This window comes from Jaculus jaculus, chromosome 9, assembly GCF_020740685.1.
Source record: "Jaculus jaculus isolate mJacJac1 chromosome 9, mJacJac1.mat.Y.cur, whole genome shotgun sequence".
Lineage (NCBI taxonomy): Eukaryota > Metazoa > Chordata > Mammalia > Rodentia > Dipodidae > Jaculus > Jaculus jaculus.
The window spans coordinates 54,593,684-54,665,772 of NC_059110.1; the positions used below are offsets into that span (position 1 = coordinate 54,593,684).

At 38.4% G+C, this 72,089-nt stretch overlaps 1 pseudogene; it reads left to right on the forward strand.

Annotated features, from left to right (window-relative positions):
• Positions 1–15,275: 15,275 nt before the first annotated feature.
• On the forward strand, positions 15,276–18,934 carry LOC123463510 (annotated as a pseudogene).
• The last annotated feature ends 53,155 nt before the right edge of the window (positions 18,935–72,089 follow it).

Consider the following 72,089-nt stretch of genomic DNA (forward strand, 5'->3'; position numbering starts at 1 on the left):
GCATGCTAACCTTTGGAAGCACACACTGCTCAGTAATCTTCCTGTAAGTCTTTTCCTTTCAAAAGAATTCACATTCTTCCTATTTTTCACCTTCCAGTGAGCTTAATCTTGCCCTGAAAGTATCTTTTTATTATCCCCATGTAGAGCAATAGATTTCTCCTTGTGGGTGTTAATCTCTTTTACAACTATAGTTGAAGAAGCTTCAGTCTTTTTGCTTGAGATTTTAAATTTTATCACATTACTTTCCTTTCTAAACTCCACATTTTTATAGTATTCTGCTTTGCATTTTGCTATTCCATTTTAGGCCTGAATCAGAACAGCCTTGAAATTTCCCCTGCTAAACACATTAGTCTATCACTTATAAATTCCACTTTGTTCAGGTTCTCAGAAGAAAGGAGAATGATGCCATTGTCTTTGTTGTAAAATCTCATGAATACTTCTACCCCTATTCCAAATAGGCCTTTTTGCCCTATGAAACTACATGAGCCAAGCCTGCATTATCCACATTTTCCTCTGCCTCTGGCTTTAAATCCCATTAAAGTGGTTCATCCACAGTTACACAAGTTTCTTTTGTTGTTGTTGTTGTTGTTTCAAGTTAGGGTCTCACTCTAGTTCAGGCTGACCTGGAATTCACTATGTAGTCTGAGGGTGGCCTCCAACAAAAGGCAATCCTCCTACCTCTGCCTCCCAAGTGCTGGGATTAAAGGCATGAGCCACCACTCCCAGCAGGTACACAAGTTTTTAACTCCTAAATATTCCACACCCTTCCAGGACAGTGCTATCAATGGTTGGTCATTTTACATTAGACCTATATCACTACATATTCACTATAAAAAGTCAGGAGACTCTGATGTGCAGAGCCTGGAATAGAACTTTTCTGTGGATCCAAGGACAGTATGGTTTCTAGTGTAAATATTCCACACAAAGTCTTAGTATGGCATCTTCTTTTAAATGAAAGGAACATATTTAAGCCACTGAAAATGTACTTTGATATAGAAATATTTATATAAATGACATAGAAAATATTTCTTCATGATTTTTCCTAGTGATTAGAATGGATGACTTTATCTGACCATTTTAGTATAAACTTCTAATATATATGTAAAGTAATTAAGAGAAAACATAGTTAACTGATCAATTCCTATGTCTTTCCCTATCAGTATTTTGTGCTCTTATTTTTAATGTATATATGTTTATATGGTAAGAGGATAGTTTGAAGTTACAGCCCCTAGTTTTTCTTGTTTCTGTTTCAACCATTCTGCCCACATCTTTTCCTCCTAATATATGTAGAATTAATTCATAATAAAATTATTTATGGTAAAGAAAATTGAATATGTTTTATACTTCCTGTATTAAAAGCTTATTTTTCTTATAAAGTTACTTAAGCATTAACAACATAAGGAAAGCAACATTTTAAAATATTCAGAAAAGATATTTCTTCTCAATAGTGTCTTTGCTTTGCATATAGGCACTGGAAAGAGATTACAGCTAATGATAACCAGAGGTCATAGACAAAGTAAGAAGTCAGGATTTGTAATAATTAGGGATCTACATAGTGAGTTTATAAGATTTATTTCAAGTTCTTAAAGATGAATAAGAATGAAAGAAATAGAGGAGGAAATCAATAGTGAACTTTAATTTCAACTTTATGAAGAATTTCTCATCAATTTAATCAACAATATTGAGTGAATCCTAACCACAATAAGGTCTATGTTGACATTGGGGAAAACAATAGATCAGGTATATTATAATCTAAAATGCAAAAGAAATAAATTCTAATGAATTAAAGATGTAGTGATGATAAGGGTAATGTTGACTAGGTTAACATCTTTGTGGAGAAGCATCTGACATCATTCCTACTTTGTTATTTTGTTATGGAATGGTTTTAAAACGTTGCGTGTGCACACTTAGGAGCTGAAAGTTTATTGAAAGTAGGGGTCTATTTATGTAAGATGGGAAGTGAAATATTAAATTATTATAAATAGAAAGGTCTACGATATGATTTTAGAATGGAGGAGTCATTGGATATGGAACTGAAAATCCATATTCTTCATGTTCGTGGATGGTTGAAAGAAGTGAAATACAGGGTGATATTTTTAACTGTAGTGAAGAAAGTATGTCATTTTCCAAGACTGAAGCAAGGAAAGTACATTATACAAACTTTAGCTTGCAGCACCTCCATTACTTCCATGTCCTGGTACTCACAAATTTGTGGATCCCTGTCGGGCACTGCCAGGCAAAGGCTGGAGCTTTCTTCAGTAGACAGGCCTGACATGCCAGGCAAAGCTAAGGACCCCATTCTAAGGAGGCCAATCCCTCTCCAAGTCCAGCACACCTTAACTTAGACTTTGCCCTGTGACCTAAGGCCAGTTGTCTAGGAAATTCCTTATATAGTACCAGCCAGAAACCTTTGCACAGCCTATCCCCCTGTACCATATACCTTCCCTTTACCACTGCCTACTTGCTGGAATGTATGTTCCTATATGGTAATTTGGCATCAGCAAGCAACCTTGTACATCCAGTCCCCTTAGTACCCTCAACTACTTAGAAACCCATCTCCTGAGAGTGATTCTTTCTCTAGTTGCATGCTCACCACTGTTGCCTCGACACCTTTGGAGGAACTGTGGCCAGCCTTAGAGAACCCAGGGACCCAAAGCTGGTGCCGGAACAAGGACACTCTGAGACAGGACAGGATGGGTGAGTGCTCTCCCAGAGGAACTAGGAGATATCATCCCATGTGGTCTTGCCTCCAGGTTTTTTAAGGCTGGTAGGTTTCAGGTTTTCCTTCCTCCATAAAAAGAAGGTAGGCTCCTCTCTCCATTAGAGAGAGGCAGGTTTCCCCCTTCTCCATTAGACAGAGACAGCTTTCTCTTTCCCCCATCAGAAGGAAGCTATTTTTCTCTTTTTCCTCCTTTACTTTAGCTTCACATTATGGTCTTGGCATTTCCACTCTCTCTGTCTCTCTCTCTCTCTCTCCCTCTCTCTTTTTTTTTTTTTTTTTTTCCCAAGGTAGGGTCTCACTCTGGCTCAGGCTGACCTGGAACTAACTATGTAGTCTCAGGGTCACTTCGAACTCACAGTGATCCTCCTACCTCTGCCTCCCGAGAGCTACGATTAAAGGCGTGCGCCACCATGCCCAGCTTATTTCCACTCTTTGTATTATGGATAATATTGTCTCCCAACAAAAGGAATCACAGATTCCTAGATTAAGTGCCCTCCTGAAATTTAGAGGCATTAAGCTCTCCCAGAGAGAGATCAGCTCCTTTTGGAAGAAGTCCTCCAAGTTGCCCCCTGGATGATTTCTGGGGAATTCATCTGAGGCAGACACATGGACCCCATAGCTTACCTGGATAGGAAATGAAAATTTTATGATGGAAATTTCCCCTTGCTCCCTTTTTGTCTCCTTTCAAGTTTCTCTGCTAGGGCAGCGGTAAGACTACAAGCTGGCTTTGCAAGTGCTCCCAAGTGGCTCTGGTAAGGCGGCAGGCTCATGTGAACCAAGACAATGGCACCTCAGCCCATGCAGATGAAATGTCTCTCCCTCCCTTCCCAGCAGCCCCCCAGCAATCCCAGGGTCCCCCTACTTTCCCAGAGGACCCCAATGGTCCCAGCCCTCTTCTTCCCTCTTTGGGTAGCTGGATTCGGGCCAGTGGGCAGGTAGTCATCTGGCTGGTTACCTCCATGTGTACCAGACAGGACCCCAGGTGAGTGCCCTAGAACAGGGCGGGGCTGAAGTAGGGTGGGGCTGATATGAAGGTGCTGAATCATGAGAGCTCCTGCCTCACCCAATGCAACATGCAGTGCCAGCACCAAGAGTGGCAAGAAAGTAAAAGATGCCAGGCGTGGTGGTGCAGGCCTTTAATCCCAGCACTCAGGAGGAAGAGGTAGGAGGATCACCATGAGTTTGAGGACAGCCTGAGACTACATAGTGAATTCCAGGCCAGTCTGAGCCAGAGTGAGACCCTACCTCGAAAAACAAAACAAAAAATTAAAAAAAAAAAGAAAGTAAAAGAAAAGGTCACATTTAACTGAAACTTATGGTGAACTGAAGTTTTACATAAAAAATGCTATACTTCCCAAACAAGGGAAACTACTTGGCCAGCATGGCCCTGACTCATCCTAACAGGAAAAAATAACACCAGTAAGCTATAGGGCTACTTCTGGGTCCCTATAGAATCTTTGGGGAGCCATTAGTGGCCTCAAATCTGCCTCTTTCATTTTGTTCCCCAGTCTTGCTTGTTTCACAGGTGTATCTCTACAAGAAAAAAAAAAAAAGTATCCTAAAAAAGTAGCCTCAATCTCTCCACAGACAATTGAACTCTCTCATGGGTGTATACTTCAAACTACATAGCCTTAGAGCTCATTACTGCTGAACATGGGGTAATATGTGTGATCTTGGGAGAATAAAAATGTTTTTGTTGTTAATGAATCAAATGTTGTTAAACAAAATGTTAAAACTCAAGCAAGAAGCTTCTTGACCCCTACAAGTCTGAGGATCCCCAACACCTGGTTCTCTAACCCTTTAGTTACTTGGCTTCTTCCACTCCTTAGCCATCTCTTTGCTATTGGAACCCTATTGCTTGTAGCTCCCTATCTCATCAAATTTCTCAGATAACAAAGAACTAATATTGCTAAGATTGCTACTAATCAGGACCTTGTACACAGTCTAGCTCTATCTGTACCTATGGTAAATTCTAAAGAACTCACTCAGGATGACATTGCACCTTCATAAAAACAAAGGGGGAGTTATTGGGCACTGCCTGGCCCATGCTGGAGCCTTTAGTAGACAGGCCTGACCTATCAGGCAAAGCTAAGGACCCCCATGCTACAGGAGGACATTCCCTCTCCAAGTCTGGCACACCTGAATTTAAGCTTTACCCTGTGACCTCTGACCAGTTGCCCAGGAAACTCTTTTTTTTTAAAAAAAATTGTTTTGGGTTATTTTTATTTATTTATTTGAAAGAGAAAGAGGCAGATAGAGAGGGGGAGAGAGAATGGGTACACCAGGGCCTCCAGCCACTGCAAACGAACTCCAGACACGTGCACCCCCTTGTGCATCTGGCTAACGTGGGTCCTGGGGAATTGAGCCTTGAACTGAGGTCCTTAGGCTTCACAGGCAAGCACTTAACCACTAAGACATCTCTCCAGCCCCTAAGAAACTCTTTATATGGTACCAGCCAGCAACCATTGCACAGCCTATTCCCCTGTACCATATACCTTCCCTTTACCATTGCCTACGTGCTGGAATATATGTCCCCACATGCTAATTAGGCATCAGCAAGCAACCTTGTACATCCAATCCCCTTAGTACCCTCAACTGCTTATAAATCCATTTCTGTATTGACTAAAGCTGTTCACAGAGACTGTCTCCTGGGAATGATTCTTTCTCTAGTTGTGTGTTCACCATGGTTGCCTGGGCACCTTTGGGAGAGCCACAGTTGGCCTGTGAAGACCCAGGGACCCACATATCCCTAACCCTTAATGCTGGAAGAACCTGTTACTTACAAGAGAGTAAAACAGAGGCAATGAGAAGTCTATGTTCATACTTAAGATACATTCTTTTATAGCACCATACTAACATCTAACTTGATAGCTTTATTGAGATAAACTACTATTCTGTGATTTCTTTGTAGAGATCTTCATTTGACAGGAAATTGAGATCTATTGACAACAATTATAATGTATGGCCTTCAGTTCTATAATCCACAGGGGAGATGCTTCCTCAGTTGAGGCTGTAGATGAGCAGCCTCAGCAGCAATCTGATTGCAAATGCTGGGAAGGTAATGAGGCAGAAGGCTGAACTAACCTGTTCCTGGATCCCAGCCCATGGACACAGAGAGACACACTGTGTGTTGCTTTAGCCAGTAATTATTACTGTTCTACATATTAGTCAGCTTATATGAATGGTAAAAATTAACTGATAGGATAAGTAGTACACATAGTGTGAATCCAGTGATAGCCAAGACACTAAATGTCTTTTGAAGTAGAAAAAAAATGACATTTTGTTTTTCTTTTTAAAGAACTTGATTATTTACTACCAAGTAACACATGTAACTGATTTCTAGAAAAAACATACTTCTGTTTGGTTAAGATGAGACTATCAGATGCAACTGACTTCACATAAACCTTGAGAGACCTGCACTACGATTAAACAATGAGTGCATACATTGTTCACTATCATAATTTTGAGGTAGTGTATTTCTGGAAACCATACAGTTTTGTTTTGTTTGTTTCTTTGTTTTTGATATAGTGTTTCACTCTAGCTGAGGCTGACCTGGAATTTACTACATAGTCTCAGGGTGACCTCAATTTCAAGGAGATCCTCTTACCACTGCCTCCTGAGTTCTAGGATTAAAGGCATGTGCCACCATGCCCAGCATGGAAACCATATAGTTTTGATATAATAATATTGTTAATAGATATAAAAAAGCTTTAGACATTGTCTGGATCTTGTAATGAACTGTATTATTATCAGTTCTAAGGGAAGAGGTCCATCAAAATCTGCAGACTATTAGACAAACCACCAATTAAAAACAGTCTGAATCCTCATAAAGCTCCCCAGTATGAGGCAAATACTACATCTCTATCTAAAAGGTAATGCTTACCAAAAAATTACTTCTCATAAAACTCATGTCTCTTTCAAACATGTTACTGCTGAAAATTATTAATGCAATCACAATTTTACAAGTTGTTTATCATGTCTAGAAAAACTATTCTGTAATTATAACCCTTCACAGCCTAAGGTTGAGCAGAATAACTGATTGTGATATTGGGATGATTTAATAGTGTGTCAAATCTCCAGATTTGTAAAATACCTTTAGGCAGTCAGCATCCTTCATGATCAAAACATATTATTACAAGCAGAAGGAAGGAAGATAGAAATAAACAGATGCATGTATTATTCCAGATTTTCTCTTCTGTTCACTTTCTCAAAACCTTTTAGCTTGGGCTGGAGAGATGGCTTAGCGGTTAAGCACTTGCCTGTGAAGCCTAAGGACCCCGGTTCGAGGCTCGGTTCCCCAGGTCCCACGTTAGCCAGATGCACAAGGGGCGCACGCGTCTGGAGTTCGTTTGCAGAGGCTGGAAGCCCTGGTGCGCCCATTCTCTCTCTCTCCTTCTATCTGTCTTTCTCTCTGTGGCTGTCGCTCTCAAATAAAAAAATAAATAATTGAAAAAAAGAAAAGGTTTGTTTAAAAAAAAAAAACCTTTTAGCTTAAAGATGTAGAGAATAATGCAAATAGGTGAGTTTATTAACAATATTACTGATCCACAGTGCAAATTGTAGGATATTTTGTTGATCAGCTAGTTAAAATAAGTATCCTATTTATGGGAAGATATTTAATATAGTCACAACATATTAACAATTACCTCAGTCATAATGTGGCATGCTAATAGTCTGGCAAACAAAAAATATGTACATTATAAATCAAAATGCCTATCCACAAATTTGAAGTTTGCATGCCCATATTGGAAAAATGAACCATTTTACTGACATTTCAAAGTGGTTTTCCATCTAATTATTATTCTGTTTCTAATTGAAAATTGACAAGTAATCACAGAAAGTACTGTCATTCTCAGATAGGGAATGAGAAAAGAGTCCAACAGATTCACTCAACACTGAGAAGGATTTTTAATCCTGACTCTGAAAAATAACTATGATCTTTATTTTTAATGCCACTCTTAGAATCCTCCTACATTTTGAAACATACCTTGTTCTCAGGAAAAAAAAATTCTGTTAACATCAATTTTCTTTTAAAAATTGTATTATGAACCTAGTATTTCTTAAGAATCATTAGATTTAAGAAATTTAAGAACATATTCACATTCTAAGAATTAGTGTTATAAATAACAGTCTCTAGCTATTCTAATACATAAATATCAATCTCCATTATAATTAACCCATTGTGGAACATACAGAATATCCATCAAAGCCAGAGCCCTAAGTATATATTAAGGCATTTATGTTATAAATCAGCCTTCATCATATTTTTTTGAATTCACAGTCTCTGGTTCTGAGAAATATCTGTGTATGAATAGAATTAGAGAATTTTGCCGTGATGACCTGTAATTGCATTTTCCACAGCACATATGTTATGCAGAAAGTAAAATTACATAGCATATATAAATGATAAAATTTGAATAATAATATGAATATGAAGTGCAAAGCCTCTTCTTCTCTTCCTAAGGAAAACAATTTCACTTCTTTCAATAAGAAATCCTTTATTGAAAATTATTCACAATATGTTGTTTGTTTTATGCCATGGTTAGTTATTAAAGTTACACATTAAATGAACTGGGGAGATGGCTGTGGTTAAAGTGCTTGCCTGCAAATCTTAAACACAAGAGTACACAGTAGCCACATAAAGCCAGATACACAAGGTGGCATATGCATCTGGAGTTTTTTGCAGTGGCTGGAGCCCTGGCATGCCCATTCTTTCCCTATCTAACTCTTTCTCATAAATAAATAATACATAAATGAAATACTTGGAAATATTACACATTATTTGCCAAATCTTTTATAATTATTGAATGTATATTTAGATATTTCCTTAAATACTTATCTTTATAAATGTATGCAAAATCTTAACCATTATAATCATGACTAAATTCTTATTTTTTAAATTGCATACAGTAGTTTTTTTTTCCATAAAAAGTAGTTTTTATTTTTGCAGTTTCCATAGCAATTACAAACTTCAAAGAGCTAAAGAAAGACTGAAAATCTTCCCAGGAGCTTGGATACCTGGAATGATTGAAAGATGAAAGTGGAGAAGGGACACTTGTTGTTTTCCTTGTCAAGCTTCTCCTACTTTAGTTAATTTTGCTCAAAATCAATGATATCATCTGTTCCTTAGCCAATACAGTAATATAACTCATTCTCAAAGTTATTCTAACTCTCCAACATATTATCTTAGTTGTATATTTGTGAGTAAATGTTTCTTTTCTTTTCATTTTTTGGGGGTAAAGAAAATATAGTTGTCAAATTATCTGATATGCTAAGCTTCCTTTAGAATAATCAGCAAGATATTAGAAAGAGACAGAAGTAATGACTTCAAGAAATAAACCTCTGTCTAAGACAATAATTTAGTATATGATAAGACATCATGATGAAACTTCAGGACTTTTTCTTTAAATTGAATATATAATCTCCAATGCAACTACATTAGTAGAAATCATATTATATGAAATAAAACAAGAATTGTTTTGTACAGGAAGATTAAAAGTTAAAATCTTCATGTTATTCAGTGCAAGTATTCCTTCACACAATAATACTTACAGAAAATGTTTTTTGTTATACAGGAATAGGTACAACCCTTCCTCCCCAGTTTCAGGAATGTCAAATGGTAGGAAAGACTTTATGATGTGATTAAATTGTGGATTTTTGATAGTAAAGGTGTACTGGATTCTCTAGGTAAAGCCAATATAATCATAAAAACTGTTGAAAAGATTACGTGTAGGATCAGAATCAGAGATAAAATTCAATAAAGCACAGAAGTGTCTGGACGACCTAGTGCTGCAGGTTTTGAAGATGTAAGAAGCTCCAGGAAAAGCTATTCACATGCGCCTTTCCCCATTTCTGTAACAAGAATGCTGCCTTGCTGGCAGAGTAAAATTAAACTTAATATAGAACTTTTATGATGAATCTTCTGGTTTATGTCACCAAATTTGTAGCAGTTTGTTATAGAAATAATGGGAAACATATATCAATGCTATTATGAAGAACATTGGTGATGTGATGGTCTATACTTATGCCAGCTTGGCAGGACTTGGGATCATTTAGAAAGGAGTTTTATGGCATATGTACAAAGGGCTATTTGAATAGATTTATTGACAGGGAAAGACTTGCCTTAACTGTGAGGTTAACAAGGGTTCTGAACAAGCCAGATAAATAGAAGAAAGCAACCTGAGCACTAGCATTCATCACTCTCTGCTTCCTCACTGTGGACTGATTCTGATTCTGAGCTGCCTCATGCTCCTGCCACCATGCCTTTCCCCCTATGATGGACTGAAACCTCAAACTGAAAACAGAAACAAACCTTTTCCTCTGCTGTGCTTTAAATATGAATCAAAGATATTCAGGGAATTTTGATTAAGGTTAAACTTCCTGCTTATGTCTCCAGCTGAAGCTGTCATTGGGGGTGGATCCTGGAGTCCAGCTCTAAGGTGTATTTTTGAGGCAAATCTTCATTCCAGCCCAAAGGTGTGGAGAAAACAACTTGAGCTCTAGTGGTTTGTGCTTGCTGGTGTTGGTATATGCTTGCTACAGTTCTTTCTCTGTGCTTGGATCTATGGAGGTAAGTAACTTCTGATAATGATGGAGTTTCTCCTGGATTTTTAAGTTAAAATAAAATTCTTCCTCCTGTAAACTGTATCTAGTTAGATGTTTTTCCAAGCAACAGGAGCTCATTACAACAGCATAATTAGTACAGGAGAGTTGGGAGGTGGGGGATGTTGTGATGAATCTGGACATGTGGATTTGGATTTTTTGGGAACTTGTGTGCTGGAGTAATGTGGCAGGAGTTGGTACTTGGGAATACAGAAGACTTCCAGAGCAGTAAGCCAAATCTTATGGGCTATTCTAGTGAGAGATTAAAAATGCTAAATGCAGAGACAATTGTGTCAATTTGTGAACTTTCAGAGGGGAAGGAAAGATAGCAGAAATTTTTATTGGAACTGTGCTACTGGCTATGTTCTGTTGCCTATGGCCAGAGAGTTAAATCAAGGTAAAACTTTAAAAGTAATGCATGATGTACTTGCAGAAGGTGTAAATCTGAAAGATGTACTACTTAAAGTTGGAAAAATTCCAACAAGTTTAAAGTTATAAACACAGAGACTTACTTTAGCATGCTAAACCTTCTATTTTTAAAGAGATTACCACCATTAACCATGGGCCCATTGATTAACACTGAAACAATGGAAATGATGTCTGAGGATAAAATATACCCAGGAAAGTCTGAATGTATAGAAATACAAACTCTAGGGATGGAGAGATGGCTTAGTGGTTAAGTGCTTGCCTGTGAAGCCTGAGGACCCTGGTTCAAGGCTCGATTCCCCAAGACACACGTTAGCCAGATGCACAAGGGGGTACACGTGTCTGGAGTTTATTTGCAGTCACTGGAGGCCCTGGCACACCCATTCTCTCTCTCTATCTGCCTCTTTATCTGTCTGTTGCTCTCAAATAAATAAATAAAAAATAAACAAAAATATTTTAAAAAATACAAACTCTATTAAAAGGAGCTGACTAAAAGGAAGAAGTGTGAAGGCTCAAGGTCAAAATATATTTCCTCCCTGGGTTAAATAACTGGATGTGCCACTGGACACCTGGTATTTATTTTGCAAGTATAATAATACATGGAAGTAGTTCATAAAAATACACATGGTTCCAGAAGCTGCTGCTGAGATGAAGTATATGTCACAGGGTAATGCCCCTGTATAGAAAGGCCAGTGCAGGCATTGTAAGATGGATCATGGTTTACAGTGGAGATCCCAAGATATATAGATATTTAGGCTATACCAGCACTATACAAAGGCTACCATGAGACAACGGAAACTTGGAGAAAAGTTTTACTCCTGGCTGCTCAGCCCAGGTGGGGGAGGCAGTATTAGAAATCCAGAGACTGTCTTTACTGGTTATAGATATCCAACTTGAACTATAGATATTAGTGTTTACCTCATGATTATTGATTTGTATTGGTCCAGTTTCTCCTTATTATGTCTGATTGCAATGAAAATATTTATTCTGTGTCATTATGTGTTAGAAGTATATAACTTGCTTTGATTTCACAGGACTTACAATTAAGAGATAGTCAAGGGCTGGAGAGATGGCCTAGCGGGTAAGTGGTTGCCTGTGAAGCCTAAGGACTGAGGTTCGAGGCTCAATTCCCCAGGACCCACGTTAGCCAGATGCACAAGGGGGTGCACACAACTGGAGTTCGTTTGCAGTGGCTGGAGGCCCTGGCATGCCCATTCTCTCTCTGTGTGTCTGCCTCTTTCTCTGTCTGTCACTCTCAAATAAATAAATAAAAATAAAAATAAATGTTTTAAAAAAGATAGTCAAATCTCATATGAGATTTGGGGGTATAGGACAGTCTTGAAGACTGTTGGTAAAGACTATGGAGAACTTTAAAGTTGGACTGAAAACAACTTACATTGTGATATGGTCAGGAGTCTATAGGGCCACAGGTATAATGTGGTGGTTTAAATGAGAATGTTTGCTCCCATAGCTTCAGGTATTTTTGATTAAGTTTAGGACTCCTGCTTACATCTCAAGCAACTGGCTGGAGGAGTTGGCAGTAAGGTCACATTCTGGAGTGTAGCTCTAAGGTGTGTTTAGGGGACAAATCTTCATTCCAGCCCAAATAAGTGGAGAAAGCAGTTTGAGCTCTGGTGGTATATATCTGCTGGTGTTGGTGTCTCCTTGCTACAGTTGTTTCTCTCTGCTTGGGTCTATGAAACTAAGCAGGTTTTTCCACCATTAATGAAGTTTCCCTGGAATTTGTAAACTGATATAAACCCCTTCTTCCCATAAACTGTGTCTGTTCAGATGGTCATCCCAGCAAGTTTGAGCATACAACAATGGCTAATTGCAATTTTCAACTACATGGCACCAGAATAAGTATTGACAATGACAACTCTTTAAAAAAAAAAAACAAAAAAACAAATGCTTCTAGATGCATTAAAATATTTTTTTAGCATTTTGTTTACTTTTGTACTAGCTTCCCTTTGCTGAATACTTGAATTTTTAATATTTTTTAAAATTCATTTGCAAGCAGAGAGAAAAGAGTGTGTGTGAGTGAAGGTGGGATCATCAGGCCCTCTTTTTCCTGCACAAAAGTCCAGATACATGTTCTACTTTGTACATTTGGCTCTATTTAGGTACTGTGGATAGAAACCTGGGCCAACAGAGTTTTTGAGTGTGATATTTAAGTTATCAACTTGATCTATTTAGTAATCCACAGATATTCCTTTGGGTTGAATCTTTGAGGTTGTTTCCAAAAAGTATTAACTGAAGGAGGAAGTCCTTCTCACAGGGTGAACCCATATTCCAGATGTAACTCACAGTGTAAGTTGTTTTCAGTCTAACTAACTTTAAAGTTTTCCATAGCCTTTGCCAAAAGTCTTCAAGACTGTCCGATAGCCCCAAATATCATATAAGATTTAGCTATCTCTTAATTGTTAGTCTACTCACTGGGGCACTTTATATAAGGAAGCTTTGGGAGAAAAGAATACTCTTTCTTCCACTTGGATGCCAGAGCAGCTTGCTGCCTTCCAGCATGGACTGAAGACCAGTGAGAAAACCAACAGCTCCCCAGTGGTCCTGTAGGCCTTATGTACTGGATCAGGACTGCTGAGACATCCAGCCTGGTGGATTGAGCAGCTAATGGGTTCCTTGACTCTCAGGTGTGAAAATGCTATGGGACTGCAGTTACCTAATCCAATAAGTTCCCTTTAATATAAGTCACTTCCTTCTGCTCTGTTCCTTGAGAGAACCCCGAATAATACACATTGTGGTACCAGGAATGGTTCTACAGAAACAGAATTGTGAGAGTGGATTTCTCACAATTCTGCTGGGTGCCTATCTAGAGTTGACTCTCTAACTTCACTACTACTAAAGGTCCTACTGGTAATAAGGAGAGTGTTTTTACTGGTAATAAGGAAGGTACTAAAAATCCATGGTGTGGACTATTTAAAGAACTCTATGAGATAGTTGTATTTGTAGATTCTAAGTCATATCTTAGGAAGAGTGGGGAACTTATTGACTCTGTATCTAAAACTTTTGAATATTTGTGGAAAAATAAGATGAATGATGATGATGGTTTGTTGCTTCTAGAATCTCTGGATAAACTATTAAGGGAAAAGAATAAGTTCAGGAAGAAAATTTCTAAGCTTAAGACCCACAAAATGATCTGAAGATTTCTAAGGGAGCCTTGGAAGAGAGTCTTCTCTCTAGCCAGAAAAGGGTTTAAATTGCAGAAAACCAAACCCAAGCTCTCATTGAAAGATTATCTAACTTGCAATGTAAACTCAAATCCTAGCCTCATAGGCTATCAGCAGTTAAAGTGAAGGTACATGTTGGAAAAGTGTGGGATCCTATAACTTGGGATGGGAATGTTAGGAAAGACCCTGAAGAATATGGGGACATTGAACTCTCAGATAGATTCTAAAGAAGATGTTTCTCATGACAATGTGACCTTCCCTCCCTTAGAGGCAGGTGCATCTCCACCTCCACACCCAGAAGTATTGTCCTCTCCACCCTTGCCTGAGCAAATTAATTCTTCTTTGTCTGTGGAGCCAGCAATGACTCTGCTTGCAGGATGTGCTGGTACTCTTCAGTGCCCTCCCATCTTTGCCTCTAGGTTTATCATCAGGCATAAGGCTAGGCAGTCCCCTAAAGGTAATATAGAAAGTGTGACACAAGAGGTGAGGTACACCCCTGAAGAACTTCAGGAGCTTTCTAACTTGTACATGCAGAAGCATAGAAAATATGTGGAGGAATGGATTTCAAGGGTGTGGGATGACAGAGGAAAGAATACAAGATTAGATCAGGCTGAATTATTGAAATGGGCCCATTGAGCAGAGGTTTTAGATTTAGCACTGCAGCTTGGGCAGTTGGAAGAGGTGTCAAAAGTTTATTTGATTGGTTGGCTGAAGTATGGCTCCAAAGATGGCTTTGATGAGCTTGATCTGCCTGATATCCCTTGGCTTAAGGTTGATGAAGAGATTACTAGGCTCAGAGAACTTGAAATGCTGGTGTGGATTTTCCATAAACACTCATCTTTGCTCCCACAGTGGGATTGTCCAGAAGATGTGCCCTTCACTAAAACTATAAGAAACATATTTTTGATGGGAGCCCCTTCATACTTAAAGTTATAAGTAGTGGTCATGTGTAAAGAAGACATCACAGTAGGAGCTACAGTTGCTTTAATAGGTGACTTAGATGCAATGGGTCTAATTGAATTGCAGACTAACAAGGACCAAATGGCAGTGCTGAATCACAAAGGGTGAGATGGGTATGTTTATGTAATGGGCAGCAAAGTCAAAACAATGCTCATAATGGTATGACTTCTGTAGTTCTTTGGTACTGGCTGATTAATCATGGTGCTCCCTGAAGTGAAATAGATAAGAATCCTATTGGGTTCCTGCTTGATCTGTATAAGCAGAAGAGTTCCAGAACAAAGGAAGAAAAGGCCACTTTGGATTATAGCAACAGAGAATCAAGGCCTCTTAGCCAATTTCCAGACTTGAGCCAGTTTATAGATCCTGAGCAACTTGAATGAATGGGTGGTCAGGTCCCTTTGAGGAAAGACCCTCCTACAACCCACAAAAGTTTCAATGTTAAGCTTTCTCTTATCCTTCCTCAGAGGGACCTACAGCCTTTTGCTAGGGCAACTGTACACTGGGGAAGAGGAAATAAGCAGACCATTGGGGGCCTGCTGGACACTGGCTCTGAATTGACATTGATTCCAGGAGAACCCAAGCAACATCATGACCCTCCAGTTAAAGTATGTGCTGTGGCGGTCAGGTGATAAATGGAGTTTTGGAAAATGTTTGATTGACAGTGGGCCCCCAGATTCATCCTGTGGTTATTTCCCCATGCATAATTGGGAAAGATATACTTAAGCGTTGGCAGAACCCCCACTTTGGCCTCTTGACTTGTGTAGTGAAGGCTATTATGGTTGGAAAGGCCAAATAGAAGCCACTGGAGCTTCCACCACTGGGGAAAATTATTCAGTCCCAGCATTTGGAAGGCAGAGGTGGGAGAATTTCCATGAATTTGAGGCCATCCTGAGACGACATAGTGAGTTCCAGGTCAGCCTGGTATAGCGTGAAAACCTACCTGAAACCCCGCACCCCCCCCAAAAAAAAAACCACCCAGGATCATATCCCTGGAGGGATTGCCAAAACTAATGCCACTATAAAGGACTTGAAGGATGCAGGGGTGGTGGTTTCCATCAAATCTTCTTTTAACTCTCCTGTTTGTCCTGTTCAGAAGACAGAGGGATCCTGGAGAATGACAGTGGGTTATTGGAAATTTAATCAAGTGGTGACTCCAATTGCAGTTGCTGTTCTAGATGAGGTTTCTTTACTTGAGCAGATTAACATCTCTCCCGGTATCTGAAATGAAGCTATTGATCTTGTGAATGCTTTATTCTGATACTGGTTCACACAGACCATCAAAAGAAATTTTCCTTCAGCCTGCAAAGTCAGCAGTACACTTCTACTGTTTTACCTGAAAATTATATTTACTCTCAAGCCCTCTCCAGTCATATCTTAGTGCTCAGGGATCTTGATCACCTGTCCCTTCCACAGGTGTCACATTGGTCCATTATATCATTGACATTACACTGATTGGATTAAATGAGCAGGATGTGGCAACCACTCTGGAGTTGCTTGTACAACATATGTATATCACACAATGGGAGACAAATCCATGCAAAATTCAAGGACCTACCACCTTAGTGAAATTTCTAGGAGCTAAGGGGTGTGGGGAAGGCAAGAATATTTCTTCTAAGGTGAAGGATATGTTGTTGTACCTGGCCCCTCCTACTATTAAGATAGAAGCACAACATCTAATAGGCTTATTTGTATTTTGGAAATATCACATTCCTCACTTGAGTGTGTTACTCCATTGTGACTTGGAAAGCTATTAGTTTTCAGTGGGGCCCCAAACAAGAAAAGGCTCTTTAACAGGCCCAGGCTGCTGTGTGTGCTGCTCTACCACTTGGGCCATATGACCTGGCAGATCTGATCATACTTGACATGTCAGTGGCACATAGGGATGCTGTCTAGAGCCTTTGGCAGGCCCCCATAGTTGATTCATAGCAGAGGACCTTGGGAATTTGGAGTAAGGCCCTGCCATCATCTGCAGACAACTATTCCCCCTTTGAGAGTTAGCTCTTGGCTTTCTATTGGGCCTTCGTGGAAACTGAATGTTTGACAATGGACCATCACATTACTATGTGACATGAGTTGCCCATTATGAGCTTGGTGTCATCTGACCCACCAGGCCATAAAGTTGGATGTGCACAGCAGCAGTCCATGATCAAGTGAAAGTGGTATATATGTGATTGGGCTCAAGCAGTTCTTGAAGACACAAGTAAGTTACATGAGGAAATTGCCAAAATGTCTATGCTTTTTTACTTCTGTTACAATGCCTTCTGCCCCTAAGCATGCACCTATGTCATCATGAGGTGTGCCCTATGATCAGCTGACTGAGGCGAGGACTAGGGCATGGTTTGCAGAAGATTCAGTGTGTTACACGGGCACCTCCCAGATGTGAACAACTGCAGCATTCCGGCCCCTTTCTAGGACGACTTTGAAGGACTGTGGTAAAGGAAAGTCTTCACAAGGGGCTGAATTTCTGACAGTGCACATGATTGTACATTTTGCTTGGAAGAAAAAATGGCCAGATATGCAGGAATACACTGATTGATGGGCCATGGCCAATGATTTGCCTCAATAATCTGGGACTTGGAAGGAGCACAATTGGAAAATTGGTGAGAAGGATATTTGGGAAAGGTGTATGTGGATAGACCTCTCTGAAAGGGCAAAGAATGTAAAGATACTTGGTCTCATGTTAATGCTCACCAGAAGGTGACCTCACAGAGGATGACTCTAATAATCAAGTAGATAAGCTGACCTGTTCTGTGGATAATAGTCAACTTCATTCCTCAGCCATCCCTGTCATTGCCCAATGGACCCATGAACAAGGTGGCCTGATGACAGGGTTGCAGGTTATGCAGGGACCTAACAACATGGACTTCCACTAACTAAGGCTGACCTGGTTACAGGCACTGCTGAATGTAAATCTTACAGAAGCAGAGACCAACTCTGAGCCCCCAATATAGTAGCACTCCTAGGGGTTACTAGCCAGCAACTTGGTTTCAGGTTAACTACATTGGACCACTTCTGTCATTGAAAGGACAATGTTTTGTCCTTACTGGAATAGATACTTATTCTGGGTATGCATTTGCTTTTCTTGCATGTAGTGCTTCCACCAAAATTACCATCCATGGGCTTACAGAATGCTTATCCAGAATCATGATATTCCACACAGCATTGCTTCTGACCAATGAACTCACTTCACAGCTAAGAAAATACAGCAGTTGGCTCATGATGATGAAATTCATTGGTCTTACCATGTTCCTCACCACCCTGAAGCAGCTCCTTGATAGAATAGTGGAATGGCCTTTTAAAGAAATAGTTACAGCACCAACTAGGTGACAGTAGCTTGGAGGTCTGGGGTAATGTCCTCCAGCAAGCTACATATGCTTTGAATCATATATATGGTACCGTTTCAACTATAGCCTGGATTTATAGGTCTAGGGATCAAGGGGTGAAAATGGGAATGGTACTGCTTACCATCACCCCAAGTGACCTATTAACCAAATTTTTGCTTCCCGTTTCCCCAACCTTATGCTCTTGTTTCCAGAATGGAGAGTGCTTTTGCCAGGAAGCACAAGAGAGCTAACTGGAACTGGAAGCTAAGCCTTATCCCTGGCCACTTTGGGCTCCTGATGTCCTTGAGTGACTAGGCTAAGAAAGGAGTTACATTGTTAGCAGTAGTGAATGATCCAGAATACCAAGGGGAAATTGGACTGCTCCTCCTAGCTGGAGGCAAGGAAGCATATGTCTGGCGAGAAGGAGATCCTTTAGGGTCTCTCTTAGTGTTATTATGCCCTGCTATCAAAGTCAATGTATCCATTGCAGCAACTCAAATTGAGGTTCTGTGATAAATGGCTCAGGTTCATCAGGAATGAAGGTATTGGTCACCCTCCCAGGGAAAGAATCAAGACTTGCTGAGTTGCTTGCTGAAGGTTGAGAAAATACAGAATGGATAGTAGAAGAAGGTAGTTACAAATACCAGCTAAAGCCACATGACCAGTTACAAATATCAAGGATTATAATTGCCATTTCTGTTTCTATCCTACATTAATAAGGAATACTTGTACATATCTACACCAATATTAATATTTTTTCACTAGCTAACTATTGTTGAATTTATATTTGACCTAAGACTAAGCATAGCTCATGGAACCTTGCTTGTCTGGGGTAAGAATGTGCATTTATACTTGTACATGGGAAAGTTTTATCTTGTTAAGTAGAATTATGACCTTGTTACTGTCTTCATTTGTAAATTAAGTATGATGCATGGAGATATGGTTTGGTGTCCAGTTGATAAGGGGTGGATTTGTGGTGGTTAAGTTGTTGTCAACTTGATCTATTTAGTGATCTACAGACTTTCCTGAATCCCTGAGGTTGCTTCAAGAAAGGATTAATTGAAGGAGGAAGTCCTTGTAGGGTGAGCCCTTCCCCTTGAGTGGGCAGCCCCTCTCAGAGTGGGTCTTTACATAAAGAAGCTCTGGGAAAAAGGATGCCCCTCCTTTCACTTGGCTGTCAGACCTACTTGATACCTTCCATTATGTACTGAAGGCCAGTGCAGACTAAAAACCTGCAGCTCCCCAGTAAGCCTACAGCCCTACAGTGATGGATTGGGACTGCTGAGGTATCCATTCTGGTGGACCGAGAAGCTACTGGGTTCCTTGACTCTTGGGCCTGCAATTGCTATTAGACTGCCATAAGCTAAATTAATAAACTCCCTTTTAATAAATTCATCCTATTGGTTCTGTTCCTCTAGAGAACCCTAATACAGTGAGCAAATGTCTTTAACCACTGAACAATCTCCCCATGTTACACTCACGAATTCCCAATAGATGGTTTGCAAAACACATTTGAGGCTTTCAATACTTCAGTAATGATAGGGATGATTACATGTGATCTCACATATCCCAGAGCAGCTAATGACAGCTATTGCATGGTAGGAGTACACCCATGATTATATAAACAGGGCTAATTTAAATCAATGTGTTAAAAAGAAAACATGAAAATACACTGGGGAAAAAGAATGGTGTTAATAGGAGTGGAAATATAAAAAAAAATAATCTTGGGAAATAATATCAAAATTTACTACATACATGTGTGAAAATAGTTTGGAAATGATTTCAAACTTATAATACTCTATGGAAATAAAGTCCTGAGTAGTACTATTTCCATTTTCATTATTTTTAGTTATATTTGAATTTTCAAATAAGCTTGCATCTCAAGTTCAAATATTTATTCTCTATTCCAATAATTTATTAAAATATTCTGATAATTAAAACACACACATGTGCACACACATGCACGCATGCACGCGCACACACACACACATAGAGACATCTAATTCTGATCTTATAGCCTGTATCTTTGAAGTATCTAGGCCAATTACATTTAAAATTAAATTAAGAAAACAACAACTAATTCTGACCTGACAACTTCTACCTTTGAAAAATTCTGATGATTATTCACATGGTCAGGTTTACATATATATTTTGATGAATTTGATATTTTTCCATCTCTTTATTGTTCCCTTTTTTCAAATTACTCTGTTTTGGTGTTGTTTGAGTGTTTGGGATTTATTTCCTTTGCTATCAGTGGTATGAGTTTGCTTCTGTCTCAACAGATTGGCTTGGGCACAAGAAAATGGGGCACAAACAAAGTAATTAAAAAAAAAAAAAACAACTAGGGATTCTATAACAGATCACATGACTTAAACAACAACAAAAAATTTTCTCAGTGTTTTTCTGTGATGTCCAAGGTCAGAATGCCAGCAGGGTTAGTTTTATCTGAAGCATTCCTCTGTGGCTTGCAATGAACCATTTTTTTGTTGCCTTCCAACATGTCATTTCTGTCAGCTAGGCCTCTGAACCCCTTTCTTATGAAGTTGTTCTGTGGATTAGGAACCCATCCTAATGGCTTAATTTAAACTGAACCATCTCTTCAAGATACTTTCTTCTAAATCCAAACAAAGGTACATCTTGCAGTATTGAGAATTTAGAGTTACATAAGAACTTTAAGGGACATAATGAAAAGTTTACATGGGTTACAATAACATCCTTTGTATTTTTTTTTTAATTTTATTTATTTATTTGAGAGCGACAGACACAGAGAGAAAGACAGATAGAGGGAGAGAGAGAGAGAATGGGCACGCCAGGGCTTCCAGCCTCTGCAAACGAACTCCAGACGCGTGCGCCCCCTTGTGCATCTGGCTAACGTGGGACCTGGGGAACCAAGCCTCGAACCGGGGTCCTTAGGCTTCACAGGCAAGCGCTTAACCGCTACGCCATCTCTCCAGCCCTGTATTTTTTTTAATTAAATTTTTTTTTTAATAATTAGTTTTGTACACAGTGAATACAGTCAGTTTGGTACCATTATTAGGCTCATCTGTGATCTACCCACTCCCCTGGGCCAGTCCTTGTTGAGGAATATGGGTCATGCATTGTGGAGTTAGCCCACAGTTATGGGTAGGATAAATGTCTCTGCATATCATGACCCAACATGTGGCTCTGACATTCTTTGCACCCCTCATCTGCAAAATTTCCCTGAGCCATGTTGGGTTCATTTTTGGTCTGCTTCAGTGATGAGATGTTGGGGACCTCTGCATCTCTGGATCTCTAAATTGGTAGGAGTTGATTTTTCTCTGTATTGATCTCCTTCACCCTTGTACTGGTACTGGATCACCAAGAAAACAGAACCCTGGTTTATTTCACCAATTATTCGTAGTTTCAGCCAGGGCCCTTTTGAGGTATGATGGGGTGGCTCTATCCTTAGGATCTACATCTATCTAAAAAAGAGAAGCAGATTCTCCAATGGAGAGTAAGTTAGCACCAGACAAATGAGATAACCCTTACTTTTTTTTTATATAGAGAATTTAATAGGTGTAGGCTCTCTTGTAGTGTGGGATTGATGATAGCTTGATAATGGAGAGCAGGTTTATGTTTGGATATGGTTCTGACTTGTTTCCCAGCTTCAGCTATGGGTACCATACCACTGAGGTGATCAGTTAGCCAAATCAAGAGCAGTTGGTTCCCCACCATGGCTGTGTGCCACTATTGCACTTGTGTGGGAATCATGAGAGGTTATTTGCTGCTAAGTAGGTTACACCATGAGATGCTTGGACAGATATTGGTCACTTTCCCCCAGTCGCCCATGTAGAACGTTCTGGCACTAGACGTGCCGACTGGGAACTGACTCTTCCAACTTCCAGCCATGATATTCCATTTTATGTGTCAACCATACAAGGTGTCTTCAGCAGTAGGGTCTTGTCACTAACATTTATTGGGTCATCAAGTACTCTGACAGAAATCTGTCCTTCTTTTAGGAAACTTTGTAGGTCTCTCAGATCAAAAACTCATTATGGATGATAGCCACATGCTAGTACTGGGAGTTACAGGTCAGTGCCCACCAAGAAAAGGAAGAAAAAGATAACTAATGTACACGAGTTAGAGAGAAGGGGGGGCGGGAGAAGCTGTAGAAGATTAAGGCCAGTCTTCATTATACACTCTCCAGTGTCTTGTGGATCAAGTGTTCCTGTAAGGGCCTGGTGAAGGTTCAGCTATTTGGTCTGCCTTTTAGGATGTAGAATTTTATGGTACCATTGCAGTTCAGGTCTAGATTTGTGTTTCCCACCCCCTCCATTGCCCTCCCCTCCCTCCTCATCCATCCTGTTGACTAGTCCATGAGATGCTTGCTGAGTATGTAAGGCATCTTTGGTAGATTCAGCCTAGGTGCTGTAGATGAGTGAGAATATGTGGCGATTTTTTTTTTTTTTTTTCTGTGATTGGGTAAGTTCACTGAGAATGATCTGTTCCAAGTTCAACCATTTTTCCTCACATTTCATTGTGTCATTTTTTTTCTTACTGCTGTGTAGAATCCCATTGTGTAGATATACCACATCTTAGTTATCCATTCTTCTACTTATGGACATCTGGATTGATTCCAGCTCTTAGCTATTATGAATTGACCCACTACAAACATGGTTGAGCAAATCTCTCTGGCCTGTGGATTGAAGATTTTAGGGTAGATGCTCAGTAAGGGAATAACTGGGTCTGTTCTATCTCTATAGTCAGCTTTTTCCAGAAACTCCATATTGCTTTCCACAGTAGTTGTACCATTTTACATTCCCAGCAACAGTGGATGAGTGTTCCTACTTCTCCACATCCTCACCAGCATTTATTTTCATTTAATTTTTTGATGTTTGCTATTATTGGGGTAAGGTTGAATCTCATAGTTGTTTTAATTTGAATTTTTCTGATGATTAAGGATGATGAACATTTTCTTAAGTGTGTGTTTGCCATTTCTTTTTCTTCCTGTCTGAACTGCCTATTCAGCTCTTTGCCCCATTTTGTGAATGGGGTGTTTGACTTTTTACTGTTTAGATTTTTGGGGTCTTTGTAGATTCTAGAGATTAGGCCTCTGTCAGATGGATAACCAGCAAATATTTTCTGCCATTCTTTGGATTATCTACTGGCTTTGCTTATTGTATGCTTGTCTGTAAAGAAACTCTTCAGCTTCATGTGATCCCATTGGTTGAGTGACTGTTTAATATTGTGAGCTACTTGGGTTTTCTTCAGGAAGTCTTTTTCCTACATCATGGAGATTACTTCCTATATTTTCTTCCAGTAGTAGAAGTTTCGGGTCTTATATTGAGGTCTTTGATCAATTTGGACTTGAGTCTAATGCATGGTGAAATGTGTGGATAAGGTTTCAATTTCCTGCATATGGTTATCCAGTTTTTCCAGCACCATTTGTTGAAGATGCTGTCTTCTTTCCAGCCTATATTGTTAGGGCCTTTGTCAAATATCAAGTATTTATAGTTGCTTGACTGAAAGTCTGGGTCCTCATGTCTATTCCATTGGTCTATACTCCTGTTTTTATGCCAACTCCATATTGTTTTTATTACTTTTATGGCTTTGTAATATACCTTTAGATATCGTATGGTGAGGCCTCCAGAGGTATTTCTTTTGCTAAGGATATGTTTGGATATGCAGGGCCTTCTGCCTTCCCATATAAATTTAAGATCATTTTCTCTAACTCTGTGAAGAAGGGATTTTTTTCTTTTCTTTTTTTTTTCTCAATTTTTATTAACATTTTCCATGATTATAAAAAATATCCCATGGTAATACCCTCACTCCCACCCCCCACTTTCTCCTTTGAAATTCCATTCTCCATAATATCCCCTCCCCACCTCAATCATTCTACTTACATATATACAATACCAACTTATTAAGTACCCTCCTCCCTTCCTTTCTCTTCTTTTATGTCTCCCTTTTAACTTTCTGGTCTCTGCTACTGAGTTTTTTCCTTCTCACAATTGCACTGTAGGTATTTTAATTGGAATTGAATTAAATCTGTATATTGCGTTTGGTAGGATTGCCATCTTCACAATGTTAATTTGCCTATCCAGGAGCATGGGAGGCCTTTCCATTCTCTCAAGCCCTCCTCAATTTCTTTTTTCAGTGTTTTTATTTTTTTTGTTGTATAGATCTTTCACTTCCTTGGTTAACGTTATTCCAAGGTATTTTATGTTTTTTGCTATTGAAAATGGGACCATATCCCTTATTTCTTTCTCTTTATCTTTGTCATTTGCATATAGAAACGTTACTGACTTTTGTGCATTGATTTTGTATCCTGTTACTTAGCTATAGGAGTTAATCACCTTTAGACGTTTGGTGATAGAGTCTCTTGGATCTCTTACATATACAATCATGTCATCAGCAAATAGAGCTAACTTAACTTATTCCTTTCTAAATTATATCTCTTTTATTTCTTTCTCCTGTCTTGTTTCTATTTTTTTTTATTTTTATTTATTTATTTGAGAGAGACAGACACAGAGAGAAAGACAGGTAGAGGGAGAGAGAGAGAATGGGCGTGCCAGGGCTTCCAGCCTCTGCAAACGAACTCCAGATGCATGCAACCCCTTGTGCATCTGGCTAATGTGGGACCTGGGGAACCGAGCCTCGAACCAGGGTCCTTAGGCTTCACAGGCAAGCGCTTAACCGCTAAGCCATCTCTCTAGCCCTGTCTTATTTCTTGAGCTAGAACTTCCAGTACTATATTGAAAAGCAGAGATTAGAGTAGACAACCCTGTCTTGTTCCTGATTTAATGGGAATTCCTCCAGCCTCTCTCCATTAAGTGTTATTTGGGCCTTAGGAGCTTTTTATATTGCCTTTATTATGTTAAGATATCAACCAACCATGCCAAATCTCTCCAATGTTTTGAACATGAAGTGATTGTGTCTTTTTTGCATGTATTGAAATGAGCATGTGGAGTTTGTGTTTAACCTTGTTTATGTGGTGTATTACAATGACATAATTCTGTATGTTGAACCACCCCTATGTTCCTGGGATGAGTCCCACTTGGTCAATGTGGATAATGCTTTTGATGTGTTGTTGAATTTGGTTTGCAAGGACTTTGTTCAGGATCTTTGCATCTATGTTCATCAGGGAAATAAGCCAGTAGTTTTCTTTCTTGTGGCATCTCTGCCTGGTTTTGGAATTAGGGTGATACTATCTTCATAAAAGGAGTTGGGTAGCTTTCCATGTTCTCCAATTGTGTGGCACAGTTTGCGGAAGATTGCTTTGAGTTCTTCCATGAAGGTTTGTTCGAATTCAGCTGTGAAGCCATCTGGTCCTGGACTATTCTTTGGGGGGAATTTTTTTTTATATTACTTTTTCAGTCATCATGAGTGTGATAGGTTCATTGAGGAGATTAATCTGCTCTGAGTTTAGCTTTGATAGATCATACGCATCTAGGAATTTATCCATCTCCTCCACATTATCTAGTTTTGTGGAGTAGAGGTTTTTTTTTTTTTTTAGGTTGATTTTTTTTTAATTTTTATTAACATTTTCCATGATTATAAAATATATCTCATGGTAATTCCCTCCCTCCCCACCCCCACACTTTCCCATTTGAAATTCCATTCTCCATCATATTACCTCCCCATTACAATCATTGTAATTACATATATACAATATCAACCTATTAAGTATCCTCCTCCTTTCCTTTCTCTACCTTTTATGTAGTTTTAATCTGCATTTCCCTGATGGCTAGTGATGTGGAACATTTTTTTAGATGCTTATATGCAATTCGTATTTCTTCCTTTGAGAATGCTCTATTTAGTAAGTATTTTCATTCTCACACAGAAGCCCAATTATCTGTAGCTAGGATCCACATATGAGAGAGAACATGTGGTGCTTGGCTTCCTGTGTCTGGGTTACCTCACTTAGTATAATCCTTTCCAGGTCCATCAGCAGTGAATCCATCTGGGCCTGGGCTTCTTTTAGTTGGGAGATTATTGATAACTGTTCGGATCTCCATGTTTGTTATAGGTCTATTTAAGTGATTAATTTCATTTTGATTTAATTTAGGTAGTTCATATAGATCAAGGAAATCATCCATTTCTTTCAGATTTTCCTACTTGTGGAGTATATGCTTTTATAGTATGTCCCTATGATTTTTTGAATTTCTCTGGAATCTGTTGTGATGTTAACTTGTTCATCTCTGATTTTATTAATTTGTGTCTCTTCTCTCTTTCTTTAGGTCAGATTTCCTAAGGGTTTATCAATCTTGTTTATCCTTTCAAAGAACCAACTCTTTGTTTCATTAATTCTTTGGATTGTTCTTTTTGTTTCTATTTCATTAATTTCTGCCCTAATCTTTATTATTTCTTCCCATCTACTGATTTTTGGTTTGCCTTGTTCTTCTATTTCCAAGGCTTTCAGGTGAAGCATTAGGTCGTTTACTTGTGACCTTTCTAGTTTCTTAATATAGGCACTTAAGGCTATAAATTTACCTCTTAGAACTGCCTTCATTGTGTCCCAGAGATTTTGGTATCTTGTGTTCTCATTATCATTTGACTCTATAAATTTTTTGATTTCCTTTTTGATTTCTTTATTGACCCATTCATCATTTAGTAATGTATTGTTTAGTTTCCATGATTTTGTGTATGCTCTATAGCCTTTCTTGCTACTGATTTGTAGTTTAATTCCATTGTGGTCAGATAGAATGCAAGGAATTATTTCAATTTTCCTGAATTTGTTAAGATTTGCTTTGTGTCCTAATATATGGTCTATTTTAGAGAATGTTCCATGTGCTGCTGAAAAGAATGTATATTCTGCAGCCTTTGGATGAAATGTCCTGTATATATCTGTTAGGTCCATTCCTTCTATGACCTCATTTAGTCCAGATGCCTCTGTGTTTATTTTTTCCCAGGATGACCTATCAATTGATGAGAGTGGGGTGTTAAAGTCACCCACCACCACTGTGTTTGGTGTTATCTTTGACCTTAGTTCTAATAGTGTTTGTTTGACGAATTTGGGAGCCCCCATTTTAGGTGCATATATGTTTAGGATTGTAATGTCCTCCTGTTGGAGTGTGCCCTTAATCAATATAAAGTGACCTTCCTTATCTTTCTTCACTAACATTGGACTAAAGTCTACCCTGTCCGATATTAGGATAGCAACATCTGCTTGTTTTCTAGGCCCATTTGCTTGAAACTCTGTTTTCCAACCTTTCACCCTAAGGTAATGTTTATCCTTTGTAGAAAAGTGAGTTTCTTGGAGACAACAAATTGTAGGATCCTGCTTTGTAACCCAGTCTGCGAATCTATGTCTTTTCGTTGGGGCATTGAGGCCGTTGATATTAAGAGATATTATTGAAAGGTGTGTACTTATGTTTGCCTTTTTTTTTTTTTTTTTGTGGTTCTGGTTCTACCTGTGCTCTCTTCTGTTAACTAGTATTTGAGTATTGTTTGTTTTTTCTAGGTTCCTTATATGTGTGTGCTTTTCCTTTTCTTCAGCATGGATGATTCTATCAAGTATTTTCTATAGAGCTGGTTTTGTCTTCAAATACTCCTTTAACCTGCTTTTGTGAAGGTATGTCCTTATTTCTCCGTCTATTTGAATGGATAACTTTGCAGGATAAAGTAACCTTGGTTGACAGTTGTTATCTTTCAGAACTTGGAATATATCACCCCAAGCCCTTCTGGCTTTAAAAGTTTGTGTTGAATTATCTGTTGTAATCCTGATGGGCTTACTTTTATAGGTAACTTGATTTTTCTCTTTAACTGCTTTCAATATTTTTTCTTTGGTGTGTGTGTTTGGAAGTTTGATTATAATATGGCGAGGAGAGTTTCTTTCCAGGTTTTGGCTGGCTGGGGTTCTAAAGGCTTCCTGTATCTGTATTGGTACCTCTTTCCCAATTTGGGGGAAATTTTCTTCTATGATTTTGTTGAAGACACCTACTATGCCTTTGGAGTGAAATTCTTCTCCTTCTACTATGCCCTGAATTCTAATATTTGATCTTTTCATGGTGTCCTGAATATCTTGAAATTCTCACTCATACTTTTCTATAAGTTTATCTTTCTCTTTGTTGGCCTGTATTAGATCTGCCACCTGGTCTTCTAGCTTAGATATTTTGTCCTCTTCTTTATCCATTCTACTGGTGAGATTTTCTACAGAGTTTTTTATTTCATTAACTGTGTTCTTCATTGCTAGTAATTCTGACTGGTTTTTCTTTATTATTTATATTTCCTTATTTATGTCTTGTATTACCTTCTTTATTTCATGAAATTGGTGTCCTGCATCTTCTTTGATTCCTTTGATTTCCTCTTTAAGTTCCTCTTTGACTCCTTTGATTTGTTCTCTGACTTCTTTGAACATATTTACAATCATTCTTTTGAAATCTTTTTCAGGCATTTCCTCTAACTTGTTCTCACTGGAGGTCATTTCTGATGCATTAATATTTTTAGATGGATTTATATCATCTTGCTTTTTAGTGTTTCTTGTGTTATAATGTATATATTTTTGCATCTTGGATTAAGTTAATGCTTGGATTTTCTAGCTAGCTGGATATTCTTAGCTGTATCAATTGATTTGATGTTATATATTTTCAGGGTAGGAGCTTAAGGTGTTAGATGTGGCTCTTAAGACTCTGAGAGTATCTACAAAGGTGCTCCTAGGGGTTGTCTTTCCCTGCTGTGGGAGTATTCAAGTAGGCTGAGTGGAATAAAATATAGGAAGATCCTAAATGTTAACTAAACACTGTACCCATTCAGTCAAAAACAGTCCCAATATGTATGCCAGAGTAGATGTTATAACAACCAGATCCTCTATCAACACAGAGGTTAAGATTTCTGGTCTGTTGAGGGATCCCAGTCAGCTTGTGACCATGTGAGACCCTTCTTTTGGTGCAAACCCAGTTACCTTTGATGATTTTGGTCTCAGTCAAGTTGCTGCCTAGGTCTTCGGGCTGCTGTTCTGATTTCTGGAGGTGGGTGCTGGCTTTTCCTGTGGGGCAAACCAAGTTTGAAAACTGTGGCCCTGCAGATCAGCACCCCCGCTACTGGAACTGCTGCTGCTTCTGGGTCTGCCGCTGTTGCTGCTCCTGGGTCTGCTGATGCTGGGGCCGCTGGTACCAGTTCCGGAACTGCTGATGTTGCTGCCGAACTCTGCTCCTGCTTGGGTCCCGCTGTCGGCTCATGTTGGCATGGCCAGGTCCCAGGACACTGCTCTGTTCGCTGGAGCTGGGCTCAGGCGTTGGGGGAGGGGAGGGAGCCACAGCTGCTCTGGTTCTCTCGCTGTTCCACGTGTTCTTCTACCTTGCGTTCTGCTCCTCCGCTGCTTACTGCCGCTCTCCCTTCACGTTTCCTGAGTTGCAGAGAGCGCAGTGTGAGGGGAAAATCCTGCACCTGGCTTTTCCTGCAGCTGGAGCCGTGTCTGGCAGCTTTCTGGTACACCCCGCCGCTGCCGCTGTTGGCGGAGCTGCTGGGGCCGCTTTTGCTGGCCTGTGTGGGCTATGGATGCTCTGCATCTCTCCTACTTCTCTGCTGCCGCTTCAGTTTCCTATACATCTCACTTTTTAGTAAAAGTGTGTATTTTGCTGAGGTTTTTTGGTCTTTTTCCTCTCAGGCTGCTTTGGCGTGGTACCTACGCCGCCATCTTAACCAGAAGTCCACCGGAGTAGAGGTTTTTGAAATAAGTTCTGATGATTCTCCCAGTTTCACTTATGTCTGTTGTGATTTCTCCTTTTTCATTTTGAATTTTTTTTTAACTTGAAGCATCTCTTTTGTTTTGCATGATGAAATTGGCCAGGATTTGTCAATCTTGTTTATTCTTTCAAAGAATCAGCTCTCTGTTTTGTCAATTGTCTTGTTTTCTTAGCTTCCAATTGATTAATTTCTGCTCTGATTTTAATTGTTTCTTTCCTTATGTAGCTGTTTGGGTTGGATTTTTCTTGATTTTCCAGTGCCTTTTGGTGGATGGTTAGGTTATTGTTTTGGGATCTCTCTGTCTTTTTTATGAAGGCTGAGTGCTATGAATTTTCCCCTGCAGAACACCTTCACTGTGTCCCATAAGTTTTGGTATGATGTGTTCTCATTTTCATTCAATTCTAGAAATTAAATAATTTCATTTTTTATTTCATCCACTATCCATTCATTGTTTAAAAGTGTGCTTTTCAGTTTCAAAATGCCATTGGGATTCTTGGTGGGTCTTTTGTTGTTGATTTCTAGCAATATATCATTGTGATCTTATATCATTTAGATAATTATGTCAATCTTCCTAAATATGTGGAAGCAGGCTTTGTGACCCAGTATATGGTCTATTTTAGAGAATGTTCCATGTGCTGCTGCGAGGAATGTTTAGTCTGTGAATTTGGGATGGAAAGGTCTGTAGATGTCTATTAGGTCTATGTGGTCTTTGGTTTTGTGGAGCTCTCTTCCTTCCCTGTTGAGTTTCTGTTTGGATGATCTGTCTATTACTCATAATGTTGTATTGAATTTCCCAACTATGGTGGTGTTGGTGGTTCTTTCTGTTTTATTGTCAAGTAGGTTTTGGTTTATGAACTGTGGTGCCCCTGTGTTTGGTGCATATAGATTTATGACTTTAATGTCCTCTTGATGGATCATTCCCTTGATAAGTAGGAAGTGGCCTTCTTTGTCTTTTTTGATTATTTTTGTTTGAAGTCTATTTTATCCGACATTAATATAGCTACATCTGCTTGTTTCTTATTCCTGTTTGCCTGGAATATTCTTTTCCACCCTTTCACCCTGAGGAAGTGTCTGTCTTTAGTCGTGAGGTGGGTTTCTTGAAGGCAACAGACTGAGGGATCTAGTTTGTTGGTTCATCCAGTTAGCTTGTATCTCTTGATGGGTGAATTAAAGCCATTAATATTTAGGGTAAAGACTGTGAGATTTGGTTTGATCATTGCCATATTGTGATGGTATATGTGGGTTGGTGTTTTCATGGACTTTGAAGTTTTTTGTGACTCCTATGAGTTTGGTTATTGTGATCTGCTTCTTTTAGGCATTTGAGTTTGATTATTTGTTTCTTCTCTGTGGAGAATTTCCTGAAATACTCTCTGTAGGTTTGGTTTTGTGTTTATACAATTGTTAAGCTGAGTATTGTCATGGAAAATTTTTCTTTCACCATTTATTATGAGGGATATTTTTGCTAAGTAAGTAGTTCTTAGACTTTGCAATGTTTCATTCCAGGCCCTTCTATCTTTCAGGTTTTCCATTGAGAAGTTTAGAGTAATTCTGATGGGGTTACGTTTAAATGTGGTGTGCTGTTTTTCCCTTGTTGCTTTTAGGATTTTCTCTTTGTTTTTCCTTAGCTGCTTTTAGGATTTTCTCAATGTTTAGAGTCTTAATGAGAATATGTCTTGGAAAGTTTCTTCTTTGGTCCAGTCTGTTTGGAGTTCTATTGGCTTCTTATATCTTTATGGGCCTTTCTTTTAAGAGAATGGGGAAGTTTTCTTCAATCATTTTGTTAAATAAGTTCTCCATGCCTTTGGTCTGAATTTCTTCTCCTTCTGGTAATCCAATGATCCTGATATTAGGATATTTAAATGTATCTCACAATACCTTCATGTTCTTTTCACAGGAACTTTTGAACTTACTGAATTTTTTGAACTCTCAAACTGTTTCTTCCATCTTGGCTTCCAGTTTAGAGTTTCTATCCTCCACATGACTGACTTTATTCTTGAGAGCTTCTAGAGAGTTTTGGACTTGTTCAATTAAGTTTGCATTTTCTACTACTTTTCTATGTATAATTTCCATCCCTCTGTCAAGCTCCCTTTCACATCATTTTCTGATTTTGTTAATGATTCATGGAATTCATTCTTACATTTCTTGCCAAAGTTGCCTGAGCCCTTGCCTGGCCTGTTCACCAAAGTTGCCTGAGCTCTCACATGGTAATGTGCCGAAGCTGCCTGCACTTGCACTAGGAGGGACACTGAGGCACCAAGCACTGAAGCTGCCCAAACTCTGGTGGGGAACACTGGGACCTGGAAGCAGTCTGTGCTCCCACACAGCAGGATAATGGTGGTTGGCTGGTGTGGCAGACAGGGAGGGGATGGCCCCTGATCTCGCACAAGTAACAGACACAGTCTGAACTCGAGTGCCAGTTGCAATGGGCCTGGGCTCATACGTGAATGTGTGGAGGCTGGAGCAGTAATTGTGTGAGTGGGTAAAGCAGTCTAAGCTTCCAAACGCAGGTATAGCAGGGATTGATCAGCACAGCAGTGCCATTTGGAATGCAAATTGATCAAAGGAGCCTGAGCTCCAAGGGGTAGCATGGCAATCGCCCCTGTGCAGTGAGGCAAGTGGAACTATGTTGGACTAGGACCCTTTCCTACAGTAAGTGTGGGAGTTTCCTGAAACTGGGGCTGTGGATACAGAGGCTGCTTGAGGAGTGGGGTGGGCTACCCGCCCATGAGGGAATCAGCCATTCCTTGTTTTTCACCTTCTATGCCCTCCCACTGGCAATCTATTGGAGATCGCTCTCCCTTAAAAGACCCAGTGCACACTTAATGTCTTGCCTTTCTTTCACAGGGATCTGTGGTGCAGTTAGGCAGTTGCCATATTGCCCAGAAGTCGTGCTGTGTAATTTAATGTCTATTTTTTTATGGGGTTTATAAGACATATTAAATATGTGGTGGGAATAGTGTACACACTATATATTTAATTTGTGTTTTAATTCTCACTGATTTATGTATATGTATATTCAAATTCAAAAAATTATAATTTTCTTTATTTTATTTATTTAGGCTTCATAGATATTTAAGCGATGGATTGATTATATTTACTTTTGTATTGTAATTTTTTGCTACACATACTGGTTACATTCTGTTTTTGATGTTTATGTTTTTATTTTCTATGCTTGTTTTGTAATTTTAATTCCTTCAGGGACCCAGATTTATACCTGGTATCAATTTCTTCTATCTGTGAGATATCATTAGATATTGTAAACTATTGTTTGTTTGTTTGGTTTTTCGAGGTAGGGTTTCATTCTGTTTCAGGATGAACTGGAATTCACTATGTAGTCTCAGGGTGACCTTGAACTCATAGTGATACTCCTATCTCTGTCACCTGAGTGCTGTAATTAAAGGTGTGCACCACCATGCCCAGCAGTATTTTTACTTTTTTGTTTGTTTGTTTGTTTTTGTTTCTCAAGGTAGGGTCTCACTCTGGCTCAGGCTGACCTGGAATTCACTATGTAGTCTCAGGATGGCCTCAAACTCACGGCAATCCTCCTACCTCTGCCTCCTGAGTGCTGGGATTAAAGGTGTGCACCACCATGCCCTGCTTATTTTTACTTTTTAATTGTGCTTTAAGCAATGTCAGTGTAATCTATTATGGTTTAGTGTAGGTTAGCTGAGCTTCTTAAATCTTTGACAATAGAATTTTAAACAAATTATACAAGTTTTAATCAATAAGCTTTTTATTACAGAAATTTGCTTCTTGTTAATCCACTCAAGTGACTTCTAATAGCACATTGTAAGTTTGTTCCAGGATGCACTGTTTTGTTAGGTTATGTTGTACCTCTTTTTGCATGTGCTTTATTTTGAGTACTTACTTTTGCCTTGTCTTCCTATCCATCAATCTTTTTATAGCTAGGATCAATCTCTTACCTTCATTTATTGTATTTTTTACCTCAAACATTTTTATTTGTCATTGCTAGAAGTTCAAGTCTTTTTTAAAGTATATCTTCCAAATTTCTGGTTAGTATGGTTAATCTTTTCCTAAAGTTCTTACAGATATAGAATGCTATCATAACAAATTTATATTTATCTACTAATTGCCATATGTAGAGTATATAATTATACAAACACTTTGGGCCAGATGTTAATCTATTCCAGGCTAAGCCAGAACTCATCATATAGCCCAGGATGACCTTTGAACCTACATGATACCTCTACCTCAGTGCTTGGATTAAAGTCATGAAACATCATATGCACATTATACATGTATATTTAGCATCTTTATACATAGTTACTATAACCAAGAAGAAAAGATAATATAATTAGTACATGAATAGACAAACTGTGGTGTACCCAGACTACGGAATACTATTTACTAAGAGAAATGATATACTAAGCCACAAAATCACATAAATACCTCATAAGTCCATATTAAGCAAAATAAGCCAAAGTTAAAAACTAACATATAATGTGATTTTAGCTACATGGTATTGAATAAACGGCAAAACAATGAGAGGAGAAAAAAGATTAGTGTGTACCAGAGGGTGGCAAGGAGAAGGGTTGAGAAGATGTACTACAGAGCATGGTGGGTGGAGTAAACTATTCTGTGAGAAACTGCAGAGGTGGATACATGTCAAAATACATAGAATGCAATGAAAGACACTGGGAGTGGACATTCAGTAAGCAATGCTTAATATAGAGGATGGTGAAGGGGACATTATGAAAGCATGGACCTATAAGCTGCCATTTGAGTAGAATAAAAAAATCTCAAATATTCCTCAGTGACAGGCATCTCATTAATTTCAGTATGGATTTTGTCAGCATGACACCTAGATAATCAACAAGTAAAATTAATTTCCTAGCAAGCTTAGGTGAAATTAGAGTCCATATAGGCTTAGTTTAGCAAAGCATTTTTCATCAGACTTTGGGGGCATTTATAAGAGTAGTATGAATTTTCAATTGGATGTAAGACGTATATAGCATTAAACATTTTGTTATACAATGCACAGTCTTCCCCAGTCACCAAATATAACACAAATCATTGTTTGAAAGGAATATCAGTTCATCTTAGCTTAAAAAGAAAAAATTACACTTATTTTATCTGCCCAATTATTCACTCCTACTTTTAACCTTGCAAATATACGTGAAATTATTTACTATTTTGATGATTATATATAACATGACTGTTACCATAATCAAGAATTATTATTATAAGATTATTAGATTATCCAAAAAACAGGACTTCCGGTTAAGATGGCAGCATAGGTACCATGCCAAAACAGCGTAGGGGGGAAAAAGACCAAAAAATCTAGGCAAAATACACACTTTTACTAAAAAGTGAGGTGTATAGGAAATTGAAGTGACAGTGGAGAAGTAGAAGAGATCCAGAGCTTCCAGAGCCCACAGAGGCTGGAAAAAGTGGCCCCATCTCTGCCAACTGCGGCAGTGGCGGTGCACCACAAAGCCACCAGACTCGGCTCCAGCCACAGGAAAAGCCAGGTGTGGGGTGTTTCCACTCACTTGGAGCTCTCCGCAACTCAGGAAACGTGAAGGGAGAGCAACAGTGAGCAACAGAGGAGCAGACCATGAGGTAGAAGAACACGTGGAACAGCGAGAGAACTAGAACAGCTGCAGGTCCCTCCCCTCCCCCAATGCCTGTGCCCAGCTTCAGTGAACAGAGCAGCAGTCCTGGGATCTGGCCACGCCAACTTGAGCTGACAGTAGGACCTAAGCAGGAGCAGAGTCTAGCAGCAATATCAGTGGCTCCAGAACTGGTAACAGTGGCTCCAGCAGCATCAGACCCAGTAGCAGCAGCAGCGGCACATCCCACAGCAGTAGCTTCACTGGCAGCAGCGGCGGTGGACCCAGCAGCAGCAGGTTCAACATGAGTGATGGCTCCAGCAGTGGACCCAGCAGCAGCAGCTTCTGCAGCAGCAGTGACAGATTCAGCAGAGGCAGCTATAGCAGCAGCAGTTCCAGCAGTATATGTGATGATCTGCAGGGCCACAGTTGCCAGGCTCAGTTTGCCCCACAGGAAAACCCAGTGCCCATCTCCAGAAATCAGAACAGCAGCCCGAAGACCCAGGCAGCAACTTGACTGAGACCAAACTCATCCAAGGTAACTGGGATTGCACCAGGGAAGGGTCTCACTTGGTCACAAGCTGACTTGAATCCCTCAACACACCAGAAATCTTAACCTCTTTGTTGATAGAGGATCTGGTTGTTATAATAACTACTCTTGCATACATACTTGCGGCTGTATTTGATTGAATGTGGTGTTTAGTTAACTTTTAGAATCTTCCTATATTTTATTCCACTCAGCCTACTTGAATACTCCTTTTGCAGGGAAACTCAACCCCTAAGAGCACCTTTGTAGATACTCTGAAAGTCTTAAGAGCCATATCTAACACCTTAAGCTCCTACCCTGAAAATATATAACATCAAATCAATTGATACAGCTAAGAATACCCAGCTAGCTAGAAAATCCAAGCACTAACTTAATCCAAGATGCCAAAATATATACATAATAACACAAGAAACACTTAAAAGCAAGACGATATAAATCCATCTAAAAGTATTAATGCATCAGAAATGACCTCCAGTGAGAATGAGTTAGAGGACATGCCTGAGAAAGATTTCAAAAGAATGATTGAAAATAAGTTCAAAGAAGTCAGAGAGCAAATCAAAGGAATCAAAGAGGAACTCAAGGAGGAAAACAAAGGAATCAAAGAAGATGCAGGACACCAATTTCATGAAATAAAGAAGGTAACACAAGACATAAATAAGGAAATATAAATAATAGTAAGAAAAACCAGTCAGAATTACTAGCAATGAAGAACACAGTTAATGAAATAAAAAACTCTGTAGAAAATCTCACCAGTAGAATGGATGAAGGAGAGGGCAGAATATCTAAGCTAGAAGAACCAGGTGGCAGATCTAATACAGTTCAACAAAGAGAAAAACAAACTTCTAGAAAAGTATGAGTGGGAATTTCAAGATATTCGGGACACTATGAAAAGATCCAATATAAGAATTCAGGGCATAGTAGAAGGAGAAGAATTCCACTCCAAAGGCATATCAGGTGTCTTCAACAAAATCATAGAAGAAGATTTCCCCCAAATTGGGAAAGAGGTACCAATGCAGATATAGGAATCCTTTAGAACCCCAGCCAGACAAAACCTGGAAAGAACCTCTCCTAGCCATATTATAATCAAACTTCCAAACACACACACCAAAGAAAAATATTAAAAGCAGTTAAAGAGAAAAAACAAGTTACCTATAAAAGCAAGCCCATCAGGATTACAACAGATTATTCAACATAAACTTTTAAAGCCAGAAGGGCTTGGAGTGATATATTCCAAGTTCTGAAAGATAACAACTGTCAACCAAGGTTACTTTATCCTACAAAGCTATCCATTCAAATAGACGGAGAAATAAGGACATTCCATGACAAAAGCAGGTAAAAGAAGAATTTGAAGACAAAACCAGTTCTACAGAAAATACTTGGTAGGATACTCCATGCTGAAGAAAAGGAAAATCACACATATAAGGAACCTGGAAAAAGCAAACAATACTCAAATACTAGTTAACACAAGAGAGCACACATACAATCGGGAACACACACCCACACATACACACACACACACACACAAAAAGGGAAACATAAATATACACCTTTCAATAATATCTCTTAATATCAATGGCCTCAATGTCCCAATGAAAAGACATAGGTTTGAAAACTGGGTGAAAAAGCAGGATCCTACAATTTGTTGTCTACAAGAAACTCACCTTTCTACAAAGGATAGACATTATCTTAGGGTGAAAGGTTGGAAGACTGTGTTTCAAGCAAATGGGCCTAGAAAACAAGCAGGGGTTGCTATCCTAATATCTGACAAGGCAGACTTTAGTCCAACATTAGTCAAGAAAGATACGGAAGGTCACTTTATATTGATTAAGGGCACACTCCAACAGGAGGACATTACAATCCTAAACATATATGCACCTAACATGGGGGCTCCCAAATTCATCAAACAAACACTATTAGGACTAAGGTCACAGATAACACCAAACACAGTGGTGGTGGGTGACTTTAACACCCCACTCTCATCAATTGACAGGTCATCCAGGGAAAGAATAAACAGAGAGGCATCTGGACTAAATGAGGTCATAGAAAGAATGGACCTAACGGATATATACAGGACATTTCATCCAAAGGCTGCAGAATATACATTCTTTTCAGCAGCACATGGAACATTCTCTAAAATAGACCATATATTAGGACACAAAGCAAATCTGAACAAATTCAGGAAAACTGAAATATTTCCTTGCATTCTATCTGACCACAATGGAATTAAACTACAAAAAAAAAAAAAAAGCAAGAAAGGCTAGAGAGCATACACAAAATCATAGAAATTAAACAATACACTACTAAATGATGAATGGGTCAATGAAGAAATCAAGAAGGAAATCAAAAAATTTATGACTCAAACGATAATGAGAATTAAAATCTCTGCGACACAATGAAGGCAGTTCTAAGAGGTAAATTTATAGCCTTAAGTGCCTATATTAAGAAACTAGGAAGGGCAGAAGTAAACGACTTAATGCTTCACCTTAAAGCCTTGGACAAAGAAGAACAAGGCAAACCAAAAATCAGTAGACGGGAAGAAATAATAAAGATTAGGGCAGAAATTAATGAAATAGAAACAAACAAAGAAAAAAAAACAATCCAAAGAATTAATGAAACAAACAGTTGGTTCTTTGAAAGGATAAACAAGATTGATAAACCCTTAGCAATCTGACCAAAAGAAGGAGAGAAGAGACACAAATTAATAAAATCAGAGATGAACAAGTTAACATCACAACAGATTCCAGAGAAACTCAAAAAATCATAGGGACATACTATAAAAGCATATACTCCACAAAGTATGAAAATCTGAAAGAAATGGAAGCTTTCCTTGATTTATATGACCTACCTAAATTAAATAAAAATGAGATTAATCACTTAAATAGACCTATAACAAACATGGAGATCTGAACATATATCAATAATCTCCCAACTAAAAAAAGCCCACGCCCAGATGGATTCACTGCTGAATTTTACCAGACCTTTAAGGAAGAGCTAATACCATTGCTTCTTAAGCTTTTCCAGGAAATAGTAAAAGAAGGAATTCTACCAAACTCCTTCTATGAGGCCAGCATCACCATGATACCAAAAGTAGGCAAAGATAGAACAAAAAAAGAAAATTACAGACCAATCTCCTTCATTAACATAGATGAAAATATTCTCAACAGAATATTGGCAAACAGTACAAGAGTATATCAAAAAGGTCATTCATTCACCATGACTGAGTAGGCTTTATCCCAGACATGGAGGGATGGTTAAATATATGCAAATCTATAAATGTAATGCATTATATAAACAGGTTGAAGGACAAATATCACATGATCATCTCATTGGACGCAGAGTAAGAATTTGACAAAATCCAACATCCCTTCATGATAAAAGTCCTACAGAGTCTGGGAATAGAAGGAACATATCTCAATATAATTAAAGCTATTTATGACAAGCCTACAGCCAACATATTACTAAATGGGGAAAAACTGGAAGCTTTTCCACTAAAATCAGGAACAAGACAAGGGTGTCCACTGTCCCCACTTCTATTTAATATAGTTTTGGAAGTCTTAGCCATAGCAATAAGGCAAGAGACACACATAAAAGGGATACAAATTGGAAAGGAAGAAATCAAGTTATCATTATTTGCAGATGACATGATTCTATACATAAAGGACCCTAAAGACTCTACCAGCAAACTGTTAGAGCTGATCAAAACCTACAGCCATGTAGCAGGATACAAAATAAATACACAGAAAGCAGTAGCCTTTATATATGCTAACAACAAACACACAGAAGATGAAATTAGAGAATCACTCCTATTCACAATTGCATCAAAAAAAATAAAGTACCTTGGAATCATCCTAACCAAGGAAGTAAAGAATCTCTACAATGAGAACTTTAAAACACTCATGTGAGAAATAGCAGAAGACACTAGAAATTGGAGAAACATCCCTTGTTCCTGGATTGGAAGAATCAATATTGTGAAAATGGCAATCTTCCATAAAGCAATCTACACATTTAGTGCAATCTCTATCAAAATTTCCAAAGCATTCTTCATGGAAATAGAAAAAAAAATCCAAAAATTCATTTGCAATCACAAAAAAACCTCAAATATCTAAAATAATACCGAGCTAAATGCAGCCTTCTCAAAGGAAGAAATACAAATGGCATTTAAGCATCTAAAAAAATGTTCTACATCAGTAGTCATCAGGGAAATGCAGACTAAAACTACATTGAGATTCCATCTCACTCCCATCAGATTGGCTACCATCTTGCAAACAAATGATCATAAATGCTGGCGGGGATGTGGAAAAAGAGGAACCTTTCCACAGGGCTCGTGGGAATGCAATCTGGTCTAGCCATTGTGGAAATGAGTGTGGAGGTTTCTATAACAGGTGAAGATTGATCTACCATATGACCCAGCTATAGCAGTCCTAGGCATATATTCTAAGGACTCATCTCATTTCCTTAGAAGTACATGCTCAACCATGTTTATTGCTGCTCAATTTATAATAGCTGGGAAATGGAACCAGCCTCAACGTCCCTCAACTGATGAGTGGATAATGAAGATGTGGCACATTTATACAATGGAGTTCTACTCAGTGGTAAAGAAAAATGAAGTTATGAAATTTGCAGAAAAATGGATGGATCTGGAAAGGATTATACTAAGTGAGGTAACCCAGGCCCAGAAAGCCAAGCGCCACATCTTCTCTCTCATATGTGGATCCTAGCTACAGATGATTGGCCTTCTGTGTGAGAAGGAAAATGCTTAGTAGCAGAGGCCAGTAAGTTAAAAAGGAGATATAAAGGGAAGAGAAAGTAAGGGAGGAGGGTACTTAATAGGTTGATATTGTATATATATACGTAAAATGTTTGAGATGGGGAGGTAATATTATGGAGAATGGAATTTCACAGTGGAAAGTGTGGGGGTGGGGGTGGGTGGGAGGGAATTACCATGAGATATTTTTTTATAATCATGGAAAATGCTAATAAAAATGAAAAAAAATGCAGAATGTGTTTTACTTAAATGCAATAGCATGTGTTTGGTAGAAACAGAAAAACTAATTAGTAAAAATAATATTTTATTATTATTTATTAATTTATTATTTTATTATATTTATATCTATACTATTCATATTATTTTTCATTTGTTTATTATTTTAAATAAGAATATTTTTAAAACATGGACAAAAAATATGAGCTATGGTTATTTAGTAACTGTTTTAAATATAATTTATTTATTGTAATGTCTAAAATGCTGTTGCCTAACTTATTTGCAATACAAATGAATATGAATCATTCATCTATAAAAGTCTAGTATGGCTAGCATGGTAGCACATCCCTTTCATCCCAGCACTTGGGAGGCAGAGGTAGGAGGATTGCCATGAGTTTGAGGCCACCTTGAGACTACATAGTTAATTCCAGGTCATCCTGGGCCAGAGTGAGACCCTACGCAGGTCACTCCAAGATACACTGTCTTCATGCTATCATGTCTTGTTGAGACCCATGTCATCACAGCATCTAAAGTAGTCATGAGAAGATCTTAAGATCCATCTCACCACAGTATATACACTAGTCATATCATCAATGTGTAGATCTTGTTGAGATCAATCCCAGTGCAGCATCTCCAGTAGTCATGTTATCATGTGTGGATCTTGTCTCAACACAGCATATATACAGGATTCATGTTGTTATGTGTAAATATTCTTGATAGTCAAACCAAACTAGGATTTACAGTAGTAATGTAAACATGTTGGACCTTGTTGAGTAGCTTCACACTCTAGCATATACAATAAAAATATTATAATGTTGGATCTTGTTGAAATCCACCTCACCCCAGTTTCTATAGTAGTCATATTATCATGTGTGGATATTGTTGAGATGCATCTTACCCCAGCATATACAGTAGTTCTGTTATTGTGTATACATGTGATTGATATCTACCTAACCCTAACAACTACAGTATTCATGTTCTCATATGTGGATCTTGTTGAGATCCATGGAATTTCAACATATATACTGTAATCATGTCATCATGTGCCATTTTTGTTGAGATCCACCTCACACATGCAAATACTAAGTTATCATGTCAGAGCTTATTGAGATCCACTTTACTCCAGGATGTGCAGTAGTCAGGTTATCATGTTGGATTATGTCCAGGTGAATCTCACCCTAGGATGTGTAGTAGTCATGTTATCATGTTTGATCCTGTCAAGATCTCATTCACCCCAGTATCTACAGTATGCATGTTATCATGTGTACATCTTACAGGTATCTACCTAACCCCAGCACTTAAGGTTGTCAAGTTATCATCTTAAATCTCATTGAGATTTGCCTCATTCCAGCATAAATATAGTAACAATGTTGTCATGTATGGATATTGTCCAGCTGTACTTCATCTACAGTAATTATACCATCATCTTGGATATTGCTGAGATCAAAGCAATCCAGTATATACTGTAATAATGTTATTGTGCATAGACCTTGTTGAGATGCCCTTCATCCCAACGTGTACAGTAGTCATGGCATCATATGTAGATCATTTTCAGATGCACCTTACCCCAGCGTCTATAGTATTCATGTTGTCATTTGTGGACCTTTTTGAGACACACATCATACATCTATAGTATTCATGTTATCAAGTGTGGATCTTGTTGACATCCATTTCACCCCAGCATCTACAGTAGTCATGTTCTCATGTGTGGATCTTCTTGTGATTTATCTCATATAAGCATCTACAATAGTAAAGTTATTATTTGTGCTTCTTGGTGTTGAGAAGTTCTGTAAGGCCTTGAATTTCATGCCTAGTGTTTACAGTGTCTAGTTCCTAAACTATTGAGAATCAAACAAAAAAGGACTAGAACAAGTTGCTCTGTGGGATTCTTTTCCAAGTTAAATTCACCTGTTTGTCTTGTGTGCTGTTCTCAGCAGGTACTCATATGGCATCTCCATGTATCTTCTCTCACCTGAAAGTCTTAAGTAGTTTATTTTGTACTTGCTTCCTAGTATCTCACCTCAGAAACACAATAGCATCTCTTCTTCCATAATCTCCATGTTTTAATAATTAAAAACTCCTATTTACAAATAGTTTGGTACTTTCACCTTTTTTCTTGATGGAAAAGGATTAAAAGACTTAAAGCAATGTTTTATTACCACTTCATTGTGCATGTTATTTTGTTTTTTACTTTTCTTTGTAATCTTATATTATAACCATAATATTTCATTTTGTAAGCATCATTTAAACACCTTTTCAACATAATTTAACTCTTCTTGTAAAATCTTCACTGTGGATGCAAATATCAAGTTATGTTGCTGAATGATTTAAACAGGAAAAAATAGCATCTGTTGATATAAGAGATTTCTTCATAATAAGGGATCATCAGAGAATAAAACTATTTCATGGACACTTATCAAGGTTAACATATTCTGAGGTAGCATCTGCACTTAGAAATATGTCTTTAGAATCCCATTGAAAATTACAGGACACATTTAGTCTCATAAGTAAATAGTGGATGCTGGCATATTTTACCAAGTACAATATAATATCTTAGAGCTACTAAACTGCAAATTTTTTTCTGCATCAGCCAATTGATGTTAATATCTACAACTATGTCAAAAGCCAATAAAATATTAAAGTGCATTCATGTCACTAAGGGGTTGTAAGCTCTGTTGATTTTAAATGGAACTGGAGATTGGATTTCTTTTGCATTTTATATGGGTCATGTATCACATTCATTTAGTTACATCAAAGGTTAAGCCCCAGTAAAACTGCCTCATAGAAGAAAAATATATATGCTGCTGACTAGGTGATAAACAATTTCTAGATGAAACAGCATACTTGCACTGAAATTAGTTGTACAGGCTATGGATATTCTCTAAGGTTCTGGCAGTATGTCTAGTTTTGAAAAGCTCCTGTTTAAGGATGCTAGCTAAGACAATGTACCATGTTGATTAAAAGGCTGGCTGCAGTGTATGTCATAGCTAACAAACTGCAAGGACATAACAGACTAAACAAAGGTTTCTAAAGTGATTCTACATTTAGTGTTTCTTCCAAATCCATCACATTTTTATCATCCATTTTAAGAACATTGCTATTGTCATTTAAAAAGCCCATTCAAGTTCTCCTTATGTAGCCAGTCATTTGATAATACAGCTTTTTACTTTACAAAATCTTGAGTATCCATTTCTCATTCTAATTTTGTGATGGGCATCTTGCTATTTCATTTCTTAAAAATATTGTATTTGTTTATTTGTAGGGAGAGAGAGAGAGTACATGAGTATGCTAAGTTTTCCTGCCACTGGAAATGAACTCCAGATGAATGTGCCACTTTTGCTTCTGAACTTATGTTCATACTGGGGAATTGAGCCCTGGCAGTTAGGCTTTGCAAACAAACACCTTTAACCACTAAGAAACAATCTCTCTAGCCCCAATATTGCTATTTTAAAAAGGGAATGAATGCTATTTTTCTAAGACTGAAATTCTCTTATTGTAACTTAAATGCTTTATTTATGGTCTCTAAAATATAAGCTTTCCATGTGTTTTTTTTAAATTTAAATTTTATTTTAATTTTGTTTTTCTTTTCACAATTTTTATTAACATTTTCCATGATTATAGAAAATATCCCATAGTAATACCCTCCTTCCCCACCCCTGCACTTTCCCCTTTGAAATTCCATTCTCCATAATATTACCTCCCCATCTCAATCATTGTACTTACATATATACAATACCAACCTATTAAGTACCCTCCTCCCTTACTTTCTCTTCCCTTTATATCTCCTTTTTAACTTACTGGCTTCTAATACTAAGCATTGTCCTTCTCACGCAGAAGGCCAATCATCTGTAGCTAGGATCCACATATAAGAGAGAAGATGTGGCGCTTGGCTTTCTGGGCCTGGGTTACCTCACTTAGTATAATCCTTTCCAGATCCATCCATTTTTCTGCAAATTTCATAACTTCATTTTTCTTTACCGCTGAGTAGAACTCCATTGTATAAATGTGCCACATCTTCATTATCCACTCATCAGTTGAGGGACATTGAGGCTGGTTCCATTTCCCAGCTATTATAAATTGAGCAGCAATAAACATGGTTGAGCATGTACTTCTAAGGAAATGAGATGAGTACTTCTAAGGAAATGAGACGAGTCCTTAGGATATATGCCTAGGAGTGCTATAGCTGGGTCATATGGTAGATCAATCTTTAGCTGTTTTAGAAACCTCCACACTCATTTCCACAATGGCTAGACCAGATTGCATTCCCACCAGCACTGTTCCTCTTTTTCCACATCCCTGCCAATATTTATGATCATTTTTTTTCATGATGGTAGCTAATCTGACAGGAGTGAGATGGAATCTCAATATAGTTTTAATCTGTATTTCCCTGATAACTAGAGATGTAGAACATTTTTTTAAATGCTTATATGCCATTCATATTTCTTCCTTTGAGAACTCTCTATTTAGCTCCATAGCCCATTTTTTGATTGGCTTGTTTGATTCCTTATTATTTAACTTTTTGAGTTGTTTGTATATCCTAGATATTAATCCTCTATCAGATATATAGCTGGCAAAGATTTTTTCCGATTCTATAGGATGCCTCTTTGCTTTTTTTCACTGTGTCCTTTGCAGTGCAAAATCTTTGTAATTTCATGAGGTCCCAGTGATTAATCTGTGGTTTTATTGCCTGAGCAATTGAGGTTGTATTCAGAAAGTCAGCTATAGCACTCCTAGGTATATATATCCTTAGGACTCATGTCATTTCTTAGAAGTATGTGCTCAACCATGTTTATTGCTGCTCAATGTATAATAGCTGGGAAATGGAACAAGCCTAGATGTCCCTCAACTGATGAATGGGTAATGAAGATGTGGCACATTTATACAATGGAGTTCTACTCGGTGGCAAAGAAAAATGAAGTTATGAAATTTGCAGAAAAATGGATGGGTCTGGAAAAGATTATACTAAGTGAGGTAACCCAGGCCCAGGAAGCCAAACGCCACATGTTTTGTCTTATATGTGGATCCTAGCTACAGATAATTGGGCTTCTGTGTGAGAAGGAAAAAACTCAGTAGCAGTTGCTATTAAGCTAAAAACAAGATACAAAAGGAAGAGAAGGGAAGGGAGGAGGGTACTTAATAGGTTGGTATTGTCTATATGTAAGTAGAAGAATAGATTAATGGGGGTGAAAAGGCCCAAAGTGCGGTCAGCAGAGGAGATTGAGTAAAGTAAAAGTGGAGGGAGGGCTAATCAAAATCTGAGAGGATATAAATAAATCAAATGGAATCCTTCAGTTTTGGACAATGGAACACTCAGGAGCCATAGATTGTTGCTAGAAAATTTTCAGTACCAGGGATGGGAAACCTTCCAATGAGTTGTTGGACATGGAGATTCCTGATGCCCCCAAAACATTATAGGCCATTGCTGAGGCCCTTAGTTTCCCACCAGGAATAGATGGTAAGACCCTATTGCTGAAGACTCCACATACTTGAGCTGCAAGGCCACTAAGAAGTCCTGCTGGAACTGAGCTGATAAGCTCCTCCATGTAGACCAGCTGACAGAAAGCTGGAAGAAGCCATCCTACATGCAGTTCAATGGGAGAAAGATACACCACCAGTGAAGGTACTCAACAGTGGACACTGCAAGCCTTATAATTGGCCAGCCAGGCCAAATGAGCCAATGGGTGCAAGAGTGGCACATCTGTCATGTTGGAAACCAACTGCTCTCCAATTGCCTGGAGGCCCACTCCAATGGAGGGACTATATCCCTGATACTGAAAACTTAAAACAGAGGTAGTCATGAGCCCTCGGGTTGTAACATCTGCTGATGTCTGGATTAGTGTATATATATATATCTGCTTATCAAACTGCCCAGTAAGCACTTCTCTTAATATTTTTACCCTTATATTCACGCTACTCTCACTTTCGATAGAGAATCTTCTCTTTTCAGATGGCAGTGACCTTGGGACAACTCAGAAGTTATCATGGTGCTGGAAATAATTAACTATAGTACTGAGTAACATCTCGATCACACCTTCCAAGGCTCAGGGTCTAATGTGGAAAAGGTGGTGGAAAGAATTTAAGAGCCAAAGGAAGGGTTGGACTCCTTACAATGTGCTCCCTCCAGGGGAAAAAGAAAAAATTTGGCCTCAATATCCATAACCTCATATTGCCTGACACTACCTACATAAGACCATCCTAAAAGGAGGGAAGGATCATGGCATCCAAATAGAGGAGAGACTTACTGAGATGGGAAGTGGATGTGATGGAGAAGGGAATTTCAAAGGGGAGAATGGGGGAGGGGGTATTACTATGGGATATTTTTTATAATCATGGAAAATGTTTAATAAAATTGAGAAAAAAATAACTTAAAATTTGTAACTAGTGATTTATCTTCCATAAAAGTAATGCTCCTTGAGTGTTTTTAGGTTTAAGTATTTAGGATAAGGCCCAAAATTAAATGATATAAATGCTTGAAGGATACCAGAAGATTACTGCCTATCATTGAGATGTGGCAGACATGCATGTGTCATGAAACACACAGTTTTTAAAGTTTTACTGGCCTAATTCATCTCCTGTGTGTATAGAAATGCAGTGTTACCATTAATAAAAATGTACATCTCTATCATTTTCCTCTCACACCTTTCATTACTATACTATTTAACTAAGGATGTTTATGATTTAAAAGAATTTTTAGTAAAGAATTATACAAATGACTCCTAATTATATCATCACACAGTATTGTTTAAAGTATCTTTTTGACAATATTTGTGCATGTCTATAATGTATTCTACCATTAACTTCTCTTATAGAATTAAAAGCCACAAAAATCAGGTTTTTCAGCAGGAAGGAATCTGTAGCCCTTGGCAAATGTACTTTTAGGGGAAAGCTGTTGGGAAGATAAAACTTCCTCTTTAATGAGTCTACTGAGTTGCTGTTCTATGACATTAGCTAATTGTTTGAAAAACTGATTTAATCTTCTTTGAAATGAAGGTATGTTTAAGAAAATAAAATGCATTGTTGCTTAAATACTTGTTGATTTTCATATAAATAATAATACTCTGTCCCACAGAAATATCTGGGGTTGCCTGTGATGAGTGTTGCCTTAAGCATCTGTTGAATCACCTTCTTATTGTTGGGACAAAACATCAGACCAGAAGTAGTCTTCCAGGGAAGTTTCATCACCAAAGGGTAAAATATGGCAGAGCAGAGGCTAGGTGGAATTAGATTTTATTCTGAAATCCTGCTCTGTGTCTTAGCTATGTGACTTGTGAGAAGTTAAGTGCTTTGATATTTCAATATCCTCATCTATAATACCAAGAAAAAAACCACCTCCCAAGTAAACAATAAGAAATCAAACAACCCACTCCAAAAGTGGGCCAGAAAACTGAACATGGAGTTCTCAGAGGAAGAATTACAAATGGCTAACACACACTTAAGAAAATGTTTAACATCCCTAACCATTGGGAAATGCAAATTAAAATAAGTATGAGGTTACATCTTACCCCAGTAAGTATAGCACACATTAAAATATCAAATGAAACCAAATGTGGTGAAATTGGAACACTCATTCACTGTTGGTGGGAAGGTAAGCTGATACAACCACTATGGAAATCAGTATGGAGACTCCTGAAAAGGACAGAGTAACCAACAGAATCTGCTGTTATTCCCTTACTGGGCATTTACCCTAAAAATTCCACACCTCAATTCAGAGATATTTGCTCAACCATGTTTATAGCTGCTCAACTTATGACAGCTAAGAACTGGAGTCAACCCAGGTGTCCATCATTGGACCAATGGATAACCAAGATGTGGTATATCTACACACTAGAATTCTACTCAGCAGTAAGAAAAAAAAAAAAAAACACAATGAAATGTATGGAAACATGGTCATAACTTGGAACAGATCATACTAAGTGAACTCACACAATCAGAGAAATAAAATTGTCTCATGGTCTCACTCATCTGTGGTTCCTAACTTGGATCATCCTAAGTTGCTGACATACCTGAATGATATCTTGAGACTTGGACAAGGGAGGGTAGGGTTTGGGGGAAAGGAAAGGGTGGGGGCAGGTGACACAAAATTGAACTCAAATTGAACTGGTAACATAGAAGCCTATATCCTAGAAGTTATACCAAAATGTTGACCCCTCAACAGGACCTTAAGGGAAGCACCTGAATCGAAGGGCCCTAGAAAAGGTGAGATGAAGCCTAACCTTAAATTTCTCCTGTTTCTCTGTTTTTTTTTTTTTTTTCCCTGTCTTTTTCTTTTTCCTTTTCCCTTGGTGGTGGCCTGTAACTCCCTGTACCAGGATGCAGTAACATCCATAATGAGCTGTTGATTGGAGAGACCTACAAGTTCTCCCAAGTCAAACAAGGCAGACTTTGGTCAGAGTACTTGACTGCCCACCAGAGGTTAATGGTAAGACACTACTGCTGAAGGCACCATATGCTGTCAGCATGGACCACAAAGAGACCTAGATTGAATCCAGAAGAGAGCCAGTCACCAGACAGCCCATCTATTGCTGGAAGGCACTACATGAGCTACCAGGGGTGAGGGAAGAAGTGGCCAATATCAGTCTAAGCAACTCAGAAGCAAACAACCTGATGTGATGCTCACACAAGCCCCTCACTTCACTCTTCATTAGAAATTCTGCTTTTCTTTTTCAGATGGGAGTGAACTGGAAGAGATAACCAACAAACCACAGAGGAATTGGGGAAATGAGCAAGAGTGCTGCTTTCTCAGTGAACCTGATATTAGAAGGGTGAAGGAGATAGACACTGAGGACAATAAACACCTCCGAAAGCAGAGATCTAGAGACTCCTAAGAGCCCATAACTTAAGTTGACTTAAAATGCACCAAACATATCTCAGGGAATTTTGTGGAATAGGATGAAGAAAGATTGTTAGAGCCTCAAGTTGGGACTTTATGTACAGAGACATTGCCTCTCCTCCCTAACTGACTGCTGCCCCCACAATGCATGACCCACAATCCTTATGGGGTTGACCTGCATCCCAAATGAGGAGGGCTTCTTTGGAAAAGTGGCAGGGATGAGGAAAATGATGGTACCAACATGCGTTGTTTACATACTAAGTATGTACATATCTAATAAAAATAAATTTTTTTTTAAATTTTTATTTATTTATTTGAGAGCGACAGACACATAGAGAAAGACAGATAGAGGGAGAGAGAGAGAATGGGCGCGCCAGGGCTTCCAGCCTCTGCAAACGAATTCCAGATGCGTGCGCCCCCTTGTGCATCTGGCTAACGTGGGATCTGGGGAACCGAGCCTCGAACCGGGGTCCTTAGGCTTCACAGGCAAGCGCTTAACCGCTAAGCCATCTCTCCAGCCCAAAAATAAATTTTTAAAAGACAATTGGATTAAAAGAATCCACCTCCCATTTATTGTCATAAATATCATATCATATCTGAGTGGAAGTAATCTAAGTCCTGAGCATAGAGCTGGATTAATAAAACTCAAGTCCCACCTTCAATGACACATCTCCTCTCATAAGGCTTCACCTTTCAAATGCTAATCAGCTGGGGATTGAGTATGATGCTGAATCACAAACACATGAGGCTCTGGGAGACACTATATTCGAACTACTACAGGTATCCCATACTATGTTGGTGTCAAGTCAAGCCATCTACAAACTTGGTCAATCATAGAGATTCTGCACTTGAACTCACAATACACTACTACATTTACAAAGGTGTGAGGGCCAGGTTTGTCATATTTTTACACCAACTAATGCATATATAGCATACCCTTAATTAATGCATTGAGAATATTTGAAAACTGTATGCAGAGATCATATGGAACAAGGTCCATAGACTGTTAGAGCTGCTGCTATTTTTAAAACTTGAGAATGTGAATACACGAGCATACTATAATTTGATAATATTCCCCTTCTGTTATCCACTTTAGTCCTCCTCACCATTTAAGTGGAACCTCTCCTCTTTATAAATAGGTTTTCTGTTTTGATGTCTCATTATTTTTGTCCTCCTTAGTCTTCAATGCCAAAATGCTGTTGAGCTCAATTTCATGCAGGTATTGTGGAGGTAATAATATCCACTGTGAGGTCAGGAATGGGCATTTAAGCTTCAGTTAGTAAACGTCATGCACTTTTCTAAGAATCATTCAAACAATGTTTCTAATACTTGCTACAACAATAAATTGGAGGTGGACTTTTAAAATCTGTACTATAGATAAAATCATTGAGACATCTTAACTTCTCACAGGTGATACAGCTAAGTCACAGAGCAGGGCTTCAAAACAGAATCTAATTCTACTAGCCGTCATCACTAATTTAGCCCTCTTGTAAAGAAAGACATTGAGCTGGGGCCATGGTGACACATGCCCTTAATCCCAGCACTCAGGAGGCAGAGGTAGGAAGATCATCACAAGTATAAGACCACCGTGAGACTACATCCTGAATTCCAGATCAGCCTGAGGTAGAGTGAAACCTTACCTCAACAACCCTCCCACCCCCCAAAAAGTCATTGAATCCATTTCTAGTCCATATCCATTAAGAGTGTTTAATGAATCATAAGAGGTGATAAAGATCTGGAGAGCAATTATTATCCTTGAATGACTAAAGTCAATGCTACATTTGACATACTTGCCCAATGTTTATGGAGTATTTATTATGTGTTAACTTTTCTCCTGGTTATTTTTATATATTCTTTCATTTATTCCTTTCTACAAGTTTTTTGAGATCAATGATATCACTTCCAATCTACAAATATTACAAAATGAAAACCTTGTCCAAAGTCCTGTCAGCTGTATTGGCTGAGGGGGATTTACACCCATGGTATCACACTCAAGAGCAACTGACAAACAACCCACTTTGGCTTGGTGGGAACTGTCAATCATGAAATAATTGGTTACCAAAATTATTCTTACTAGAATTATATAGAATATATAATTATATAGAATTATTACTAGAAAATTTTAGCTAAAATACACTGTTTAGATGACCTTAAAATATAACTAAACATTTCTGTACAAGCACATAACAGTTTTTCCAAGTAATCAATTGAAGCTAAAAAAAAAATTTCATTTAAAAAGAAAAGAAAAAAAACAGCCACTAGGGCTGGAGATATGGCTTAGTGGTTAAGGTGTTCCCTGCTAAGCCTAAGGATCCAGGTTCTATTCTCCAGTACACATGTAAGCCAGAAGCACAAGACAGTGCATGCATGCATCTGGAGTTCATTTGCAGTGGCTAGAGTCCCTGACACACCCATTCTCTCTCTCTCTTTCTCTCCCTTCTTTTTCCCTCAAAAAAGGAAACAAAATTAGAAGAAAAAAACAAAAAGCCATTATTTTTGCTCCCACTTTTCCCACTGTTTTTGTGTGTCTCACTTCATTCAGAAATAATATGATAAACATGACAGGAATATAATAAGTACAAATGATATGCGTCACAGAAATCCCTAAAAAATAGCATTAGATAATTTTTAGAAAGAAATACTTGCTCTAGATGAAATCTGACTATTTTTTTAATGTTTATTATTATCATTACTATTAATAATATGTTTTGTATGCACACATTATGTGTTGGTATTCTCTTTTCCCTCTTCCATGCTCCCATTCCTTGGGGGACGTTCCTCAATGAGGTCGCAGGTATTCCCCATGGGGTTGTGGTTTATGCATTGTGGGAGCAGTAGTCAGTTAAATTTTGGGGAAGTCAATGCCTCTGGGCATAATGTCTCAACCTGTGGCTCTTGCAATCTTTCTGCCTCCTTCTCTGCAACATTCCCTGAGCCCTGGTGGACAAGTTTTAAGTCTACTTCAATGATGAGCTCTTAGGAGCCTCTCGATCTCTGCTTTGATCTTGATAAATGTTGAGTATCCTCAGGGTCTGTCTCCTATACCCTGGCATTGATGATCAGAAACAGCATGGAAGCAGCACTCTTGCTCATATCCCCATTCCTCTGTGGATTCACCTGTGGCTTGACTGAAGTGCGAGAGGCAGTTTATCTTCTCCAGTCTTGCTACCCTTTGAAAGAAAAAAATTCCCCAATGGAGATTTTAGTCAGCATCATTAAAATGGGATAAACATTATTAATTTAGGGAGAATTTGATATATTTAACCCCTCTTTTAGCCAAAGACTAGTGAGAGCTTGACACTGGAGAAGACAATTTTTGTCTCCATAGGATTCTGATCTGGTTCCCAATTCCAGATATGGGTTCCTTAACACTAAGCAGATCTCTTAGCCAATCAGAAAGCTCTTGGTTATCCACTGAGGCTTTGTGGCACTATTGAACTGGCATTTACATCATGTCAGGGTGTTTGCTTCTGAGTACCTTAGACCTCTGGTTGCTTAGACTGTTGTTGGCTATTCTCCCCCTACCCCAGTAGCTCATGTAGTGCTTTCCAGCGCTTAGATAGGTTGTCTGGAGAATGGTTTTAGTCTGAATTCCGGCCAGGTCTCTCTATGCTCTGTATCAGCAGCATATGGTATTTTTAGCAACAGGATCTTAGTTTTGCCTCAGGCACATAATCAAGTGCTTTAACAGAAAGCTATCTTGATTTCATACTTCTGTCCCATCAACAGTTCCATATGGGTAGCAACTAATTTCTGGTACAGGGAGTTATAGGTCAGTGACAGAAAAAAAAAAAAAAAGGCTTTATCCCACCCTCAACAGAGCCATACTTATCAGGGGCTTCCTCCTTACCCCTTTTGAGGGTTATATCTTTCAGGCTATCTCCAAGGATAAAGGATTCTATGGTACCAGCTCATTTTGGATTTAATTTTGTGTTTTTTCCCCCTCTCTCTTTCTCCTCCCTCCAAAGCTTTCCATCCCTACTGTCTGGGCCTTGAGTTGCCTATCAGGTATGACAGCAAGTAGAGCAGGTCCAGGTTAGGAACCACAGATAAGTGACACCATATTGCATTGCATTTGTCTTTCTGTTATGCTGTGAGTTGGTTGAGTATGATCTTTTCCAAGTCTGTCCATTTTCTACAAATTTCACTGTATTCATACACACACACATATATATATATTACTGCTGAGTAGAATTACATTGTGTAAATGTACCACAGCTTTGTTACTCATTCATCCAATGATGGGCTTTTCAGTTGATTCCAGTTCTTAGATGCAATGAATTGAGGCTATAAACATGGTTTTATTGATGTGTGCAGCATTTAGGGTAAATGCCCAGTAAGGGAATAACTATTTCTGTTGGTAGCTCTATGTTCTTCCCTTTCAGGAATTTCCATATTGATTTCCATAGTAGCTGAACAAGTTTACATTCACACCAACAGTGTATGAGGGCTCCTCTTTTCCCACATCCTTACCAACATTTGTCATTGTTAGAATTTTTTTTAAAATGATTGCCATCCTATTTGGAGTATGGTGGAATCTCATGGTTGTTTTAATTTGCATTTCCCTAATGGGTAGGGATGTTGAACATTTTCTTAAGTGTGTATTAGCCATTTGAAATTCTTCCTCTGAGAACTCCACATTCAGTTATATGGCCCACTTTTGAAGTGGGTAGTTTGATATTTTGTTAGTTTTTTGGAGTTCTTTGTAGATTCTAGATATTAGGCTTCTGTCAGTGGTATAGCTGGTGATGATTTTCTCACATTCAGTGGGTAATCGATTGGCTCTGATTATGGTGTATTTGTGCAAAAATTATTTGGCTTCATGAGATCCCATTGGTTGAATGATTGTTTAATTCCCTGAACTAATGGGGTTTTGTTGAGGAATCTTTCCCCACACCTGTATCATGAAGAGTGCCTCTTATTTCTTCTACCAGTAGGAGAAGAGCTGGAGGTCATATATTGAGGTCTTAATCCATTTGGACTTGATTTTTGTTTTGTTTTGTTTCTCAAGGTAGGGTCTCATTCTAGCTCAGGCTCACCTGGAATTCACTTTGTAGCCTTAGGGTAACTGTGGTGGTTTGATTCAGGTGTCCCCCATAAACTTAGGTCTTCTGAATGCTAGGTTCCCAGCTGATGAATATGTGGGAATTAATGCCTCCTAGATGGAGTGTACTGTTAGGGGCAGGCTTATGGGTGTTATAGCCAGTTTCCCCTTGCCAGTGTTTGGCACAGTCTCCTGTTGCTATTGCCCACCTTATGTTGGCCAGAAGGTTATGTCCACCCTCTGCTCATGCCATTGTTTTCCCCTGGCATCGTGGAGCTTCTCTCATGCCTATAAGCCAAAATAAATCTCTTTTTCCCAGAAGCTACTCTTGGTTGGGTGATTTCTACCAGCAATGTGAACCTTACTGCAATATCCCCAAGGAGTGGGATTGCTCCTAGACACCTAACTGCGTGGCTTTGGCCTTTTGGAGTTGATTTTCAAGAGGAATGATTTTCAAGAGGATTTGAAACCTTGTTCTAAGAGATGCCTTGCAGTGCTGTAAGCACAGCTTGATGGACTATTCTGGTCTGAGCTGCAAGACCTGAATACAGTAAGAACTATGGACTGTGGGGTTTGGCTTATGAGGGTGAGAAAGCTTTGCTTGGACTGGGCTAGCAGTTTGTGTGAGAAGCTTGCTCTTATTTCCATGTCCTGAGAAGTTGTGCAGGGTTGCTTTGTGTAGAAATGAACTGGTATGAGCAGAGGGATATGGCACAGAAAGAAAAGTCTTTCAGTGAACTGTTGCCCATTTAGCTGCAACTGAGAAATTACAACCTTTGAGATTGGGCTAGCTATCCTGCCCTGAGGCAACAGGAAGAATGTCGCTTCTTTTGTTTTCTTTTATTTATTTATTTATTTGAGAGCGACAGACACAGAGAGAAAGACAGGTAGAGGGAGAGAGAGAGAATGGGCACGCCAGGGCTTCCAGCCTCTGAAAACGAACTCCAGACATGTGCGCCCCCTTGTGCATCTGGCTAATGTGGGACCTGGGGAACCGAGCCTCGAACCGGGGTCCTTAGGCTTCACAAGCAAGCGCTTAACTGCTAAGCCATCTCTCCAGCCCAGAATGTCACATCTTTTGAAGGGGTCTGAGTGTTCAAGGAGTGTCCTGTTCTTCAAAGTCTGCTTTATTTCCCCCTGGATTAACAAATTGGCACCCTACTGGTATCATGGAGTACAAGAAATGCTGGAAAGAGGGTCATTAAGTTTGCAACACGGTCTTGTGTTTTAGAAATGGCCATTGGCACTGTGAAGCAGGTTTGCTGGATGCCTGCATGGAGACTCCATGGGCCCATGAGGATGAACCATGCTTGCATTGGAGACCCAGTGGAGATGCCAGGACCATGAGATGGCTGCCAAGGAGAGCTGCCAGCCCGATGAAGTTGTCCAGGACTGTGAGTAGCCTAGCTCGAGGGGCAGAATTGGAATGCCAGAGACTTATTGCTGGTTAGAAATATCGGACTTGGAGATTTGTCACTGGCTGGAGTTGTTGGACTTGAAGCTATGGAGTTTGATGTTTGCCCTGGTTGTTTTAAATCTTGTACTGTTTGAATGTTTCTTTGTTATGTCCAGTGTCATCATTAGCAGTGTGAATGTTTATTCTGTGCCATTATGGGTTTTTTGAGGTTATTTTTTGGTATTATGGCTCAGTTAAAAGATCTTGGACTATGGGGATGTATGAACATCATTGGAATTGCTAAAAATCATGGGACTTTAAAGTTAGATGAATGCATTGCATTTTATATCATGTATGGTTATCAGTTTATGAGGGCCAAGGGTGGAATGTGGTGGTTTGATTCAGGTGTCCCCCATAAACCTACATGTTCTGAATGCTAGGTTCCCAGCTGCTGGATATTTGGGAATTAATGCCTCCTGGAAGGAATGTACTGTTGGGGGTGGGCTTATGGGTGTTATAGCCAGTTTCCCCTTGCAAGTGTTTGGCACAGTCTCCTGTTGCTATTGTCCACCTTATGTTGGCCAGAAGGTGATGTCCACCCTCTGCTCATGCCATTGTTTTCCCCTGCATCATGGAGCTTCCGCTCATGCCTATAAGCCAAAATAAATCTCTTTTCCCCAGAAGCTACTCTTGGTTGGGTGCTTTCTACCAGCAATGTGAACCTGACTGCAACAGTGGCCTTGAACTCTCAGTGTTCCTTCTACCTCTGCTTTACAAGTTCTGGGACTTAAAGGCATGCACCACCACACAAAGCTCTAGACTTGATTTATTGTGGATGAAGAGATGAGTGGGTATAGTTTTATTTTTGTACATATGGTCATCCAATTTGTCAAACATCACTTGTTGAAGATGGTGTCTTTTCTACAGTCTACATTATTAGCACCTTTGTCAAAGATCAAGTAGCTATAGATACTTGTCCTAATATCTGAGTCTTCAATTCTGTTCCATTGACCTATGTTTCTGTTTCTATGCAAGTACCATGCAGTTTTTGTTACTATGGCTTTGTAATAAAGCTGTAGATTGGGTATAATGATACCTTAAAAGGTCTTTTTTTTTTTTTTTCTGAGGATATGTTTGGATTTCTGAGGCCTGTTGGCATTTCATATGAATTTTGTGATCATTTTTTAATCTCTGTAAAGAATTATGCTGGAATTTTTACTGGTATTGCATTTAAACCTGTATATTGCTATTGGTAGAATTGTCATCCACACAATATTAATTCTACAAATCCATGAGCATCAGAGGTCTTTCCATCTTGTCAAGTCTTCCTTGATTTCTTTTTAGAGTTTTTAAATTTTTTTATACTTTACTGTTTTTAAATTGATTTTGTAATCAGTGAATACAGTCAAGTTTATACCATTGTTAGCCTCCTCCCTGCCCTACCCCCATCCACAGGGACCCTCCTTGTTGGGGTATATGGGTCATTCATTGTGGGGTTAGCCATCAGTTTTGGGTAGGAGGAAACCCAACATGTGGCTCTGACATTCTTTTCTCCTCCTCTTCCACAAATTTTCCTGAGCCATGTTGAGTTCATTTTAGGTCTGCTTCAGTGATGAGGACTTGGGACTGTATATCTGGATATCTGGTTTTGTTGGGCTGATTGTTCTCTGTGTCTATTTCCATTGTGCTGGTACCAGTTTCTCCAAGAAAATACCACACTTGTTTGTTTTCCCAATTACTCTTAGTTTCAGCTGGGGCCCTTTTGAGATATGATGGGTGGTTCTCTCCTTAGGATCTATGTCTATCTGAAAAAGAGAAGCATATCTCTAATGGAGAGTAAAGTTAGCACATAATAAATGGGATAAACATTATATTTTAAAGAGAGAATAATAGGTGTAGGTTCACTTGTAGCCCACAATTTGTGGGAGCTTGATCATGGAGAGCAGGTGCTTTTTGGATATGGTTCTCATTTGTCTCCTAGCTCCATCTATGGGGTTCATTCCACTGAGAAGATCAGTTAGACAAATCAAGAGCAGTTGGATTCCCACCATGGCTGTGTGCCACTATTGCACTGGTGTGAGAATCATGTCAGGTTGTTTGCTGCTAAGTAGGTTGAACCATGACTTGTACGGACAGATATTGGTTATTTTCCCCAAGTCATTCCTGCAACACCTTCTGGCACTAGATATGCTAACTTTCTGGGGACTGACTAGTCTTCTAGTTTCCAGCCATGTCACACCATGTTACGTGCCAACTGCATATGGTATCTTCACCAGTAGGGTCTTACCACTAATCTTTGGTGGGTCATCAAGTGATCTGACAGAAATCTGTCTTCTTTTGGGAAACCTTGTATGTCTCTCTGATCAAAAGGTCATAGTGGATGATATCTACTTGCTGGTACTGAGAATTACAGGTCAGTACCCAAGAAGAGAAGGAAGAAAAAGATAAGTGATATAAAAGAAATACAGGGACAAGAGAGAGAGAGAAACAGGAGGAGATAAAAGTCAGTTTTTATCATACCCTCTCCAAGGCCTTGAGAATTAGGCCTGGTGAAGGTTCAACCACTTGGTCTGTCTTTTCAGATGTAGAGTTTTATGGTACCATTGCAATTTCAGTTCAGTTTTTTTGTCCTTTACCCTGCCCTCCCTCCCCAGCCTCCCTAATGTCTGGTCCTCAAGATGCTTGCTAGGTATGTCAGCAATTTGGGTAGATTCAGGTTAGGAACTGTAGATAAGTGAGACTATATGGCCACTATCTTTCTGTGATTGGGTGAGTTCACTGAGGATGATCATTTCTATGTTTGACCATTTTTCTTCAAATTTCATTGTGTCATTTTTCCTTACTGCTGTGTAGAATTCCACTGTGTAGATAACTACATCTTAGTTATTCATTTGTCTAATGATGGACATCTGGGTTGATTCCAGCTCTTTGCTATTATGAATTGAGTATCTATAAACATGGTTGAGCAAATCTTTCTGAACTGAGGCATGGAGCTTTTAGGGTACAATAAGGGATAAACTGGGTCTGTTGGTAACTCTATAGTCAACTTTTTAGGAGTCTCCATATTGCTTTCCAAAGTGGTTGTACCATCTTACATTCCCACCAACAGTGGATGAGGGTTCCTATTTCTGCACATCCTCACCAACATTTATTTTAATTTGATTTTTTGATGTTTGCTATCCTTAATGGGGTAAGTTGGAATCTCATATTTGTTTTAATTTGAATTTCCCTGATGATTAGGGATGATGAACATTTTCGTAAGTGTGTGTTTGCCATTTGTATTTCTTCATCTGTGTACTGCCTGTCTAGTTATTTGCCCCATTTTGTGAGTGGGTTGTTTGACTTTTTATCGTTTATGTTTTTGAGTTCTTTGTAGATTCTAGAGATTAGACCTCTGTAAATTGGATATCCTGTGTATATTTTCTCCCATTCTGGGGGTAATCTATTGGCTTTGCTTAACGTATGTTTGTCTGTGAAAAAACTTTTCAGCTTCATGAGATCCCATTGGTATTGGTGTCTTTTCCATTCCTATATCATGGAATGCTCCTCCTATGTATTCCTTCAGTAGTATCTGAGTTTCCAGTGTTATATTGAGGTCTTTAAACCATTTAGACTTGATTGTTGTATATGGAGAGATGTGTGGATCAAGTCTCAATTTATTGCATATGGTTATCCAGTTTGTCCAGCACCATTTGTTGAAGATGCTGTCCTTTTTCCAGCCTATATTGGTAGGGCCTTTATCAAATATCATGTAGCTGTAGTTACTTGACCAAAGTCCGGGTCCTTGATTCTATTCCATTGCTCTATACTCCTGTTTTTATGCCAGTACCATGCTGATTTTTTATTATTATGGTTTCATAATATAGTTTTAGATCAGGTATGGTGATGCCTCCAAAAGTGTTTCTTTTGCTGAGAATATGCTTGGGTATCCAAGGTCTTCTGCTTTTCCAGATAAATTTTGAAATCAATATTTCTATCTCTGTGAATAACATTGTTTGGATTTTGATGGGAATTGCATTAAATCTGTATATTGCCTTTGGTAGGATTGCCATTTTCACAATGTTAATTCTGCCTTTCCAGGAGTAGGTCTATCCCAGGTTTTGACCATTTCAAGTCTTTCCATTTTCTTAAATCTTCCTCAATTTCTTTTTTGAGTGTTTTTATGTTCTTATTGTATAGATCTTTTACTTCATTGGTTAATGTTATTCTAAGGTTTTGTTGTTGTTTTTGTCATTGAAAATGGGACAATGTCACGTATTTCTTTCTCTGTATCTTTGTCATTTGAATATAGAAAGGCTACTGATTTCTGTGCATTGATTTTGTATCCTGCTACTTTGCTGAAGGAGTTTATCACTTTTAAGCATTTTGGGATGGAGGCTTTTGGGTTTCTTACAAATAGAATCATGTTGTCTGAGAATAAAACTAACTTCACTTCTTCATTTTATTTCTTTCCCTTGTCTTATTGCTTGAGCTAGGACTTCCAGTACTATATTGAAGAGATGGGCTGAATGTGGATACCCCAGTCTTGTTCCTGATTTCAATGGGAATTCCTTCAGTCTCTCTCCATTAAGTTTCACTTGCCCTTTAGGAGATATAAACCGACCATGAAGTTTCTCTCCAATGTTTTGATCATGAAGTGATGTTGTATTTTTTCAAAGGTATTTTCTGCATCTATCAAAATGATTATGTGGTGTTTGTGTTTAACTTTGTTTATGTGGTATATTACATTGAGAGATTTCCTTATTTTGAACCACCCCTGCATTCCTGGGATAAAGCCCCCTTGATCAAGGTCGATAACACTTTTGATATGTTGTTGGATTCAGTTTGCAAAGATTTTGTTCAGTATTTTTGCTTGTAAGTTCATCAGGGAAACCGGCCTTTATTTTTCTTTTCTTGTGGCATCTCTGCCTGGTTTTTGTATTAGGGTGAAACTAGCTTCATAGAAGGAGTTGGTGAGCTTTCTCTATTCTCCTATTGTGTGGTATAGTTTGAGAAAGATTGGTTTCCATTCTTCCATGAAATTTTTCCAGAATTCAGAGGACAAGTCATCTGGTTCTGGACTATTCTTTTTAGGGACTTTTTTTTATTAGCTTTTCAATATTTATGGGGTAATAGATTTGTTTAGGAGATTAATCTGCTCCGAGTTTAGCTTTGGTAGATGGTATGTGTCTAGGAATTTATCCATTTCTTCCATAATATCCAGTTTTGTGTGTAGAGGTTTTTGAAGTAAGACCTGATAATTGTCCAAGTTTCACTTATTTCTGTTGTGATCTTTCCTTTTTCATTTCTAATATTGTTAATTGAAAGTGTCTCTTTTGGGCTGGAGAGATGGCTTAGTGATTAAACGCTTGCCTGTGAAGTCTAAGTACCCCGTTTCGAGGCTTGATTCCCCAGGACCCACGTTAGCCAGATGCACAAGGGTGCCCACACATCTGGAGTTTGTTTGCAGTGGCTTGGCGTGCCCACTCTCCTCTCTCTCTCTGCTTCTTTCTCTCTCTGTCTGTCACTCTCAAATAAATAAAAATAAACAAACAAAAAAAGAAAGTGTCCCTTTTATTCACTTGATGCAATTGGTCTGGGAACTGTCAATCTTGTTTATTTTTCAAGGAACAAACTCTTTGTTTCTTCAATTTTCTTGTTTTCTTAGTTTCCAATTTATTTATTTATTTATTTATTTATTTATTTATTTATTTATTTATTTTTGATTCTTTTTGGTTTTTCGAGGTAGGGTCTTGTTCTAGCACAGGCTGACCTGGAATTCACTATGGAGTCTCAGAGTGGCCTTGAACTCATAGCAATCCTCCTACCTCTACCTATCGAGTGCTGGGATTAAAGGCGTGCACCACCATGCCTGGCTTATTTTCCAATTTATTAATTTCTTCTCCTATCTTAATTACTTCTTCCTGTATAGAGCTTTTTGGGTTTGATTTTTCTTGTTTTTCCTGTGCCTTTAAGTGAATGGCTAAGTTATTGATTTGGGATCTCTCTGTCTTTGTTATGAAGGCATTTAGTGCTATGTATTTTCCCCTGAGGACTGCATTTATTTTATCCTATAAGTTTTGTTACAATATATTCTCATTGTCATTAATTTATAGAAATTTTGGAATTTCATTTATTTTGTCCCTTACCCATTTATTGTTTGAAAGTGTTCTATTCAGTTTCCTGGCACTGATGTGATTCTTGTTGAGTCTTTTGTGGTTAATTTCCAGCAATATAGATAGCATTGTGATTTGATATCATGCAGGGGATTATGTCAATCTTCCTAAATATATGGAGGCTGGCTTTGTGACCCAGTATATGATCTATTTTAGAAAACGTTCCATGGGCTGCTGAGAAGAATGTGTAGTCTGTTGATTTGGGGTGAAATGTTCTGTAGATGTCCATTAGATCTAAATGTTCTATGGTTTTGTTGCGTTCTCTCACTTCCCTGTTGAGTTTCTGTTTGGATGATCTATGTATTGCTGATAATGGTGAATTGAAGTCCTCAAGTATGATGCTGTTAGTGGTTATTTCTGTTTTATTGTTGAGTTGGTTGGTTTTGTTTTATGAATTGTATTGCACCTGTGTTTGGTGCATAAATATTGATGATTGTGATATCCTTTTGATGGATTGTTCCCTTGATCAGTAGGAAGTATAATTCTTTGTCTTTTTTGATTATATTTGGTTTGAAGTCTATTTTATCAGATAATATTGTAGATAGACCTACTTGCTTCTTATTTCCATTTTCTTGGAATATAATTTTCCACCCTTTTACCCTGAGGATGTATCTGTCTTTAGTGGTGAGATGGGTCTCTTGAAGGCAACACATTATGGGGTCTAATTTTCTGATCCACCCTGTTAGCTTGTGTCTCTTGATGGGTGAATTAAGTCCATTGATATTTAGGGTAATGACTGTGAGGTTTGATTTGATTCCTGCCATATTATGTTGGTTGTGTTTTGTTGTTCTCATGGACTTTGAAGTTTTTGTGCTTTCTCTGAGTTTGTTTATTGTGATATGTTTCTTGTAGGCACTTGAGGTTGATTATTTGATACTTCTGTTTAGTGATTTTCCTGTGCTATTCTCTGTATGTTTGGTTTTGTGTTCCTATAGTTGTAGAGCTGAGTTTTGTCATGAAAAGTTTTTCTTTCACCATCTGTTATGAGGGGTACTTTTGCTGGGTAAAGTATTTTGGGTTGGAAGCCATAGGTTCTTAGACTTTGCAGTGTTCCATTCAGGGTTTCAGGCTTTAAGGGTTTCCATTGAAATGTCTGAAGTAATTCTGATGTGGTTACCTTTAAATATGATGTGCTGTTTTTCCCTGGATGTTTTTAGGATTTTCTCTTTGATGTCAATGTTTAGAGTCTTAATGACCATCGTCTTGGAGCCTTTATTCCATTGGTGCAGTATATTTGGAATTCTCTTAGCTTCTTGTATCTTAATGGGCCTTTCTTTTGAGTGAATGGGAAAGTTTTCTTTGATAATTTTGTTAAATAAGTTCTTCATGTTGTTGGTCTAAATTTCTTCCCCTTCTGGTTTTCACATGATCCAACTGTTAGGATGTTTAATTGTATCCCATGATTCCCTCATGTTCTGATCACAGAAATTTTTGAACTTATTGAAACTTCTGAACTCTTGAACTGTTTCCTCTGATTTGTCTTCCAGATCTGAGTTTTTATACTCCACATGGCTGACTATTCTTGAGAGCTTCTAAAGAATTTTGGGCTTGTTCAATTAGGTTTGCATTTTCTACTACTTTTCTACATATGGTTTCCCTCCCTCTGTCAAGTTCACTTTTCAGATAATTTTCTGATTTTCTTGATGCTTCTTGGTATTTATACTTGCATTTCTTTGTTTCTTCATGTAGCATATCCAGCTGGTGTTTTATGTCTCCCCCCCTTTTTTTCCTGCCATCCTTCATGTCCTTTAACTGTGTTTGGACCCCTTCCATCTTCATATCTATTAGGTCTAGTCTAGTGATGACTGCATCCACATGATTACTTGTCCTTTGTTGCTTTTTGCAAGTTCTACCAGTAGCTTGGTTAGGGTTACATTGCTCATAACTTCATTTTGGGGTTCTGATCTTAATGTCTCTTCTGTGTTTTGATTAGTGATATTCTTTGTAGGACTGGGTGATCTTATTGGATTTTCTTGCATTTGACTTTTTATGTTTTCCTTTTGTGCTGTGCTCTGCCCACCACAATGTGGGGGCAGGGAGAATGAGACTGTGGTTGTGATGAGGGAAGTGGTGCTGGTTTGCGAGTGTGGGCACTGGGGCACAGCCCAGCAGGTCTGATGTCATATGGGGTTGGGGTGCAGTGGAGTGGATCTGAGGTGGAAGGGGTGTTGAGTGGAATGGATCTGAGTTCCCAGTGGGGCAGGGAAAATCTGAAGATGCATGGAGGTGGGATGAAGAAGAGAGGGTTTGAGGTTGTGTGGGGACAGAGTGTTGTGGAATTGGGAGGGTCTTACATCGTGTGGAGGTGGGGTGGAGCCGATCTGAGTTTGCGCAGGGGTGGGGCGAAGCTAAGAGGATCTGAAGTCAAGTGGGGCAGGGTGGAGCAGAGAGGGCTTGGGGTCTTTCAGGGGCAGGGCAGGGCAGATCAGAGAGAGTCTGAAGTCACAGGGGCCTGGGTGGAGTGGAAAGGGTCTGAATTCACACAGGGCAGGGCAGAGCAGAGAGGGTCTGAAGTGGAGCAGGGGTAGGGCTGAGCAGAGATGGTTTGAAGTCATATGGGGGCAGAGTGGAATGGATCTGAGGTTGTGTGGGGGCGGGGAGATATGGAGAGGATCTGAGGTCATGCAAGTGGGAAGGGGTATCCAGGTGATCACCTGTGCCCAATGGCACAGATATAACTATTGGTCTGGGTCCCCTTGCCTGCAATTAGTATGAGAGTACCCTGTGGCCTGGACTATGGCTGGGCCCACTGCTTGGGGGTCTGGTGGGTTGCTGGAGAGTATGAGAATCAGTCAATTTCCTTTTTTGCCCCCCCACACCTTCCCACTGATGATCTGTTAGAGACTGCTATCCCTTGAAAGACCCAGTGAACATTTAATGTCTTGCCTTTCTTTCCCCAGGAGGTGCTGTGTGGTTAGGCAGACACTATCCTGATCAAACGTTTTTGAGTTTATTTTGTGTGTGTGTGTGTGTGTGTGTGTGTGTGTGTGTGTGTGTGTGTGTTTTCATTATATAGGCCTTTCACACCCTTGGTTAGTGTTATTCCAAGGTATTTATTTTTTGTTGCTGCTATTGAACATGGGACAGCTTCACTGATTTCTTTCTTTAGATATTTGTCCTTTGCATATAGAAAAGCTACTGAATTTTGTGCACTGATTTTACATTCTGCCACTTTATTGAAGGAATTAATCACATTTAGAAATTTTTGAGATGGAGACTTTTGATTCACTTATGTACATGATCATGTCATCTGTAAATAGACTTCAGTTGTGTTTTTACTTTCCAATTTGAATCCCTTTATTTCTTTCTTCTGTCTCATTTCCCCTGTATTGTTCCTGATCTCAATGGAAACTCCTTGTATTTTTTTCCCATTAAGTATTTGGGCATTTGGTGCTTTACATATAGCCTTTATTATGTTGAGATATAACTCCCCCTTGCTTATTCTTTCCAGTGTTTTGATCATAAAGTGATCTACTTCAGTGAAGAGCTCTTAGGAGCCTCTGAATCTCTACTTTGGTAGGTGTTCAGCATCCTCAGGGTCTGCCTTCTACACCCTAGTACTGATTATCAGGAATAGCATGGAAGAAGCATTCTTGCACATATCCCCATACCTCTGTGGATTTAGCTATTGTTTGGCTGAAGAGTGAGAGGTAATTTATCTCCTCCAGTCTTGCTACCTCTGAAAAAGAACAGATTTGCCAATGGAGAATGAAGTCAGTATAGTTTAAATGCTACAAACATTATTAAGTTAGTGAGAATTTGATGTGTGTAACCCCTCTTAGCCAAAGTCTAGTGAAAGCTTGATACTGTAGAACATAATCTTTGTCTCCATAGGATTCTGATTTTGTTCCTAATTCCAGATATGGGTTCCTTTACACTGAGCAGATTTCTTAGCCAATTAGGAAGCAATTGATTCCCTACTGTGGCTTTGTGGTGTTTACATGTCAGGCTCTTTTCTTCTGAGTAGTTTAGACCTTTGGTTGCTCAGACAATTGTTGGCCATTTTTTTTCCTGTAGCTTATGTAGTGCTTTCCAGCACTAGACAAGCTAACTATCTGGGGACTGGCTTTCTTCTTAATTCTAGCCAAGTGTCTCTATGTTCTTTGTCAACAGCAAAGGGGGTCTTCAGCAATAGGGTTTCAATTTTTGTCTGAGGCAGTTAATCAAGTGCTTTGACCAAAAACTGGCTTGGTTTGGGGACCTCATAGGTTTCTCGATCAATAGCTCAGTGTGGGTAGCAAAGAGTCTCTGTTATTGGGAATTACAGGTAAGAGACAGAAAAAAAAAATTCTTTTGAGCCTCACCTGAGCCCTAATTTTCAGGTGCTCCCCCTTTACTCCTTTTGAAGGTTATATCTTTCAGGTTATCTCCAAGGATAAAGGTTTCTATGGTATCAGATCATTTTGGGTTTAATTTTGTGTTCGTTTCTCTCCCTTCCCTTCCTCCCCACCAAGTATGCCCTGATGAGTCTTTTGATTTCATTGATGTCTGTTGTGACCTCTATTTTTTCATTTCTGATTTTGTTAATTTGAGACTCCCCCCTCTTTTTTCTGCTTGATCAAATTGGCCAGGGTTTTATCAATCTTGTTTATTTTTTTCAAAAATGTCAGCTCTTCATTTAATCAATTTATTTTATTTTATATTTTAGTTTCCAATTCATTTTCTTCTAGGGATTTGAATTCATGCTTGCATTGACAAGCAATCTGTAGTCTCAGGGTGGCTTCAAACTCGTAGTTATCCACTCACCTATGCCTCCCCCAGTGTTGGGATAAAAGGTGAACACCACCACATTCAGCCTAAACCACATTCTTTAACATGCTTCTGTATAACTGCTGACACTTGGGAGCCATGGCTGGCCCTAGGACCCCAACACATGGATCCACCTGGCCCTTCAAACAGCAAGTGCAACTTGGAAGACTAAACCAAGTCAAGGCCTGTGACCCAAGCTGTGGCCCCTCTCCCATGGGTATGGGCACCTAGGGACCCTATCCCAGATGTGAAGGCATTTAGGACTATGAATTTTTCCCTTAGGACTGCCTTCATTGTTACACATAAGTTTTTGTAGGTTGTATTTTAATTTTCATTCAATTCTAGGAAATTTACAATTTCTTCTTTGATTCTTCTACAACCCATTCATTGTTTAAAAGTGTGTTGTTTAGTCTCCAGTAGCTGGTGGAGCTGTTGAGTTTTCTCTTTGTTGCTAATTTCTAGCTTTGAAGCATTGTCATCTGATATGATGTAGGAAGTTACTTTGATCTTCTTCAATTCATGAAGGAATGCTTCAATGACATTCCATACAAACTCTTAGGAACATATTAAGTACAACATAATATTAGCTAATAATGGTAGCTAACAGTGTATATCATTGGTGCACACTGGCCATGTAGATATGCCTCTGAGCACCTCACCTAAGTGTTCCTTACCACCTTAACCCTTCATGAGGACCCATCCACACAGATTCTACTGTTATACTTATTTTGCAGATGAACAAAATCAGAGATCCTTTATTTTGTCCATGATCTTGTGGCAGAGGGTAGACACAAGCTAGAGGACACATCTCACATCCACAGCTTTCTTATATATAATATACCATGTTGTAATTTTAAAAATTAAAATTGCATGACAATTGATATTATAGCCTATTTTTCCTATATTGGTCATTTCAATTTCTACAAATATGTAGAAAAACAATCACAGTTATTTGAGAATACAAAACATAACTATTGGTTGAATATTTGAATAATTGCTTGCTCTTCCTTTTCTAACCCAAGATAAAGGAAATCGTAGGTAGTTTGTAGGATGTCAACATCAAAAAACTTATGTGAAGATTGTTTACATATTCAGCCTACCAGTTCTTAATTGGTATACAATAAACAACAGGTGAAGCTTCATATGAATGGAGAAAATATTATATATACTTAAGAAAAGTAAGTTACTAATGACAGAATGAAAAATAATATGCAATATTCACCATACAAATAACTGAACTGATGTTTCAATTAGTCCATTAAATAGATCTACTTTTCAGAAAATCAAATTTCAATTATTTCTATGAAGATTAAAAATAACATTATAGATTTTACCACAGAAAGAAGTTCTGAAATGAATGTGTGTGTGTGTGTGTGTGTGTGTGTGTGTAGGTATAGAAGCATAAATTACCTATAAATTCTTTGAACACTATCCCAGACCAAAAAATATAATAGAATATATAACCATCTGGTTTATAGAAAAAAAAAGAGAGATAGAAATGTGTAAATTAAACATTAAGATCTCCCCATGGCAAATTAGTCCAGAGAAAAATCCATAGAACTGCAATGACTGCTTGGAAGAAAGTAATGTGAATATACAAAGAAAAATGCAAATAAATGTTGTTTGCTTATGATAACCAGCTTATTCATAGCAAAGACATGGTGATAGTACTATAAAAAAGATATAGAAGAAATGTAAAATTGGCATATAAGAAGTCTCTTAAATAATAATGAACTAAAAGCATATAAATATGAAAACTAAATGTTATCAATTGTAAATAATTTCCTTTCAAAATAAATTGAAATGACATTATTGTTTGGTCTTTCAAAGTAAAAATCCCATGTTCTAAGACAAAAGTTGTTTTCATTTTCCCTTTACATTTATTTTTCTTTTCCTAACAGCTCCTTTCCTTTTCATAAATTATAAAGTATTTTCCTAAAAGTCTACCATGAAGCTTCCATTCTGTCCTGCTCCGCCCATGTTTGTGAGAATTTAGTCCAAATCTCCACCACTTGTTACTGACATCATGGGGTGAAGCTGAGCTGGGGATTGTACCTAGAGCCTTGCTTATCCTCAGCATTTGCTCTACTACTGAGCTATATCCTGAGCATCCTGTTGAGCTATTTGTGGCTTGACTGACTTTATCCTGGAAGGTATTAGAAGTGCTCTGCCAAAGCTATCTGCAAAGTGTCAAAAACCCTAACCTACCTGTCTTCATTATCTGTTATTTTTGACTGCTACTCAAAATTTTATACTCTTTCCAAATCCACTTCCTCAGACTCTCACCTTCTTTATCACCTTGTTTCACTGCTTTCTTTCTGTCCTGTGAGGATTTGTTGACCCAGAACATTGACCTTCATTTTTTTTTTAGTTGCATTCTTTTCTTAATATACTCACACTCATGGCCTGGATTGTCTTATTCTAAAGTTCAAAAGTCTGCCTTAAACCATCATTCCCACCTCTTTCTGCATTCTGTGAAAAGAATGGGTTTTAATATTGAAAACTCATTTTCCAAACAGGAAAGTCTGGTTAGTTTAAATTTAGCATTATCTTATCCACCAATATTTGAATTAATTTATTTCTGATATTGCATTATTTATTCATTTTCCTATTTGCCAAAATACATCTACAAAAGATGAAGCTTGTCAGCCTGGTTTTCTGTGTGGTTCCTGATGACAACATATATAAAAATGATAGATAGCATGGCTTATATTGCATACATATGCTTCTTCTATGTACAGTCCCTGATTATGTACACATACATTACACACACACACATTCTGATAAGTGTTACATGTGCTCTCTGAGGATGAATCAATAAAACCCAGTGAATTTAGAATAACATAAATATATATATATATATATATATATATATATATATATATATATATATACAAACATATATATATATTATTGGCTTTCCCAGAGACAGAAAGACAACAGGTCATACAAGTTACCTTTATTATTAGTAGGATCTTTTTCTATTTTATGATCATATAAAATGCAAAATAAACACCTGTACACATATTTCCTCTTATATACTATGGTCTAATTTGAATCAACTGTTACATAGTTAATGTTTAAGGACCCAAAAGATACAAATAGAACGGAAAAAAATTGTCAGATAATTCTTTTGTGCATACATATATAAAGAGACATTTGAGCCTAATATAATATGTGAGAAGTTCTCTTGTTAATTTGGTTTAGAACTTGTTCCTGCTTTACTGATTTGCTGTAAGTTTATTGGAGCCAGCTTGACAGAGGCAGGTGGTGATGGAAAGGCAATTGTCCTCTTTAAGGCAGCTCTCCAGAAGCAAGTATATGCTCTTGAGGGCAAAGAGATGAATTACATAAACACAACATTTTCATATTTATTAGATAAACTACTATTTTTTCACCCACAGAGATCTCATAGAAAGCACATCTACTTATTTTTTGGTAGTGGAGAGAGCTCACTACCAAATTTGAATTTCCTGCCTAGCAAGAGTTTTGTAGTTAGAACATTTTCATTGACAGTAAATATAAATGTGCAATTGTCTGATAGTTACTTTTTTGCTTGTTTGTTTTTTGAGGTAGGGTTTTGCTCTAGCTCAAGCTGATCTGGAATTTACTATGTAGTCTCCAGGTGGCCTTGAACTCACAATGATCCTCCTACCTCTGCCTCCAAAGTGCTGGGATTAGAAGCATGCACCAAAATACCTGGCTTGATATGTATTATTCCTCTTTTAGAAATAAACCTGAAGCAGATGTCTTAATATCTGTTCTATGACTGTTTCTCCTTTCCTTTTCCTCCCTCAGTACTATAACAGGACTGCTGCCATAGCAATGCCTGAGACTCCAGGCATAAAATAGTTAAAAAGGAAGAGATAACAAAAACAAAATATTTCTAGGTATGTTTTATTGGACATAACTGTATCACTTAGCCACTTGTAGATTTAAGATAAACTTTTTAGGTATCAAATTACAAATAATTAGACAAAAGTGAACCTGGCAATATATAAATCAATTTTTCTAAATATCTTTATGCAGGAGCAAAATAACTACTGGCAGGAATAAAAGCTTTTAGTAGAGAAAGAAACACCAAGGCATGAAGAGACTGTTAATGCTAATAGAACTGAAAACTTTAAGCAGATTTAGAGAACTATTCTCAAGAAATAGCTATTAGTCAATAGAATGTAATTTGTATTACTGGGACAAGGGGGAGTCAGGGAGGCTGTGAAGGCCATCTCTGACATGCATACATGGACATTTTGAGTTATGTGTATTGCAGAGATCCAGTATTGTGTTTTGGCATTATTTAATGCTTAAGCCTCAGTAGAAATGGCAATATAAGCACATCACCATCCTGGGGAGACAAGGCGAAGGGATACAGGAGAGTCAGAAGAGAATTTTAGGAGCATAAAGCTTTCCCTGTGTCACATAAATCACCTGGTTCCTTTCACATTTCCACTCCCTTTCAGTTGCAACCACAGAAAATAGGCTTTGAATGATTTTGTATCCTGTAACTGACAACATCTGCTACCTACTGTAATCATATCCATTTTTCGGACTAAATAAATGTGTAAGCACAGGGAAATCGCTGTGGCAAATTTAGTGACATACTGCCATGGTGTTTCAGTTTTAAACTTGGGATTCAAGATACACATGGCTATAGCAAGATTATGCCAGGTTGGACTTTTGGAAATAAACTACCAACCAATGAGTTTGGTTTCTAAAATAATTCTGACTTACTCAATGGGAATTTCCTGCAACTTAAAAACAGCAGTATACTGTTGCTGTAAAAAGCTTTAAGAGTGATTTAGAGTTCAGACTTGCTTATAGCACTTATAGTTTTCTTAGGAAAGGTACTGGCCTCACTATTTTATGATACTTAAATTTGATCAACTCTGTTCTTCCTTAGCTTAGATATAACAATTTATTTTTCTTGCCAAATTCTATCAAGTTATC